General features: G+C 40.1%; 2 protein-coding genes across 9 annotated transcripts; both read right to left on the bottom strand.

The window, feature by feature from the left end:
* Positions 1 to 248: 248 nt before the first annotated feature.
* On the bottom strand, positions 249 to 2,980 carry LOC137934528 (uncharacterized). Of its 4 annotated transcripts, none has more exons than XM_068778927.1 (4): positions 1,622 to 2,980; positions 940 to 1,482; positions 757 to 819; positions 249 to 610 (listed from the first exon to the last, which is right to left on the bottom strand). In XM_068778927.1, the coding sequence occupies exons 1-4, from the start codon at positions 2,504 to 2,506 to the stop codon at positions 476 to 478; spliced, it is 1,626 nt and encodes a 541-aa protein (XP_068635028.1). In that variant the 5' UTR covers positions 2,507 to 2,980; the 3' UTR covers positions 249 to 475. The 4 variants fall into 4 exon arrangements, with proteins under 4 accessions (XP_068635028.1, XP_068635027.1, XP_068635029.1 ...); XM_068778926.1 differs by having other exon boundaries at positions 249 to 587; positions 738 to 819; XM_068778928.1 differs by having other exon boundaries at positions 495 to 610; positions 738 to 819; positions 1,622 to 2,979.
* Positions 2,981 to 3,773: 793 nt separating this feature from the next.
* LOC137935524 (uncharacterized) lies at positions 3,774 to 55,364 on the bottom strand. 5 transcript variants are annotated; one of them, XM_068780173.1, is made up of 9 exons: positions 54,984 to 55,039; positions 54,725 to 54,847; positions 33,317 to 34,062; positions 31,397 to 33,177; positions 28,261 to 28,448; positions 22,415 to 23,078; positions 21,880 to 21,961; positions 4,439 to 4,486; positions 3,774 to 4,300 (listed from the first exon to the last, which is right to left on the bottom strand). In XM_068780173.1, exons 3-9 carry the CDS (start codon positions 33,962 to 33,964, stop codon positions 4,100 to 4,102), a joined length of 3,612 nt encoding a protein of 1,203 aa, XP_068636274.1. In that variant the 5' UTR covers positions 33,965 to 34,062; positions 54,725 to 54,847; positions 54,984 to 55,039; the 3' UTR covers positions 3,774 to 4,099. The 5 variants fall into 5 exon arrangements, with proteins under 5 accessions (XP_068636274.1, XP_068636272.1, XP_068636271.1 ...); XM_068780171.1 differs by lacking the exon at positions 54,725 to 54,847 and having other exon boundaries at positions 22,415 to 23,075; positions 54,984 to 55,364; XM_068780170.1 differs by lacking the exon at positions 54,725 to 54,847 and having other exon boundaries at positions 54,984 to 55,364.
* Between the last annotated feature and the right edge of the window lie 11,507 nt (positions 55,365 to 66,871).

The following is a 66,871-nucleotide window of genomic DNA, read 5'->3' on the forward strand; positions in this document are numbered from 1 at the left end:
GAAGGACCCCTTAGTCCTTATTGAGCTTCTGCACAACCAAAAAAGATGGTAAAAACCCTCCCTCGTCAACAAACTAAAAGATGTTAGGACTCCCTACCCTAATTGCTCTATATGGAGAAGATCCTCTTTTCTTTTTTCTCGGTCAAGACCGCCACGATTCTACTTCGGCATTTGCTGCCGAAAGCCCTTAGCCAAATTTCTCCGCCAAATTTATCCGTCTCTCCTCTCAACAGAAGGCATACACCCTATACTAGTTATGATTCCTCCATTAAAGCTATTAAGAAGATATCGACAACAGTGGACGACCAAACGAGTAATATCAACATCACCTAGTCTCCAGCACTACAAACCTTGCCGTTCAAGACTACTCCAATGGCGCAATCATTGAAAGCAGAGTGAAATTACAGAACACCCGCTGCTCAGTTATATAATAATTCCACCAGTTGCAGGAAACAAGCCGACAGACAGAGGTCAATCAGCTCGTGAAACGTGGCCTACCATGCCGTGTCTTGTAAGCGCGAAGGATAAAGAAATGTCCGGCGACGGAAGACACCATCCAAAATATATTGTCGATGTGATTATAGTTTCTGTCGCAACATGAAGGAGTCAACTGAAGGAGACCCGAAGATCAGATGGGGAAGCGATGAAGCAAAAAATAGATTTTATCAATTGAAAAGAGGAAAGACGAAATGGATGAACAAAAAGGGTAATTATGAACTATTCTTCGCTAATCTCACCATCTTTACATACACCTACATCGATTACCATGGTCCCTTTCTTGATGGAAGGCATTAGTCTGCAGCAATTCCTTCTTGGGGACTGCAAAAAACGATTCCAAGAACGACGAACAGAGTTAGATAATGGATAAGACTGTGAAGATATTGTGGGTTCGTGTTTGGGAGAGTTCAATCGAAGCTAAGTGTGTTAAATGGTGCTTACTCTTTCCCACAAAGAGGGGTCGCGTTTCTTGTAGACGATAATCCGATCGATCTCGGAGGGATGCTGCATCTTCCAGCGGCAGTGAGGATGCTGGACCTGGTGCCGGGAGTACTCGGTAACTGTCTGGGTGGTATTGGGGCTGAATCGAGCGGAGGACAGGTAGAAGACGAAGGGCTTCTGGCAGGGGTTGCGAGCGACTGGACGGGTATTGAAGGCGTAGGCCGTGTAGTCGGCACGCCGATACCAGTTGAGGAAAGTTCTGGAAGGCATTTCCATCTCCCTGGGGGATAATATACCTCTCAAGATTTGGACGGCGAAGCCCCAGGAGACGGAGATCGTCCATCTTTTGGCCTTGTCATAGCAGATGGATTGCTGCATGATGCCGGCGGAGTCGAGGCTGACGGGAACGAAGAGCCGGCGGAGGGCCTCCACCCGGCTCAAATTGGGGAAAATTGGCTCCACCACGTCCAGGTGATGGAGGGACACCAGCGGCGTCACCGGGTGAGCGGCCAGAAGCCCGAACAAGTTGCCGTACACGTCGTACTGTTATAACCAAAACGTATCCACACCAGAAAAGAGCAAATCAAACGGAGTTCTTTTCTAATGGTAAGGGGGGAAACGGAAAAGAGAGATGGAATGATGAAAATTCCATAACATTGTGGGAAAAAGCCTGCCTTCTTACTTGATGAAAGCCGATCTCTTTGGTGAGGGGAACGCCCAGCTCGGCCATGCAAGCCTGCATCCGGTCATCGCTGCCGTATAAACCGGGGTACCGGTGGATGCAACGGTCCTGCATTTTGGAGAGAGCGACGGCCAGGGGATAACTGACGGCGAAGCCTCCACCGCCGTAAGCCATCCCGTATGAGAAGTGTATGTTCTGCAAATGACTCTCGGAAAGGCTGCCGATGTAATAGAACTGGCGGTGGTCGTATTTCGAGAGAACCCTGATCAGATTGTCGGGAATGAAGACGGTGTCGTCGTCGCCCATGACGATCCAACGCACGTCCTTGAACCCCAACTTCAACGTTTCCGACACAATCCTGGAAATCCGGATGGCCGACCGGTGGCCCTTGCGGTTGCTGTACGGGAACTCAGAGGTGTCGCCGGAGATCCTGATCGCCGGAATCGGCTCATTTTTAGTTACCTTTACGGGCTTATCGAGCCACACGGCGCCCTGCATCTGCTTCGGCCGCCACCACAGCTTGATGTAATTCTTCCGCTGCTCCCACAAGTTCGCCGACGCGGCGACGCCAAACACCACGTGTTGCAGGCCGGTGTCGAAGCGGGACCGTCGGATCTGCTGTGGCAAGACCACGGAGGCGTTGGAGGTGCCCATGCGGCTGACGATCATGGCTCCGGTGTCATGGCAGGGGGAGGTCTGAGAGGAGGAGAGGAGCTTGAGGGTATAAATGAAGTAAGATAAGGAAACGAAGAGGAGGAGGGTGACCATGAGCATGGGGCGACCCCCACGGCCACCGCCGGCGGCGGTAGCATTGACTTGCGCCGTCGGAGTCTTCATCTGATCCCATAAAAGATGCTTCTCCTCATCCTTCTCCTCCCCTTTCATGTCAGGTAAAAAAAACACAAAAAATCAACCAAATGTTCGAAAAGGGGTATCCCAAAATCGATCTCAGACCCTAAGCCCCCACCGACATTAGAGAGAAACAACGTCTCCGCACGCATACTACAGAGAAAATAGCCAGGTAGAAGATGACGAACGGCGTGTGGGGGGGCAGATTGACACGCAGAGTGCCAGGTTTACGCACCTTCCCCGTGTGAATACGCCGGGAAGAAAGAAGATAAAAAAGGAGAAGGGCAGCCTTTCTTTTCGCACAGCGAACCGATCCGACCCAGGTCCAGGTCGGTGTCGTCTGGATGGGCAGGCGGTAACAATGCGGAGCAGTAAAATGATCCATTCGTAATATTTCCAACTCTGTTTTTTTTTATGATTGAGTTGTAACAATTATTAGCTGTAGTTTTGACATCCAAAGACGAAATATTTCTTCATATGACTGTAAATCCAACCTATCGGATGCACTTGTCAAACGCTGAGGTAAGAATGCCTGTAATGGCGGCTGCCGCTTTCATTTCTGAAGTGCCTCCACAGTGGCTACATTGAGAGAACAAAAAAAAAAAAAAAATCTTGAAAACCTGTCTAGAACGCTCTGCATTCCTGTTTGTTCGAGGAAGAAAGGTAAATGCGGTGTGAGCAGGAGGACGGGTCCTCTGACACATAGCAGCGCCTGCTACACAGAAACTTCTGCGCCCATTGTCTGGCTGTGTCGACTCCCGGCTCTGAGTCCACTTGCTTGACGCAATCCTCCCCCCGTTAACGAGTCACGTCCGGAGGAGAAAATGATGAGGCGATGCGATTTAGAAACGCCGGAGTATTAAAATATAATCCGATGGTTGACGGTGGCAGAAGACTGGTTTTGCTTTTGGCGTTTCTGCTGCAACCAATATTTTTTAGACGAAGAAACGGGGAAAGGATTTGTAGAGGCTTCTCTTGTTATTTCTCTTATTAGTTTTTGTTTATACTTAAATGATATTATTGTTTTGAGGTTACAGTTTGGAATTTTTAAATTCTTTAAATTCATTTAAAAATTACTTAATTCACATCTCAAAATCCACTTAAAAGAGTAACTCAAGACTGTGTTTGTGCCTATAGGAAAGCATGTGAAAAAAATAACTAGCAAATATTCCTTTACCCGATTCCTTGAAGCATTTACTGTATTTGGTTCCTTCAAAATATTCAGCAAAGCAGAGGGGATTCACTTACCCACCTGAAATAGCTTGCTAGATAAAGACCGTTCGAAGTTTAGCTGCTTGAAAAATTAAGGCTCTGGGACACACTCTGTTGTCAAAAGTTACAGCAACAGAGAATTATGCACAAGATGTATTAAGTTACAGTTCCATGAAGGTTAGAAGCAAAGCCCCAATAAAACTGTCACCGTTTTTAAGATATTGCTGAGCAAATCAAAAGCTATCTTTACAGAAAAAACACAAGAACCACGCATGCCGAACAAAAAGAAACAAGATTGATTTATCTGCATCCGATCACACCCATAAATGAAAACATTGTTAGACAAAAATTTGCGCCCATAGGTTCCGGAGAGGCATCTTTGTATCCTCAATGGGCTCATTACTCTAGAGAAGATAATCACACCCAATCGGAGTTAGTTTCCTTTGGAAGAACAAGTCCTATTAAACACTCTGCCGGTGGTGACACGGAAAGCAATGAGCAAGCTTCGGGCGAGTAAGGGAGAATAAAAAGCAGTCTGGTCCACATGGATGTCCCACCTGGTAGTTTAATCACTCCAGCACACTCCCTCTGTTTCAAGTATGATCTAAAATCCTGAAACTGCAAAAATGAAAATCCAGGATAGACCTAAGAATTTTTGTCAGGAAACTGTAACCAATAACACAATTACCTAACAATATAAGATACAGAGAAGTCTATATAATAGAACCAGTACAAAAAGATAGACATCCAACGTACGCCTTTAAGATCACCATTGGAAGAAGGGAGTAATCGACAGACCTCTCTCTGCGTCACAGTGTAGAGCATGTAACGTTAGTTGTGGAACAAACAAAAAACAGTTGTTACAACATCAAAATCTTTACAACACTTGACGCAGATTAGCAGTCTTGATAACATTGAAGAATCTAATATTCGTCAAGGTCCATTCATTTTACATTTAGTAAAGAACTGAAGAAGTTTGATTTGCTTTCCTTTAAGAGCCTGGCAGAAAAAAAAATTCATTGACAAAGAGAGAAGAATTGGGTGGGGGGCTGAGAGTGTTCAGGATAAAAACATGGCTGGGAAAAGGGTGAAATGCAAAAAGAGTGTTGAAAAACAAGAACAGGGATATTTTGGTCATTTTACCTTATCGTTATTTATATTTCTTGACGTAATCTTGTTCTACATGTCAAACTATGTCTATGGAACAAATTTCATGTAAAGAGGACACGTAAGATAGAAGTTATAGAGAGAGAGAGAGAGAGAGAAAGAGACAGTGGTTGGCACATGAACAAACAAACAATAGAAAAGAGTTTATGGGCTCAAAGTCTACATCCGCCCTTAATGACCCTTGTATTTGTAGATTAAGAATGGCCACTCTGCCTACAAATTTACAAAATATTCTCATAATATTTCCCACATATCCCCTAAATATTTCCAAGACATAATACCTAAACTACCCCCTACGTATTCCTCAAGAATTTCCAAAAGATAATACCAAAACTACTCCTATGCCCCTCTCTTTATGTGGCACAAAAATACAACCCTAAACTGATGTACAAATGTCAAACATAAAAAATACAAACAAAATACAAAATTACTTAAATATGCTATCATTCCCCTCCACCTCCTTCAAGAAAACCTTATTTCCAAGGTCTGCCTACTACAACAGTGACTTCTTGTGTCATCCTTTGTCCCATGGTCCCAATTCGTTGATCGTGTCCTTACCATCAATAAAAGTTCCTTCCATGTCTTCAAACAAGTAAAACTAAAGCAGTTGCACTTGTGTCTTAAAGTAAATTGTTTATCCCAATTGAAGTACAACCCCTTGGATGAACAAGGTCTCCATCTCCTCAACCGTGAGCTTGTTGAGGGGTTCTTCAATAGTTGATGCCTTCACCATATCCTTTAAATTCCTGTCCTCTTTTTTTTTTTTAGAGGGGCGTGGCACAATTCGAACTCGCGACCTGACGCACTTGATGTAAAGAGAATACCACTAGACCAAACGGCCTTAGGTTTTTAAATTCATGTCCTTCAGAGCTATTGTTGAGTCGAGGCCATAGTCCTTGCCAAAAACTTTTGTTGTTGTTCATGAATTGCCAACCTAACTACTACCAAAGAAAAAATTTTGCTGGGTCCCCAGAAGTTTCACCTTTGATCCACTCACAGAATAGCCAACTTAAGCTTTTTGTGACCAATCAACACAAACAGCCAGTCTCACAAATTCAACCTTGAACGTGTTCATAATACTTGTTTATCTCAGTTGGATAAGGCACCAGAAAAGTCTTAATACTCAGGTCGCCCAATGAATAATCATAATGCAAGCACAAAGGTCTCCCAATCATTTCTAAGGCTCAAACATGAATACCATTTGAACTGGGATATGCCTCCTCTTCAAAGCGAAAGGATACCAACAATGCTTTCTAGTCTTCCACGGTTTGATAGAACTTGAAAAATTTCTTGTTGTGTAGGCCCAGTCAGCAAGGTCTTCATCTATCTTGAAATTGAGAAAGTCAAGCCTAGACTACACAATTCCTCCTAGTGCTGCTCTAGTTTCAGTGTACCTAAATACTGGAGTTAAGGAGTTTGGTAATAACATCTTGAAGATATCAATTTCTATGGGTTGGCTCATCTTCAGCATTACTTCCATGCAGCTTGTCCTCTTCTGACTAACTTGGCACGGCTATTCCAATTGCCTAAGATATGTTTAGCGTTTTATCAATTCAGCTTTAAACTCTCTTTGGCCATGCTCCAACTTCCTTTATTTGACCCAATAGGGCCTTTGAGTGATTGTAGAGAGATCTTATGTAGTGAGTCAAACTAGTCATCTCATTTTAATGAAGCCATTCGTGGAAGAAAGTAAGGCCATCTATCTGGTTGGTAATGACTTCAATAGCTTCAATCCACTCCATTTTTTTTATTTTTTATTTTTTTAAATGGTGCTGAGTTATATTAAAAGGCTCAAAAGAGCAAGATTATAAGGGAGGGGAACCGTCCCAAACAATGAGAGATTGTTGGAAAGTTCCAAATTTAGCCAGCTTAACAGCCAAGGAGTTGGCTGATCTAGGAATGTGATTCCATGTACAAGAAATTGAGGATACAATATCTGCAATACAGGAAATGATTGGCCACTGGCACCAAGGGGGGGAGCCGGAACTAGAGCACCAATTGATGACAAATTTGGAATTCCCTTCAATTAGCAGCTTCCCGTGAAGACGAGTACTTGAAAATTTTCAGCCCATAGTGGAGGGCACTCACTTCAACGGTATTGGAGTCGACAATACCAATCGGCCCCACATATGAGAGAATGATCTCTCCTCTGCAATCCTTGAAGACTCCACCCGCACCCGCCAGCCCGGGGCATCCCAAAGCACTCCTATTGAAGTTTAGCTTGATGCAGTCACTAGGGGGAGGCTCCCACACTGCCAAGGCCGGAATCTTTTTGGGACCCGCCATAAGGACCAGAAGACCAATTCCAGCAAAGGGACATACCTGGCAGAGAGAGCAAATTCCTTCCTGGTGAGCAGCCAGCTAGAAATCATACCCACTGTGCAAGAGGCAATACTTGCTGGTTGTTGGATTTGGAGTTGAATATCCGGTTATTGCGTTCAAGCCATAGGCACCACAGAATGTGAGCAAGGTATGTAGGGAGGAGCAACTTGCCAATTCTAGGTGGACAAGTCCCCAACACCATCTAGAAAGTGCCGAATAGATCCTGATGGAGTCCCACTTGGATACCAACTTTCTGGAAGATCACCATCTAGATTTTCCAAGAGAAGCCACGGTGAAGAAGAACATGCTGAACAGACTCCTCACACACGCCACAGAGAGGGCAAGTGCTATCAAGAGCGGTAAAGCCTCTCTTATGGTGGTTATCTGTAGTGAGGATCTGCTCCCTGATGGCTGTCCATATGAAGAACTTATCTTGCTAGGCGCAGAGAGCTTCCAGGCAAGATTTACCTTGTTCTCAAGCAAGCTGGGGTCATCCTCTATGATGTGTGAATAAACTGAGGCCACTGAGAAGATACCATTGATGCTAGGCTTCCATATCAACTTATCTTGCACGATGGTGATACTACTGAGACTAGATAGAAATGAGCAAAAATCCACAACTTCATCATCATTCAATCCTCAACGGAAGAGAATACTCCAAGACTAATTGCTCCATGAATCGGCCACCGAGAATGATAGGTCCATAGCAATCCTGAATAGCACCGAGCAATCCTCTGAAAGGGGACGGGGACTGCACCACTCATCAGTCCAAAAGAGGAGAGTCCTCCCATTCCCAGGATATACGGCAGGGAGCACAGCCCTCTCTCCACTAGTGGGCTGGAAACTATAAATAGAGCCTCACCATATTTCTCCATAAACTGTTGTGCTTAGAATTGAGATTCCAAATCCACTTAAAAATGATAGCATTTATTCATATCCTTCGTAGGCCGGATACCCAAATCACCCCGGATCTGAGGCTGACAAATCTCCTTCCAACTGACCAGATGATATCTGAAGGTGTCTTCAGAACCTCTCCAGAGAAAGCGCTAGTGGATGGCATCAATCTTTGAGCACACTGAGGCCAAACACTGCATAAAGGACATGAGGTAATTGGGCAGCCCCGCCAAGAATGACTTTAATAAGGTAAGTAGACCTGCTGAGGATAGTAGTTTGCCCCACCAAGTGGCCAGTCCCTTCTCGAACTTCTTAATAAGGGGGACCAAAGCGCCGCCGTAGGTCTAGAGACGAAGAGGGGGAGACCCAAATATGTCGCTGCCATGTTCTCTTACGCACACCGCAAGTAATCAGCCATATCTCAAAGCACTGCACCATCATTGTAGTATCCAAGGAGGGTGGTTTTCTTCCAATTAATAATTTGACCTGAAGCCAACTCGAATAAGCCAAGGACAGCTCTCAGCTTTTTAATTTGATCCCTGGTGCCCACACCAAAGCAAATGGTGTCATCAACAAACTGAAGAATCAGAATATCAAAAGCCTCAAAGTCAGCCGTAGGGAGGAGCCACCCTAAAACCTTTGTCGAGTACATCAGGGAGGAAAAATATTTTGCCACCACGTTGAAGAGCGAGGGGGACAAGGGGTCTCCCTAACGGATTCCACGGGTTCCCTTGAAGTAGCCGTACGCTGTCCAATTAAGAAGAATTGAATAGCTAGTTGAGGAGATACAACTTTCAATCCAGAACCGCCACTTGTCACCAAATCACATTTTTTCCCAAGAGAATATCCAACAACTTCCAATTAACTTTGTCAAAAGCCTTCTCAAAGTCTAGCTTGAGAATGAACCTGGGGAGCTTCAAGGTCTTGAAATGGTGAAGGAGCTCATGACAAGCCATTGTCGAGTCCAAATTATTCTTCCCTTTAATGAATGGCAACCAGAAGTACTGCTCAGAGACGGTTGGCAAGGAGGCGGGCTATGCTGGTGGTGAGACTAATAGGCCGAAAGTCCAAAGGAAGCTCTGCCCCATCTTTTTTGGGAATAAGGGCAAGGAAGTAAGCCCTATAATCTTGTAAGTGATGTCGCGATGGTAAAATGAGTGGACCATGTGGGCTATGTCTTCGCCTATGGAGAGCCAAGAGTGCTGATAAAATTCCCTGTTAAAGCTGTCCGGACCTGAAGTTCGGTCCAAAGGAAGGCCCATAGCTGTTTTCTCAATTTCTCAACTAGAGAAGGGGAGCTCAATAAGATTGGCGGCCGTAGAAGGAATAGCCATAATATTGACCCTCTGAAAGAAAGGTCAAACAGTCTAGCATTTTGTGTAGAGACCTACAAAAAAGCTCACCAATGTGTTAGCAATAAGGGATTGGTCTAAGGTGGCCTCGCCATTAACACAAAGTGAGGTTATACGGTTGGCTCTTCTCCTGGTTGTGGCAATGGCATGAAATTTTTTGGTGTTGGCATCCCCCTCTGAGAGCCACTTGAAACGAGCACGTTGCTTCCAATGCACGAGTTCGCTATGAGCGAAGGCTTGCAATTGCCCCTGGAGGGTATAACGTTGAGCCATTTCAGTAGATGATAGACTTCTAGACTCCTCATTTGAGTCTATGGTAGCCACCTGAGCAAGGGCAGAGGCTCTCTCAGCCAAACGGGTGGACTGACGCTTTGAGGCCCATGAACTCAAAAGAGGCTTAAGCATCTTGAGTTTCACCGAGAGAGACCAACCACTCAGGCTATTAGCACGATCTTCTTCAAAAAAGACTAGATAGAAGAGTTAAAAGTAGGATCTTTAATCCATGCATTGTTAAATCTGAACGATGGAGGGCCTCAATTGTAAAAGTGAGTATCGACCATGATCAGCCAATGGTCCAAAGTTGCACAACCGAGAACTTTGCCAATAGCATTGTTGTAGAGCCGAAGCCAGTCCTCGTTGGCGAGGAATCGGTCAAGCTTTGACATAACAAGGGGTTGTCTTCCGTTGGACCAAGTGAAACTCTCTCCGGGCAGCGCAATCTCGTCGAGTTCCCAGCAGCCTGTTGGGATCTTCCCGGGCCATGGATCTCGTCACCCTTCTTCCTTCTCTTCCCTCCAAATTTGCCCTTGACGTGGGAATGAGATTTCGGTGTTGGAACGTGGAATGGTGAAAACGAATTGAGCCTTGAAGGAGGCTCGACCTGGACCTCAGGAGGGAGAATCCGACCTCTCACTTTCTACGTAATTCAATGCTTAATTCTCATTAAGCCTTTCTCCCCTATAAATAGGATTAGGGACGTGAATGACAAACCAAACCCATGGGTCACTAAGTTCATGGAAATTACAATAAAACCAACCCGAACCAAAACCAACATACATAAAAAAAGAACATTCCATAATTTAATTTCTACGCCTGTTTATTACCCGGAATGCTATGGAGTCCATAACATCACCCCCCTCCTGGAGAAAGAGCTTGTCCTCAAGCTCGAATGTGGGGTAGAGAACCCAGAAGGACGCCAGAGGCTCCCAGGTAGTGTCAATGGGGTCTGTGTCCGCCCACTGCACGAGAATCTCCCATTCGCCCTGAATGCGGCGAGCCTGCAACACCTGAGCTGGAATAGAAAGTACCCTACCCTCTTGCAGCAGTGGCATAGGTGTGTGGAGTAATGGAGAGTCACCTTGGAAGGCCTTCAATTGCGAGACATGAAAAACATTGTGGATCTTAGCCTCTGGGGAAGCTGCAAGCGGTAGGCAATTGTGTCAATGCGGTCCCGCACTTGAAAGGGCCTATAAAATTTTGGGGATAATTTGTTGCGCTTTGAGGCCGTGAGAGATAATTGTCGGTAGTGTTGGAGACGAAGCCACACATAATCCCCTAGAGAGAAGACCACCTCCCGGTGCTTTTTATCATAAGAATGTTTCATTGCTTGCTGCTCTGCGTGGAGGTGAGTGCACACCTGATTGAGCATATCGTCCCTTTTTGCTAAGGCCTAATCCAGAGTGGCCACCTTGGAAGTACCGGGTTCATATGATAAGAGCCGGGGTGGATCACGGCCATACACTACCTTGAAAGGAGTTGTGCCAAGTGCATTGTAATAGGAAGTATTATAACAGAATTCTGCCCATGTCAGCCGCCTAACCCACTGTTTAGGCGAGTCTCCCACAAAACAACGGAGGTACATCTCAATAGTTCGGTTGACGACTTCAGTCTGGCCATCGGTCTGCGGGTGGTAGGTGGAAGAGAAAGCCAACTTGGTGCCTTACAGTTTGAAGAGTTCCTTCCAAAAAGTACTGGTGAAGATGGCGTCTGTGTCACTAGTAATGGACGCAGGCACCCTATGTAATCGGACAATATAATTCAAGAAGAGTTGGGCAATGTGAGCTACCGTGTAGGGATGCGCCAGAGGCAGAAAATAGGCATATTTTGAGAAGCGGTCAACCACTACAAAAATAACTGATTTTCCTGAAGATGGCGGCAGTCCATCGATGAAATCCATTGAAATATCGGACCAGACCTGTGAAGGTAACTGAAGTGGTTGTAGCAACCCGGCGGGACTTAATGATTCGATTTTGTTCCGCTGACAAGTCTGACAAGTTGTCACATAGTCAGTGACACTTCTCTTCATGCCCCGCCAAAAAAAATCCCGACTGAGACGAAAATATGTTTTCTGCCTCCCCTCATGTGTGCTATCATGAATAGTGGATAAGATGTTGTGAATGAGTGGTGATGTGTGATGCAGATAAATCCTATTCCGGAACAATATAAGATGATCTTGGATTGTCCAATGACTATCCGCGGTACCCTGCTCAATATGATGATATAACTCAATGAGCTCCGGATGCTGTTGTGTTTCCTCCCGAATAGAGTCCAACAAAAGAAGTCTGGGAAACTGATTGCATGTAATTGTGGCTCCGGCATGTCCCGGTGAGACAAGGCATCTGCCCCCACATTCAAACTGCCCGGTTTATACTCAACAGTGAAATCGAACCCCATCAATTTGCTCAACCAATGCTGCTGGGGGGAGGTGGTAAGACGCTGCTCAAGGAGATGCTTCAGGCTGCAATGATCGGTCCATATGAGAAATGAGCGCCCCCAGAGATAGGATCACCTATGCTGGATGGCTTTAGCTAATCCGATCAGGTCCTTTTCATAGGCAGCGAGTTTGTGATGGTGTTGGCCCAGCTGTCTATCAGGTGGCCATATTGTTGTAATACTGCACCGATACCCCCACCAGACGCATCACATTCAACCACAAAAAATTCATCAAAGTCTGGTAGCTGCAAGACCGGCGTTGAAGATAATGCTGTCTTCAACTGCTGAAAAGAAGGAGATGTTGTCTCGGACAAGAGAAATGCATTTTTCTTAAGGAGATTGTTGAGTGGAGTAGCAATCTGTCCGTAGTTACGGATGAATTTTCTGTAATAACCAGCGAGCCCCAAAAAACCCCTTAATGCTGAGATGGAGGTGGGAAGAGGCCAATCGATGACCGCCTGTATTTTACTCTGGTCGACCTTCACACCCACTGATATAACGTGCCCCAGATAGGCCACTTCGGGTGTGCCCATGGAACACTTGGATTGGTTTAAAACCAAATGATGGGAACGTAAGATAGTAAAAACTTGGCGAAGATGATGAAGGTGCTCGTCCCAATTTTTGCTATATACCAGGATATCATAAAAAAAAACAAGAACAAACTTCCTCAGGAGAGAATTAAATACCTCATTCATGAGTGCCTGAAAAGTGGAAGGTGCGTTAGATAGACCAAATGGCATGACTAGAAACTCGAAATGCCCATGGTGCGTCCTAAACGCCGTCTTGTCCACATTTGATGGATGAACCCGAATCTGATGATAACCAGACTTCAGATCCAACTTTGTAAATAAGGTAGCTCCATGTAATTCATCTAATAACTCATCAACCACTGGTATAGGAAATTTATCTTTAATTGTATGAGCGTTGAGCTCCCTGTAGTCAACATAAAAACCGCCAAGACCTGTTATGTTTCTTGACCAATAAGACGGGGGATGAAAAAGGAGACCTACTAGGCTGAATAATTCCTTGGGCGAGCATAGTTTGGCATTGGCGCTCAATTTCATCCTTCTGTAAGTGGGGGTAACGGTAAGGCCTGACCACCACTGATTCAGTCCCCAATTTCAACCTGATGCGGTGATCACAATGGCGAATAGGTGGGAGCACAGTAGGGGACTGAAATAAATCACCAAATTATGTAAGTAAATTAGTTAACTTACAGTGCTCAACGCTCTGGACCTGAATTTCCTGAAGTGTTCAGGGCGCACTAGCATGTGTTCCATGAAGGGTAATCTGACGTTGGGCAATTGTAAACGTCATGGTAAGTGATTTGAAATCCCACAAGATAGGCCCCAACGTTTGAAGCCATTTAATTCCGAGTACCAAGTCAAACCCTGCCAGTGGAATGACCAAAAAAGTCGGCTACAAAGGAGTGCCCCTCAATACAAAAAGGGGTGGCTGTAGAGATACCCGCACTGGAGATTTTGGCCCCATTGGCCACTGAGACGGAGATGTCGGTGTTCTATTGTATTACCAATCCAAGTTGTTCTGCGGCTGGCTGATTTATGAAGTTATGGGTGCTACCGGAGTCAACTAAGGCTAGTAACTGGAGGTGTTGCAAACCCGCCCGAACTTGCATTGTGTGGGAGTTGTGCATGCCAATCATAGCATGGAGTGAAATAGCAGGTGCATCCTGTTCGGTCTCAACACTGTCTTCCACTGGTTGAACTTCCTCTAGGTCATCGAAGACCTCCAAACAAAATAACCTCTTGCAGAGGTGACCCTGGACATATTGTTCATCACAGTTATAACAAAGGCCCTTGGCCCTCCGTTGTTCCATCTCCTGCCTGGACAGTTTTTTAATGTATGGAGCTGGTGGAGTGGAGGGTGAAATATCTGCACGGGGTGCTGAATATGGCCCTGGGCGTGTAGTCTTTGAATAGGATGAGGGCCCATTCGTGGGTGCCCTGCTTGGCCAAGAGGGTCTTTTGATCAAGGACTCTTTGAGGACGCGCTGTTTAGCATCAATTGTCCTGGCCAAGTTCGTAGCGTGGTCCAAGTCTCGAGGATCATGTAATTTTACCTCCAGACGCAGGGCCTGTGTCAAGCCAGCAGTAAAGAGATGAACATACTGCGAGGACCTGACAAAGTTACTGGCTAGGGCCAAGCGTTCCTGAAAGTGCTTTTGGTACAATTCAATAGCTCCTGTCTGTTTTAAATTCACCAAATCACCCAAAGGATTGCTACGGGCGGGAGGACCAAACCTCGACATGCAAGATTGTTTAAATAAATCTCAATCCTGAACCAGATGTCCATTCTTAAACTGGTGGAACCATAGAAGCACTTCATCGAGCATGTGGTATGCAACTAACTGGACCCGGTCATCCCCAGGTGTTCTTTGATTGTAAAAGAACTGGTCACATCGGTGTAACCAAATCAAGGGGTCTGTAGACCCATCAAATGTCGAAAAATTAAATTTAACATACCTCGCCACCGAATTAGGGGCATGTGCGTGGGGTCCCATTGGGGGATGTGGGGGGCGCAGCTGTGGTGGTGATGGTGATGCTCGGCCGGAGGAGTGTAGCTTTCGGGCGGCAGTGGCCCTCGAACCACACCTTCATCCATTCGTCGGAGAATTTGCTAGACAAAATCATTCAAGGCTGCTAGTGCCGATTGAAGGTCAGCAGTGTGCTGGCGATTATCAGTAATGGCTTGATGTTGTGCCTCTGACCTTTGACGTTGTTCCTCTATAAGTTGATGCAAATCCTCTAGGGAAGAGGAATCCCCAAGGGTGGACCTGTCTGATACCAAGTTGTTGGGATCTTCTCGGGCCATGGATCTCATCACCCTTCTTCCTTCTCTTCCCTTCAGATTTGCCCTTGACGTGGGAATGAGATTTCGGTGTTTGGAACATGAATGGTGAAAACGAATTGAGCCTTGAAGGAGGCTCGACCTGGACCTCAGGAGGGAGAATCCGACCTCTAACTTTCTACTTGATTCAATGCTTAATTCTCCTTAAACCCTTCTCCCCTATAAATAGGATTAGGGAGGTGAATGACAAACCTGACCCATGGGTCACTAAGTTCATGGAAATTACGTGGGGTCCATAACATAGCCAATGAAGTCGGGAAAGAGACTCATGGAGGTAGAGATCCTCCAAGACGGCGGAGATTTTCGTGGCAAAAACGAGTCACATTGAAATCCCCTGCAAGAAACAAGGGAACAAGCCATTTTTGATAGACTGATAAGCAGTCGTCCCAATAGAGGTGCCTCTCACTGTGTCTAGTAGGCCTATAGACTCCCACAAGACACCAAATGTTTACCGAGCATTTGTCCCGCAGCTTGACGCCAAGAGAGTAACTACCCCTAAAGCAGTCCATTACCTCAATAGTACCAGTGTCCCAGACAAGGAGAATGCCTCCCACCGAGCCAACGGCGTCCATAGTGGTCCAGCCAGGCTTCTTTAGAGGCCAAATATCTCGAACAAAGTCGAAGGGGAAAGAAGCAACTTTGGTCTCTTGAAGCACAACAATGCTTGTTTTAGTCGAGGCAAGGAGACTCCGAATAGACGTGTGGCGCCGCGTCGACCCAATTTCACAAACATTCCACAAGCACAATCATTGATCATTTATTTTTTTCTTTGACTTCTCAGATGGGTGGTCTCCCGGAAGAGGACCCGTGAAAATAGTGCCAATTACTTTGGCTAATTTCACAATCTGCACCGAAGTTTCTGGGTCAAACTTGTGTTGCTCGGACTGAAGGGCCTCCACAAAGCACTAGGATCTTTCACCCGACTTCGGAAACCGAACTTGCTTCCTAGAGGGGGAAGTTCCAATCAAAGGCAGGCAAGTTGGTCCTCATCAAATCTTGCCTTGACAGCATACCCAATTACTACCTTTCCCTCTTCTCCTACCCAGCATCGGTCAGCGAAGCATTGAAGTCCTCAAGAAAATATTCCTCTGGGGCGGGGTGGGACAAAGGGTGAACAAAAATACCAACTTGTCTGCTGGAAGGATGCCTGCAAGTCAACTCACCTTGGTGGACTTGACATTTGTTCCACAGTGGAAACCAATTCCACCCTCATGAGATGGTCGTGGAAGTACAACATGTTGCCAACACTGATCTAGCATCCCCTGGTGGCAGCCAAGCTGGGAATGGATGATGGCTGGTGGACAATGGGCAGCTGCCGACACCAACTCTCCCCCATCTAGCGGCATATAATTTGCCTACTTCCAGGCTTTGCCTCCTCAATCAAGTGCTTCGTTGGGAACGGCTGTCAAACAAAATTTTAGACTGACTGGTGGTTGTGGAACAAGCCTCTGGCTGATACTTATCCCACACTCTCAAGCATCATCACCAGCCTCTCCGGTAGATGAATAAAATGGCAACTAGGACCTCAAATTCCATCGGGTCTCTCTAACACTGAAGCCTTGCTGCCTCCCAACTTGTCTCTGAGCTGGGGCTCTCCAAAATTCGCCCCCACATCCCTAACAAGCTCGTCCGGCTTGCCAATCCCAGTGGTTTCTTCTCTGTCGTGTCAGCCTACTACCAACTCCACCATGATGCCCCCTCTTCTGATTAGCACCAAGCTGCCCAGGATTGGCACGACAATGCCCCTCCTCGAGCCAAATTCTTCCTCTGGACAGCTTGCTTGAACAGAATCCTGACCAAAGAAAACCTGGCAAGACACAGCAACCAAAGCCCTGATCCGACCTGCCCCCTTTCCCAGGCCAACGCTGAATCTGTTAACCACGTCCTCCTTTTCCCATTCACATGGAGAATCTGGACCCAACTGCTGCACTGGATTGGCATCCAAACTTGCGTCACTCAGGACCTACTCATACAAATGTGGGAGAGATCAAGAAGATGCAGGGTCGTTTATCCGCTTGGCTAGTCAAGCATGAGCTAGTTCATAGATCTTTGGGCTTCAATTACCAAGGAATAGAGATTTTACAAATAAAACCCGAGGATTGGTACTCCATTGCTGTCATTTCATATGTATATGGTTACAATTATCGACGTTCCCAGTGTGACTATGATGTGGCACCAGGAGGATTGTTAGCTAGCTTGTATCGTCTTACGAGAATACAGTATGGTGTGGATCAACCAGAAGAGGTATGCATAAAAGTAGTTGCCCCAAGGACGAATCCTAGAATCCCGTCTGTATTCTGGATTTGGAAAAGTGCCAACTTTCAAGAGCGGGAATCCTATGATATGTTGGGCATCGCTTATGAGAATCATCCTTCTCTCCATGATCCAATCCATGATGGGATCCCAGCACCCCAAGCTCAGTAAGCTGCTCCTCTCCAGCTGCATGGGCCTCATTCCCTGGTCCATCTGGAAGGAGCAAAACGACCAGCGTTTCCAGTGCAAGTTCATCAACATTGAAGCTCTCACTGAAGATATCACTGGCCAAGTGTCCTCTTGGCTTCTCACCAAAAAGGACTTCCTCCGCTTGCAAGGACCGCACCTCAGATCCAACTGATGGCTAGTTGCTCAAATGGCGGATCCTCCCTACAATGGTGCCATGGCAGAAACCTCCACCTACCGGAACTCTCAAGTTGAATTTTGATGGAAGTGCCAGTGGCTGCTCAGGCCTGGCCTGGTTTGGTGGCGGTTACCACTGAGTTGACGGCTCCTTGCTGGCCCGCTTGGCCTCTCAGAGTCCACTTCAATCAAACTTGTTGGCCTCCTCCATGGCCACAAACTCTACCGTGAGAGATTCACCGCCCCTCTAATTGTCGAGGGTGATTCCAAAAATGTCATTGATTGGTGCACCAAAGTAAAATCCCCTTCTTGAAGACATTGGGACACTTTTCATGATAGATGTAAAATTATCTATGACCTAAATTGTACTTGGAACCATGTTCCCCGTTCAGCAAATTCTTTTGCTGACGGGAAGGTCAAATTGGGAGTCTCCCTCCAATCGCTGGTTGTAACAGGAGATGTCCCCTAGGTTGTAATTGCTCTATTGCTTTAATTCCACACCACATTCTAAAAAAAAGTGTTGCGTCATTAAGGGGGTATTTTTATCATTTAACTTAAAGTGACTTATTATATTATGTAAATTTGAGGATATCTTAGTCCTTTACATACCTGAAGTGACTTTGAATCCTCTTGATGTACCAATGGCAAAGAAACTAAAGGAATTCGTACAGGAGTAGGAGAGAGAAGACTCAACAAGGTCATCAGATTGAACAGAAAAATTCAGAGAACTCTCAAAAATGAGACTCTTCAGAAATATATACATTTTCTTATGACAAGGATCATAGCATCTTATATTCTTTTTTGGACTCTAGAGTGGCCTAGTAACACACACTTAACAACCTTTGGAGAAAGTTTGTCCACACCAGGTTGAAAAACATGGACAAAAACACATGCATTAAAAAACACGAGTCACATGAAAAAAAGGTTGATGTGTTATGACAAGGATCATAGCATCTTATAATCTTTTTTGGACTCTGGAGTAGCCAAGTAACATGCACTTAACTACCTTTGAAGAAAGTTTGTCCACACCACACATACATTAAAAAACATGAGTCACATGAAAAAAAGGTCGATGTGAAGCAAGCACCTTCACAGGTACTTGCCCATGAATCAAACAAGGGGGCACGCTGTTTATCAAACAACAGGCTGTAAAAACAGGATCTCCCCAATAAAGATTGGGAAAATTCATTTCAAACAAAAGAGTGGTAGCAACTTCCAAGAGAAGCATGTTTTTCCTCTCAGCTACACCAGTTTACTGAGGTGTATAAGCACAAGAAGTCTGATGTAAAATTCCACTCATGCTACAAAAAGGTTGAAAAAGAGTAATTTGCTCAAACACATAAAGGTCTTCTTTACAACTCAATTTTGTCAAACACCTCGTGGGCACTGACAATAACTTCAAGCAGCTCGTCCTTGGCAAGCAAAAAAGAGAGCGAGGTTGAGAAACGCTATCGTCCCTCAAGAAACACATAAAAAAGTCATCTTGCACCAATCTCTTTGCGACCTTCTTCTTGATCACAGATTGATAGCATATGGCAAGATGTGACCTTCCAACGTCAGCTTCTCCTTGTAGGGAAATCAGAATGATGAATCATTTGTCATGTAGGAAACTAGACACACAAGGAATTCTTTCAAGGAACAGATTCCTATATAAGACATATTCATAATCGAAAACCCAAAGAAAGTTAACCCTGAGTTATGCAATCTTCATTTCAGCTTCAAGCCTCAAATCAACTTGCTAAGTTAGCAAATTGTAACGAACCTGGCTTGCACTTAAAGTACCAGAATCGGAGATGGTCAATAGGTAATTTCATGTGAAAGAGAGAGAAAGAAATAGAGAGAAGTTGGACAAGTGAGAGAGCGTTTGGCACAACAAAAACAAAGAAACACAAGAAACAAAATAGAAAGTTTCATGGGACTCAAGAGTTTGAGTCTCCCATAAAAAGCCTTTGAATCTAAAAACTAATGCCATAATATACCTCATATAATCCCTAAAATATTTCCTAGGGATAACACCAAAACTACCCGTGCCACCTCCACTTCAGCGGCACCAATTACAACCTAATCTGATGCATAAATGTCAAAACTACCCTTTTAACCCCTAAAATTAGAAAAGAATATCTAAGAAAATATAAAATTACAAAAGTATGCCTATTACCTCTCCAACATAAGTTTCTAAATCATATTTTTGTCAAGATCAGTACGCCCACTAACTTAGAGCGTGTCCATTTCACTATGTACATGGATACCTGGAAAAAATTTTCTCAATGAAAGGAAAGCATTAAAAAAATTCTTAGACAATTGATATGATCCCAGGCTCCAATGAGACTATGTTACAGATTTGTCTTTTCCAACCAAAACAAAAGATGCTGCATAAACAGTTTCAAAGCTAATAAACTGGCTTTTTGCTCTCTCCTTACCAGACTCAGCAGTACTATGATCCGGGAACACTCAATTGATAAAGTTGATTTGGAAGCCCAGCAATAATGGCCAATTCACTGTTACTTCTGTTTACTCTCATATTAGAAAGCAAGACTGGTATTCATGAGCACAAGGCGAATCTGGCTTGGAAACTCTCAGCGCTAAGCAAAATCAAATTTTTAATGTGGTCGGCCATCAGAGAACAGATTCCTACTTCGGACAACCTTCATAGAAGAGGCTTCACCGCCCCTGACCTTTCTTGTCCCCTTTGCAGTGAGTGTGAAGAGACAATCCAGCATGTCCTCTTACATTGGATTTTCGTGGCAAGTTTGGATGAAGATTTTTCAGAAAATTGGGCTCCAACTGGGGCTACATCAGGACCTCTTTGGCACCTTTGAGATGGTTTGATGGATTCTCCTTCCTCGGCTGGACAAGTTAATACTTTCGGCATGTCTTGCGCATATTCCATGGTGCATTTGGCTTGAGCGGAACAATCAGAGATTCAACTCCAAAACTAGCACCCCGAACAACACGGCTTCTCATGTTGTTGGCCTCATCTAGTGTTGGCTTCATACAAGGACGGATTTTGCCACTTTATCGGGGGTTTCCCTTCGGGAAAATTGGAATTTGATCACTCATATGTCTAGCCCCAACAGAACTCCGAGTATGGCCATCAAGGATCCTCCCCCTTGCGACTGCATTAAGCTAAATTTTGATGGTAGTGTTATTGGATGTCCTGGGCCGGCTGGAGCAAGTGGTGTGTTCAGAGGTCACAATGGAGACCCTATTCTTTCTTATGCTGGTCCGGTGGGAATTGCCAATTCTAATACTGCTGAAGTTAGTGCTTTGTTGTTCGGCCTCCAAATCTTCAGGGATCGTCTCCATGGCAATTTAATCATTGAAGGCAATCCGAAGACGGTTATTAGTAGGTGTTCCAAAGACAGTTTTCCCCCTTGGCGCCACTGGCCCATCACTGATAGTATTGTTGACATTGTATCTTCTACTCATTGTAATTTGAATTTCATTCCTAGATCAGCCAACTCTTTGGCTGATAAATTGGCAAAATTCGGAACTTCCCAGTAATCTCTCATTGTTTGGGAAGGCTTCCCTCCTTTGTAAATTGCTCTTTTGAGCTTTTGTCTTAAAAAAATCAGCATCATTTCAAAAAAAAAAAAACTAATATACTGATATCTAGAATGAAGACAGGCTTTCAAAAAGTGGAAGAAGGGAAATACAAATATATGACGAAAACTATAGAGAAAGAAAGGAAGAGCTCTCGTAAGATGCCTCAGATGAACTACAAAAAATTGAATAACAGAAAATAAGATTGTAGAACAGTTGTACATCCAACGTGACAAGCCCACACAGCTATGACATTGACAATTCAAACAGGTAGAATGTGCCTAATTTTAAAACAACTAATTTAACCAATTCAGATTGCAATCTTTTTCTTTTTAGTTCTTTTGAGAGCCAGAGGGTACTCCTCATGTACAGTTCAATTGCATTATGATGATTTTCAGCGTTCAAAAAGAAAAGTCTGTTAGCATGTCTGTCTGTCTGACTGTTCATGCATCCACGTATGTACCTGTGAATCTCCACCTTCAATCTTCAAGAGCATAAATCACATTTTTTTTTTAAATGTTAGATTACAAATATGAAAACGTATTATCAAGTAGTACTTTATCATATTTACTAACAACAAAAGACAACTCAAATACATTTTATTTCAAGGATTAGCAACCATTAGCTCAAAACATTTGTAGTAAACCTTGAGTATACTGCATTTAAGTTAACATGAGCTCAGAGCAGAAGTACAAAATTCAAGACTTGATCCATAAAAGTCACCTTATGTGGCGGGGTATTGACGAAAGTTGACTTAACATGACGAAAGTCAGTGCGCTTTGTCATGTCTAATTTACTTGGCCATCTGCATCAAAAAATAAAATTCAAACACTGCAACTAGTAGAACTGCAGATTGGTTTTCAAAGGACCAAAAGGGTTAAATTAGGTTAAACTTAAATCAGCTTAGTTTGAAATGACATTTACTATGAAAAGCTGAAAATATCAAGAATCATATGAACAGACAGATTTAAGCAGTTGGCACCCTGGCCTGACAATCTCAATACTTAAAAACGAAAATAAAATAAATTTCAAAATAAAAAAAAAAGTTTGTTATGAAGGCCCAGCAGTTTTCTTGACCCACTAAACAATTCTTTTTGCAACAAAAAGAAACCAGCTGAATAGGAAACCAAAGCAACCCTTCTTATGGTCCATTTAAGTTTTTAAAAGCACTGATTAAACAACAATGCTGAAAAAAAAAAAAAAAAAAAAAAAAATCCTAATAACTTTACAAGACAAAAACACAAAATTGGACCCTTACTCTGCAGGCTCAGACAAGCCATTGGTATACTTGCAAGAATGTGAATCCTCTCTACTTGAAACAATCGCACAATATTGAACTCCACTTTTGCATAGAGCACCTATCCATTGATTCTGTAGACATTGCCCACTAAGGTCTGTCTTTGAAGACTCCACAATCTGTTGAATTGGAGGAGGAGAGCTAGGTGGAGGAGGAACTGAAGGAGGTAGAGAGAGAGGTAAAGGGGGTGGTGATGGAGGTAATGGTGGTGGCACATCTGGAGGTGGAGGTGGAGGTGGAGGTGCAGCTGATGATAATGATAGTGCAGCCGGTGGGCCCATCCCAAATTGCTGTATTGGGTTAATAGGCATCTGGGCAAGAGGAGTAACAGATGGGGCAAAGGGAGGACGAACTCCAGAAGTTCCATGATAATTACTAGGAATGATTCCTGATGAAGTATTTTTCATAGAGGCAGAACAATTTAGGTTCTGTGAGTCCCAAGAATTACCAGAAGTATGATAAGCTGGGTGCACAAAGGAAGATGAATGTATTGGTGGTGGCGCTATACTGTTTCCCTGGGTCATTGGGAATTGTGAAGGATGAGGTTTTGAAGTCTGCTGCTCAATTTCAAGTCTATTATGCATCCATATAGGCTCATTAGCTTGCATGACAGCTTGGCCTCCTGCTAAACAAAAATAAAAAATATTGGGTTATCAGTCCTGCTACAATGTCGTGCAGGTTATTTGCAAGACTTGATAAATCGCTGCTACAACAATAATTTTATATATTTGATGATGTTCTTAGGATGTTAGCTGTCTCAAGCTTGTTTTGCATGTTTTACAAAAAAAAAAATTGTTTTAGTACAGTAATTGTCAAAATTATTTGTTCCAGAACGATGGCTTGCCAGAAAACTTCTCACTGGGAGTGGATCAGGCAGGTTGGGCTCATTTGGATCCAGTTAACCTCCAGTTGGATGCAGTAAGACCTAACACTCCCATTTTTATCTGCAGCCAGTCCTGTGAAGTACAGCTTGACAGCAACACCCAGGTGATCTCGCAGTGCTACCGGCTTCAGATTTCTTGCAAGGCCAGCAGTTAGGAAATTCTTTGTGATACAGCTAAAAATGTGCCACATCATACTTCATATGTCTTACATTTGTTGGTGCACATTGGAGTCTTAACAGCTTACAGAAGTGGTTGGACTGTTGGGATTGCTTACCAAAGTATCAAGGGTGCCTAAGGAAGTCCCAGTATGCTACTCTTTTTTTTCCAAACTGAAGCCTTTGAATTGCTTAACAAAGCATTCAAGGTGCTTATTGAAGCATTCATTGTGACTATTCCACTGAAGAGTCCAATGTTTTCTAACTAAAGCATTCGCATGGTATTTCTTGTGCCAAACACATATTAGGCACCCAAAATACCTTGGTAAGCAGTCTGAACACTTCATTACGCAGCTCAAACACATAGGTAAGCAGTCAAGAGGCAAAGGTGCACACACACACGTACATGCACAGATGCCATACACAGTGTGCCCATGCCGCATTTTCAGCCATGTTAACAAAGAACTACAGAATATCATAATACAGATACACATCAGCCAAACATTTAAACATATATGCAGACATACTATTTGAACAGGTCTCACAATGCTTGCCAATGGTCCAGATGTTGTCAATGAAACAAATGAGGCAAGCAAAGCAATTAGTACACACCTATCAGTTAAATACCAAATGTCTTTTTTTAGAAGAAACTTCTAATAAAACAACTACTCATGGCAGGTTCATTTTATTTTTTTGAATTTTAACTCATGGCAGGTTCATTGCTGCCATTTACATTGTTTTAACATTTTTTTAATGCAAAATGCGAATATTTTATTAAAGGGAGGAAGATACAAACAAGCCTAGAGATTGAAGGGAGGCACCCTACTTAGCCAAAGAGTTGGCAGACCAGGGGATAAGAACCAAAGTACAATGTCAATGATCCGGTAGAAAACTAGACAATGGCGTCAAGGTGGTTCAATGAAGGAGACACACTATCGGTTGATCACTTGGGAATCGCCTCCCACAAGAAGGGGACCATTGAGTCAGTCACGGAAAATTATGAGTCCCTGGAGGAGAGCCATGAGCTCAGCTTTAGTGGAGTCGGCAATGCCCATAGGCCTCGTGTAGGAGATAAGTGTAGCCCCAAAAAAGTCACAAAACACCCCACCAAACACAGACAACCCCAAGCACTATCATCAAATTTGAGTTTGATGTAGACCGGGGGGGAGATGGGTAAACGAGGAGAGGCAGATAGGTTGGCAAAGATGTTCCAATTGTATCTGAGCAAGGTTCCCATGAGAGAGGTAAATTCTTCTCTTGTGTGCATCCAGGTGGATACCTGGTCGGCGATAATGCAGTTGAGCTCTTCAGATGAATTGGATTTAAGGTTGAATCACCAATTGTTGAGCTCTTCCAAAGTGCCCAAAGGATGTTAACCAAGCAGGCAAAAAGGAGAATGCGCCCGAGACTAGGGAACCGAGTTCCGAGGAGGGATTGGTAGGTGCCCAACAGGTCCAACGAAGGACAAGTTTGGAGGTTGAGCTTGTGGAGAATGCTGCCCCAAACGGTCCAAGAGGAAGAATTTCTTTGTGGAGAGGCTGAGAGACGCCAAGCAACGGTAGCTGCATGAGTAGAATTCATGGCCTAGCCCCAAATCATGTGATATGCCAAAGATACAGAGAATAGACTGTTGTTTTCCAAGTGCCATAAGGGCTTGTCTGGATAATGGCAGCGAATTCTGACTTGTTGCAGTGAATGGACGAGGTTGGCAAGAAGAGTGGTCTCCTCATCAGTAAGGCCTCGGCAGAAGAAGAAATTCCAGCAACCCACATCAATCCAAGATTCAGCAATGGCTGCATTTGGTCGTAGGCTCATACGACGTAGGCTCATAAGTGTTGCATAGTAGGCCCAAACCGATCCACCAGTCTGACCAAAAGCTGAGGGAGGAACCATTTCTAGCATGGAATCGAATGCCACATTTGAAAAGTTGTAGCATGGGAAACATAGCCCTCCATAGAGGGGATAAGTGATGTTGATTGCCACCCTCAGTCCACCATTGACTGCACCACATAGCTTGGAGGTGACCATAGGGCACTAGATGCAGTTCGGACGGAAATTGAAATTTCAGAACCATTTCAGGAGAAGAGCCTAGTTCATCTCCTTAGTTAAGCATATGCCAAGACCATCAAGGTGTTTAGGTTGACAGATGTCAAGCCAATGAACCAGATGATATTTGAATCCTTCACGGGTACCCCTCCAAAGGAAGTAGCGTTTGATGGCGTAAATTTGGTTGCAGATGGAACTCGGGCAGTGCATGGATGATAGATAATAATTGGGTATGCCTACAAGACAGGATTTTAACAAGGTGGTTCTGCCAGCTTTGGAGAGAAGACATCCTCTCCAAGTGGCGAGGCGGGCATCAATACGTTCAATTACCGAAGACCAGAGAAGCTTGTTCAGTCTGCTATTGAAACGAGGCGACCCGAGGTGAATGATGGGGAGCAAGTTGATTCTACATCCGAGTAGGGAAGCCATTTGGCTGAGGAGTGTGTTCGATGTAGATGCTAATGATAGAGAACTTCCCCCAATTAACCTTTTGCCTCGAGGTAAATTCGAAAAGATGGAGGGATTTGAAGTGCCGATTTTCCTCAAGGGAGTCATCGCCAAATAGAATTATGTCATCTGCAAATTGAAGAATCGGAATGTCGAATTCAGTAAGAGTAGACATTGGCTTTATCCACCCCCGACTCTTAGCAGCAAACGTCAAAGTAAAGAGATGCTCAGCAACAATGTTGAAGAGGTGTGGTGATAAAGGATCACCCTAGCGTAGTCCTCAAGATCCTTTGAAGAAACCGATGGGAGTTCCATTGAGGAGCAAAGAGGAATGCGCAGAGGAGACAACTTCAAATCCAAGATCTTCATTTAATGTGAAAGCCCATTCTATTCAATGTTTCACCTAATAAGTCCAGTTGACACGACCGAAGGCCTTTTCCTGGTCCAATTTGAGGATGAATCTTGGTTTGCCCGATGATCTGAAGTGGTCCAAGATTTCGTGTGTGGTCATAGTAGAATCCAAGATGGATTGGTTCTTGATGAAAGCACACTGTCCCGAGCTGATAACAAGAGGGAGAGTGACCTTAAGTCTTCAAGCCAAGAGTCAGGCTAGGATTCTATAGGTGCTGCAAGCAAGACTTGTAGGTTTGAAATCAGCAGGACTCTCGGAGGAGCTACACTTGGGAATCAGCGCAATGAAAGAAGTGCCAACACTTTTGTATGTGATTCCATGCTGGTGAAAATCATGAACCAAGGCCTGGATATCAGGTTTAATTGTTGGGCGGATATAGAATTCGGTTTTGTAGCCTTCGGTCCTGAGGCACGATCAAAAGCAGACCTCAAAGAAGCCTTCTCAATCTCCAAGTCCGAGAAGGGTAGTTCCAGGAAGGCTGCCAAGGGGGCAGGGATTAGGGGGAATTGGAGGCATGGAATTTGGGCCCGCCAAGGGACTTCTTCTTTGTAGAGATCTGCAAAAAAACTAAGGAAAGCGTTAGCAATTAGGGTTTTGTCTGAGGTTCCTTCTCCATTGAGGTAGAGGGACGTTATTCTGTTGGTTCGGCGTCGGAATGACGCAATGGCATGAAAAATCTTTGTGTTACCGTCTCCTTCCTTCAGCCAACGAAATCTGGCACGTTGTTTCCAGCAAGTTTGTTCTGAGAGGGAGAGGAATTGATGTTGATTTTGGAGGGAGAGGCGGGTTTGGAATTCATCAGCAGACAGAAGTCGACTTTCCCCAATGTTGTCCAGCTCAGAAAGACTAGAAAGAATGGCAGAGCGCTTAGCCTGGACATAGAATGGATCTGAGAAGCCCGAGCCTTCAACTTGAACTTCAATAGTTTCAACTTTTGGGGCAAAATCCAAGCCGCCGGATTTGGGGCAGTAATGCTGGACCAGGCAGAGGTCACAATGCTATCAAAATCAGCTTGGTTGAGCCGGAAATTTTCAAAACGAAAAGGACAAGGCCCCCATTCTCCGAATTTTGTATCCAGGTAGATAGGCCAGTGATCCGAATAGACAAGGTTGCGGATGCGCCCAGAGGTGTTTTAATATTGCTAAAGCCAAGCATTGTAGGTAAAGAAGCAGTCAAGTCTTGATAGCACAGGAATGTGAAGGTGCCCAGAATCCAAAGTTTACCAAACAAGGAAGGCTTGCTAGATATAAACAACAACATTGATTTGGATTGCAGCAGCATAAAAACTTTTTCATCATAAAGATAGCTAGCAAAGTACATATGGATGAAGTCCTCAATTTTAGAAATCAACTACAAAAGTTCATTTGGAAACTTGAGATATACAAGTACTGGAAATCAACATTTGGAAGCCGGTTACCTAATAGTAATATGAGTTATTTAGAGACAACGAGTTCTATTCTGTAATAGTTTGAACTTCTTTTTTGCTTTTGACTCACAATTTGAAGAGGTACCAAAAACATTTTTCCACTAATTTCTTTCTCGAAACCATACGTTACATTTCAAAATATGAAATTTTCACTTTTCCATGTTTTGCTCTCTGTAGCAATCATGGAAAGTAAAAAATAAACAAAGAGTTCTTTTAGTAGATTTGTTTGCTTTTCAGAAGTCCAATAGAATTCTAAGGAAAAGAAGTTGTGTTCAAAAGTTAATAGAATATATGATAAATATAGTCAACTGTCCGCATGTGTGTGTGTGTGTGTGTGTGTGTGTGTGAGAGAGAGAGAGAGGGAGAGAGAGCTTAGCATTCTTTCAGGTCTTTCACAGTAACCATCCATATTAAGGATAGCTAATATTTCAGTTTACCTGTGGATGAGGACACGACCATAGTAGCTTCTGAGACTGTCCATGCATGTGCATTTTGTACCAGGGGTGCACGATTCTCTTGTAATCTAGGTGAGATGAGCTCAGGAACAGACGAACCAGAAGAATAGTAATTATCATGAGAGTTAAGATATCCTGATGTATTACTTTGTCCTGCCGCACCAGAATTTCTGGGAACAAAATATCCAAAAAGAAAATGAAAGGAAATCAATAAAAATAAACTGTAATAACTACTTAAAAATAACAATTTCTAGTAAACATTGTTAACAACATTGGACAGGGTGGGTTCCAAATAGTACATCACAAAAAGTCCAATATCTATGTGGATCTGAGCATCAGAATTTTCAACAACAAGAACAAAATAGAAGGGAATTATTTAGTGTATAAGAACAGATTCGTGTATAGAAAACATGAACGATCTAAAAACTGATCATGAAAGTCAAAAATCAAAATTGAACTAAAAATTATTTAAAGAGAGCTGGTCATTGTAGAGAATCCAATTGAAATTGCATAAAAACTTAGATGGGTGTATGAATTACTGCCATGAACAACAATGATCAATAGAAAGTATTTATAAAAGAGGGGAAGGAGGCTGGACTCAAGTCCAGCCAACCTTTTCTCTACCTTAGAAAAGTCACTTTATTCACAAGGATGTCATTTACTATATTATATTTACCACAATGTCAATATCTCGCTTTTATTATTAAAATTTGACAAAAGTAACAAAAAAATCCTAAATGAACATAATTATGAATTCATGAGATAATAAATAAATGTAGAATAAGAATAAATTAATTTGAAGTCTTTCAATTCAAATTTGATGGTTAAATTTAAAATTGGGTGAATCTAGGCTTACATGGATTTACGCCTACTCTTAAAATTAGATAACACTACATAAAGAACAACACTGATATTCCTACTACAGTATTTAAGGACAATGCTATTCCAGCAGTTTCGCTTGTTTTCAATATCAGAATCAAGTACCAAAGTCTAGTACAGTGACATCAATAACAACATGGAGCATTGTATTTTCTGACCATAAATGATGAGTGAGAATCTAGAGGATGTCACCTTATTCAGAAACTAGGGGAGACAACCAACACCTCTTCATACTAAATATGCTTCTTCAGAAACAACGAAGAGCAATATCTAAAAAAGACATTTTTTAAGGGATTATTCTTTTTTTTTTAGACTAATGAGAACTTCATCGCAAGGAGAAATAAAGATTACAAGATCACAAAGGTTACTCAAACAAAGACTGCTCAAATTACATGCAAAAAATCATAGAAATACAAACCCAGAAGCAATCCTAAACCAAAATATTAACCAGTATCAAGCAGGTAAGCATGACTTTCAATCAGATGAGCGGGAGAAACTCCCTGTCTGTCCCAAAGTATCAATCAAACCATTTCCACTCCTAACACTACAGACCCACTGCAAAGAGAGACCACTACATAAATCCAAAATTTCATTCTGAATATATTAAAATCAACAGGGAGGCTCAGTGCCAGCTGAAAACCACCTAATGACCATAGTTGAGTCGACTTCAACAATGAGCAGCCAGCCAAAATTCTGCACCTTCAACCCGTAAAGCAAAGCCCGGAGCTTTACCTCTGTACGCTCACTTTCCAAAAGAGCAGAATACCTTCACAACCTATCTCAGACAATCCCAGAACATACACCCACCCCTAGTGTGGCCCAGATTCCCTTCTGAGCTGCCGTCAAAATTTGCTGCAACCACCCCTTATGGGGAGGCTGCCAAGCAACTATACAACCTTTTAAGTTAATAAAAGCAGCTATGTTATGCCAGTGGGGCCTCAAAACAGCACTAGTGAATTGCTGCAATGATGACAATTTACTAACCCAGAATTAAGTGCAGTCAATCATGCACTATATAACACCTGCAACATAATGGGACTTTTTTGTTTTTATAATAGGACCAAAAAGGAGAAGCTATCTCCTAACAACAAGAGATAAAGACTTAGATAAAGACCTTGCAAAAACTGATAAGTCTGGAAAGAATTAAGAAATAAAAAAAAAGTTAGTTAAATTTTTGCAATGGTCGATAAATAAAAATGTGATCAACAAACCTATTCTCCAAAAGGCAAATTTACACTGATACATTTTATTTTATTTTGAAAATGGTGATATGATTCATTAATAAAAGATATATAAAAGAAGGAAGCCAGGAATGACTTCAAATCCCAACAGAGAGAAAAGTTCTTTGTACACCTGACTTTGCAAGACTATCAGCACTTTGATTAGCTGATCTAAGAAACAAGGTCGTGCAGTCTTTCCTTGTGACTGTCGTCCCTAGACAGATTGCCATAAGACACAATTGATCATAAAACCATACTGGTAATGCAGATGCTTTAGATTCTGAAAATTGTGCTCTCCTGGCAAGGATTCAAATAGATGTTCGACGTTTTCATGCTCGTCTTTTAGTTGAAGGTTCTTTTAAGGTCATCTGTTGTTGCACTGGTTCCACTCTACCTTCCTGGTGGCTTTGACATTTTTTTATGAAATCCTTCCTCTTTGTTAGGGTTTTGACGTAAGGTGAGATCATGTTGTTCAATCAGTTAATCATCTTGCTGATTATTTGGCCAAGGCAGGTGTTCATAGATCTTTGCTTGTAGTTGGGAACTCTGTGTCCCGTGGGGTTAGAGTTTTTCCTCTCCCTTTTTCTGTTTAATGAAATTATCCACCATTTCGCAAAATAATAACAATAATATTAAAAAGCATAGGAGACACGAGATTATTAATCACCTCAAAGAATAATGCACCATCATGTAAAGACAAATAACAGACCTTTTCTCCAGAAACCAGTTAGGCAGTTTGCCGGCTTCATCCATAGCAGGCATCACACTATTACAGATTGGGACAACCTCACCAGAAGTTTGTATATTGACAAACATAACAAAATACCCATGTTGTGCTATATTTGGTCTAAAATATTAAAATTAATCCCTCAGTTCAAGATTTATAAATGTTGGAAAGAGATTACTTTTGGCATATATTTACTTAGTATCCATCTTCAGAATAAATTGCAAAAACTAAGCAATCAATATCTCCAGGTGTTCTGCACATATGTATCTTACAGCAGTTAAGGTTAATCCACCTGAATTCAATCTGAAAGAATAAGCCTGGGGAAGCTCTAATATTCCTGATTGCAGCAACAGCAGCCTCTGTGCTAGTAAATTCAATAAACCAACAAGAACTTCTCTGGACATTTGCCCGAGTCAATCTCACAACAGACCCCAAAGTGCCAACAGCAAGATTGCAAATAGACATGATGTCATCATCCAAGACGTATGGAGAAGCTATATCAGGTAAACAAATCCAAAGAGTGCTGCTGGGTACCTTGTCTCCATCACTAGAGAGCTGTGTATGATTAGGTCTACATAGACTACTGATGTTGAACTTTGTGCATAAACTTTCAAACAAGGATGATAGCTGAGAAGTTGTAGCTTTACTACCATCAGCTGGACTATCAAGTATCACTGGAATATTAGGTGACCCACCCAAACTAGACGGCATATTTCCATAACTGTTGGTTCTAAATTCAACATGGATGGGGATTTGCCCAAATCTAACACCATCCAATCGAGCCCTTGCAACATCAGCTGCTTCAAATGAACGAAAATCAATAAGGCAGGAACAAGTTTGTCGAATAAATTTCCATCCAATAATCTCCCCAAATGCAGAGAAAGCATTAATCAGTTCTTCATCCGAGATAGATAAATCAATGTGCCTAACCAAAAGTTGATAACTAGTGTTGCATGTATTTGACTTCGTCTTTCTACCAGGGAGTACATTCTTATAAGCATTCTCTCTACGTTGAAGCCTGAGGTGTGACATGACAAGAGCTGCTGCTTCAGCTGTTTCAAATTCCAAAAGTAATGCATTTTCACTATTCAGCTCCACAACCATTCTTGGAGTCCTAACCCCTACTCTCATCAGCTCGTGCATAATCTCATCCTTGGCCCATGGAGAAAGCACCGAACCTATATAAACCTGACAACTAGCACCAATGGCAGTACCGTTGATTGATCCTCTGCTACCAAATCCCATATCCAAGAATTTGACACAAATGGGAGATCCCCAAGGAGAAGACTCATTCATACAATGACGAGCCTTTATGGCCTCCATTATGTTTCTGTACTCAACCAGGGCAAAACCTCTAACTGGATCAAAAAAATAGCTCTCTAGAGTGCCAAAATTTTCAAACTTCAACCTTACTTGATTTTCTGATGCCTTTGCGCCAAGTGAACCCAACCAAAGTTTTTTAGAAGCTGAGAAGACATCCATGGACCTGGGATCCCCATCAAAGTACCACGTAACTTGAGCGTTTGGATATTCATGGCACACATTAGAAGAATGCTGTTTAGAAGCTACCACTACATCAGTGTGTGTCAAGTCATTTCTCATGGGATGCCTAATCTCTGGAGTTCCTGTATTTCTGATGGAAACTGAACCTTCATGATCAAGATTTGAATTGTCATTTGTTGATTGGGAATCAGATCCAGACTTAGCAACTGAGTTGGGACAATCTACAGACTGAAATTGACCCTTCTCAGTCAACTTCCCTTCCTCATGAGACGTATCGTTATGAGCTGCACCATTCACTCTTGGGGTGCAACCCTTTCCAGATAAATCTGTAGAGCTCTCAGGCCTGCTAGAGATATTCAGCATCAAATCATACTCTTTTGTATCATTGACTGCATCAATTTTATCCTTATCTTCTTCAGCATCTAATGTTTGAACTATTTCTTTGAGAGATTCAAAGAACTCATCCACAGAAGATGAGATTTTAGGTACAGACTGAGAAGAAACTGATTCACACAATTTCCTATACCTTGACAGTATCCAATTTCCTAGTGATGGATCTTTTCTGATAACCTACCAACAAAATATCAAGCAGAAGCATCAGCTAAGGAAATACAATTGATCATGCATACGGCATATTATCATTAATGAGACCTTGACAAAATAAGAAAACTAAATCTACTCAAAAATCATAAGAGAAGTTCAAGAATACCATTCCCAACAAGCATTTCTTCAAGATTGGCACAGATTTCCCTTGCAGATCAACATCATCAGAAGATAACTTCTGACCACCTGTGTCATTGCTTCCAAAATTTACACCAGAATCAGCACATAGTGGGACATTTTCACTTATCTTACATGATTGATCAGCTACCTCTTCAACAGGTAGCTGACTTGTAACCTGGCTCAGAAAGTATGGTCCTCCTTTTTGACCATTAAACTCAGCTCCAGCTGAATCAAAGAGCTCAAAGCAAGCCACAAGTAAATTTCTAGGGCAGGAAAAGAAAATTCTAAGCAGGCAAAGTGCTCGAAACCTAAGTAGTTTAGACAATGGAGAACCATTGTCATTTTTCAATTTTTCCTTGATATCAGACATCAAATATGACGAGTCTTGTATCTTTGCAATTTCCTGATCACCAACTTCATAGATATCCTTGCCCTCAAAGGTGGAAATGAAAAATGTAAGCACATTTACAAATACAGCTGCACAGATGCCACCAATAACAGAAGAAGTAGGTGCCACTGTTGAAGCAGTGGAACAGATATCCACAAGACCACAAATGCAAGCTATCACTGTGTGAAAGGCGACTCCATCCAAATCCTCTCCTTTCATTATGAGAGCCAAATTCCAATGGTACATGTTAATTGCCACTTTAGCAGCAGCTTCAAGAGCAGTTGGACAATATGATGCATATCTTGGAATGAGTTCAGCTACAATACGTTGCACACTGGTGCAACCTGCAATTAAAATAGCAAGAAAGCAAAGCAGAAATTACAATTTTGCTAACACTTTTCTGTTACAGTAACAATATGAAAATAAGCAAATATAAGCATCAAATTAACTTCAACTTTTGCAAGGAAGAAAACTTGAGGAAAATTGTAGAATAATATGAAACCACTTAGATATCAACATGATGAAATAGATCATAAATCTCATGGAAAACATTCAACTGCCTCCTAAGAGCTCCATGAGGTTGCTGAACCATTAATACCCATTTTTTAGTCTCTCTGGCCCACAAGTGAGGCATTGAAGTATAAGAAACATATGTGTTAACTGTGAAGTAATGGATAAAGCTCAATAAAAATGGTTGTGAGACAGATAGTAGTTTGCGTATGTCAAAAATACACGTGTAGATTTGTGAACAAAAAATTGGGACTACAACTTTTTTAAGTTCACCAGAAATTCAAGGAAAGAAATAAGAAGTCATGAATGGCGAGCATCCGAACCAGCAGGAGAAGGTGTTGTGTTCAGAGGTCACAATAGAAACCCTATTCTTTCTTATGCTGGACCAATGGGCATTGCCGATTCTAATACTACTGAAGTTAGTGCTCTGTTGTTAAGCCTCCAAATCTTCAGGGATCGTCTCCGTGGCAAGTGAATCACTGAAGGCGACTCGAAGACGGTTATTAGTTGGTGTTCCAAGGACAGCCACCCCCCTTGGCGCCACTGGCCAATCATTGATAGTATTGCTGACATTGTATCTTCTACACATTGTAATTGGAATCTCATTCCTAGATCAGCCAACTCTTTGGCTGATAAATTGGCAAAATTTGGAACTTCCTAGCAATCTCTCATTGTATGGGAAGGATTCCCTTCTTTGTAATATGCTTTTTTGAGCTTTTGTCTTAATAAAAATCAGCATCATTTCAAAACAAAAAAAAAGTTTTAAAAAGTTAGGAAACCATATTCACAGAAACAAGAACTAAAACAACCTGTTTTTCAAATGGAAAAAAGGAATATGAATCTATGTCCATATAAGCTTAGGTACCCATTCACATTTTTACCATCAAAATTGAAATGAATGACTTATAAATTATTTTCTAGTATTTAAAATTTATTTATTATCCAATGTGTTCATGCTGATGATATTACGAGATTTTAATTTTATCAATTATTAAAGATAAAATGGAGATAATGGCATTGTTGTAAATATAATGAAGTAACTACCTTTCTTGCAAATAAAGTAAATATCCTAAAAAAATAGTTGGGTTCAGCTAACTCCTGTTGGAGTCCTTAAGCTGAATTTTGACAGCTCTTCTCTTGGTAACCCTGGCTTAGATGGTTTTGGTGGCTTACCCTTGTTGTAATCAGGTTCTGTGAGTTGACTCGGTCAACCCACAGAAATAATGTGATACTTTTCTAATCTATTATCTCTAGCAGTTTAGGTTCATATTTATCTTTTTTTTCTCTTTTCAGTCCCTATACCCGTTGTTTGCTTTGCGTTTTCACCTCTATACTGAGTTTTTCATATTGCATATTATATATTAACGGAAAGATATTTGAGTCTACTTTCCAATGAAAAACGAATTTTGATAATCAGAGTTTTTTACAAAGAGAAATCAATATTTGAAGCAGCAAAGGTCAAATTGCAAAAAGAGGTTCAAGTAACAGCAGAAAGCTTCAAATTCCGAGCTATTTTATGCTATCAAGAATGAAACTTTATATGGTGAATTATATATCAAAAGAAATATTTATAAGTCTATTTTCTTACCTATTCAACCAATTCTCGATCTGAGTTTTTTATATAGAGATATTGATCTTGGAAGAGTCAATGGTCATGCTAGTAAAAAGGAGAAAGAGTACTTAGTTTGGCAGATTACAGAGACCGAAATCTATCAGATTATTTATCTCAAAAGAAGTATATTTTATGAAGAGAAGTTATACTTGGATGAAAGCTATTTAAGTCTAATTTCAGAAGGAAAAAATTTCATGTCAATCTGATCTATATTTAAGGATATATTCGCATTGGAAGAATCAAAGGTCATGTTGGTATCTTGCATTGAAAAATCCAAATTTATACCGAATTTTTTGCATCACTTTTTGTGTTGCTGTTATTGATCAACTATATTAGGAAAATATCTCACTTACCCCTTTGTCAGCTACCTTCTCCTACCATCCTTTATATGACACTCACATACCCTTTTGGGCCAACCTCCTGTGTGTTGCTTCAGTAGGTTTACCTTTATATACATATATATAGGTGTTTTAAGTCCATTGAGACTTTTTATATGTATTCGTGGGTCTTTTATCACCGTCTTGTGCATGACAGGCATTACCCACTTATCACCCATTTCTACCTTTGAGAGTCGGTGCCCGGGTTGGGACACCGTGATGGAGGACCTTATTACTATATCTATGTTATTTGGTTCAAGCTGAGATCACTGCTATTACCTCCCAGCTTGAGGGGGAGAAGTAGAAGAAAAAGTACAAAAAAAGGTATTTTATTCCATATGTCGTAGTAATTTTAATGTGACAAAAATATTCAAGAAAGGGCAAGCACAAAAGATAAAGTTTTTGCATCTAAGAAAAATTTTTGCACCAAAGAAAATTGAAGACCAAGAATCATTTTCATTGCAAGCTGAAAGTTATAAACTCCAGCTTGAGGGGGAGTGTTGAAGAGAAGATATGAAAGTCTAGTGGAGTCTTACAAGAGTCTCCCAAAAGGTGGTCTCACAGAAGAGTTTCAGTTTAAAGGTGTTTTAGTTATGTTGGTCTTCTATTTATGTTGAGTTATTTAATTATGCTAAGACTTATCTTTAAGTGTTAGAGTTTTGGTGTAATTGGGACAAGGGTAGTTTAATTGTAATTGGACTCTACTACTTTCCTTTATTATAAATAAGGGTTCATGTACTCTGATTACAACCAGTCAATGAAGTTTTTCTCTTTTCCATCAATTTAGCATGGTATCAGAGCAAGTACTCATATGCGGGCCTTCACCGAAATTATCCACGTGCCTACACGTGATGGGGAGTGTTAAGGAATAGTCCCACATGGATTATTAAAAACAAATATGTTGAGTTTATTAGTTGAAAAAGAGGTTTCCTAAGATGGTTAGTCATTTCGGGATGGGCCTTGAACCCAACTTCACATATCTTCTCTTCAACACATGGTAGTACTTCATTCCATATTAACTATTAGCATTACTTTTTTTTTTGGAACGATGGAAAATTCTCTATGCAGAATAAACAACACTTTTTTTTTCTTTTGATATCTCTAAAATGCCCGTCCTCAAACTTCCGAGAAATCTTCTCCCTGCACCGCCCTCAAACTTCCGAGAAATCTTCTCCCTACACCGTCCTCAAAGTCCTCCCCACACCCCTGCCCCTTCGAATCTTGCGCCATTAGATCACCAATCCCTCCTCTTCAAGCCCCACCCCTAAAACTTGCCCCATCCATATCCTCTCAGCCCCCTACTCTAGCAGCCTCTTTACATACTCAGATATCCACCTCGAGCGCCCCCCTCTCCACCTCCTCGACTCCTCTGCCACCTGCCCTAATTTCGAGGAATATTTTCCCCCTGATCAATGGCCCTCCCTCGAGCTCTAAAAAGACCCCTCCCCCCTTCCCAATGCGATCTTACCCCACTCAAGTACTACGCCTCTTACACATTCCCCGAAAACACAAATCTCCTCTACCCCGCCGCCATCCAATCAGAAAAAAACTTTGAAATACCCACCCATTTTTTGCAATCTAAACTTACCTGATCCTTCTGACTCTTGTCCTGTCGATGGACGAGAGATTGTTCCAATTGTCCCAAACTTGACTTTGTCTACATGTCATCTCACACACACTCAAAATTTCTTCCCCACCCCTACCACATCGAGCCACCAAATCCATAACTCCCCAAATAGTCCTCTCAGTACCACCATTTGGCAATCCCCCACCCTTCCGTCACCCAACCAGAATAATGATTCCCCAACTGACGACAGGTCAGACTCAGGATCCTTCTATGATGTAGAAGATCAGTGGGTCTCAAACCTCATTGAATGGCACAGTCACTTCACCCCGCCAAATAAATAACTGGTAGTTTGTTTAAAAACCCTCTCCCCCCACATTCTTTGTCCAACCCCTCAAGAGACTGTTAAGCCTACGTCTGATAAGCCAATGGAGGCCTCAAGTTCTGCCAATAAATCTCCCATCTCCCCTTTTGCTCACACATACTCCACAAGAACTCCGAAAAAAAAGAATCACATCACCCCCTTTGCTTTCACTTATTCCAGAAGGAAGAAAAAGAGCAAGGCTAAAGAAAATAGCCTACCAAAACCAAACACTCCTAAAAGCCCTCCACCCAATCCCCTCCCTCCAAGACCTGATTATCTGGCAAATTTCTCTCAGATCTCCCAGACTGAGGCTCAAGACGACTTCATCCAGTTCCTCAAAGATCAAGAGCACGAGTACCCTCTGCAGGAATTCGAGAAAATGACAAAGTTAGCATGGGAATTTAGCAAATACTACCACGACTATCTCCAACGCCCAGAGAATGATCTCTCCCTCCCCCCCCCCCCCCCCCCCCCCTCTTCAATGATTGTTCTCTCATGGAATGTCAGAGGAATCGGTTTGCGCTCTAAACATGCGATTATCAAGGCTGCCCTTTTTGAATGTAAACCAAATATTGCAATATTGGTTGAAACTAAGTTACAATCTTTTGATAATTTTGTCGCTCAAGATCTTTGGTATGACTCGAACCCTGAATGGGCGAAGGTTGACACGATTGGGCATTCTAGTGGCATCCTTATCATCTGGAACCCAAATTCAGTTGAAGCAACTCCCACTCAGCCAAGCCAATTCTCTATCGGTATCTATTTTCTGGACAGATCCTTGGGGATATTTTGGGCCCTAGCTGGCATCTATGGGCCAACTCGTCACAATGACCGTGCCTCTTTTTGGGAAGAAATTCTCCTCCTCGTCCAACTCTGGGACTTGCCCTGGCTCCTTGCAGGGGATTTCAATGCCATTCTTCGATGTTCTAAAAAATACCCTTCAGCCATTAGAACCTTTTCCACAATGAGAGCCTTCTCGGATCTCATTTGTAGCCTTGAATTCTCTAAAGTCTCACTCTCTGGAAAAAAAATCACTTGGTCAAACGGCCATAAAACCCCTGTCCTCTCCAAATTTGATAGATTCTTTGCAAATAATGAGTGGCTCCATCTTTTTCAAAACACTTCGGGCCAAGTCCTTAATAAAATTGGCTCCGATCATTGGCCCATTCAAATCAATACACACACACCCAGCTTGGAGTCGATCTTCATTTTGATTTGAGAACTCCTGGATCCTTGATGAATCCTTCAATTCCAATCTTGTTGTATGGTGGCGAGAACTCTCTCACCACCCTATCCAGGGTTGGTCGCTCCCTCTTAAGCTCAAAGCCTTGAAGGCAAAGATCTGCACATGGTCTCTCAACCATCGCACTGTTGTTGCCTCTCAGAAAGATTTGATCCGTTACCGCTTATCTGAGTTTGATCTCCTCAAAGAGCAAAGGTCCCTTTCTTCTCCTGATTTACATTTCAGAAATAAATTGAATCTTGAGCTTTCAAATATTCTTCAAAATTATACTATGCACTGGAAACAGCGAGCTAGATTCCGCTGGCTGGCCGAGGGGGATGGAAATACAAAAAATTTCCATGCTATTGCCTAGGCCAGAAGGAAGGCTAACCGTATAACATCTCTCAATCATGGAGAACAGGTGATCACGGATAGCCCCTCCATTTCTAACATTCTAGTCAAGTTCTTTTCAAATCTTTATTCCGAGGAATGCTTCAACCATTCTACACTATACCAGCTTGAATATAAGCGTATCTCCTCTTCTGACACGGATGAACTTGAACGCCCTTTCCATCCTGAAGAAATTGATCTGGCCTATCTTGGCCTTCATAAGGACAAAGCCCCTAGTCCAAATGATTTCTTTTGTTTTTTTTTTAAATGATGCTGAATTTTATTAAGAGAGCTCAAACGAAAAGATTACAAGAGGAGAAGTCTTCCCAAACAATGAGAGATTGCTGGGAGGTTCCGAATTTTGCCAAAGAATTGGCTGATCTAGGAACGAGGTTCCAACTACAATGATAGATGACACAATGTTAGCAATACAATCAGTGATGACCAATGGTGAGCTTTATCACAAATTCTGGGGAGTAGTCAAAAACGATGTGTATGCATTTGTTCAAAATTCCCACCAAATTCTGGAGACCCCATTCTTTCTTATGCTGGTCCGGTGGGCATTGCTGATTCTAATACTGTCGAAGTTAGTGCTCTGCTGTTCGGCCTCCAAATCTTCAGGGATAGTCTCCATGGCAAGTTAATTATTGAAGGAGACTTGAAGACGGTTATTAGTTGGTGTTCCAAAGACAGCCTCCCCCATTGGCACCACTGGTACATCACTGACAGTATTGCTGACATTGTATCTTCTATGCATTGTAATTGGAATCTCATTCCTAGACCAGCCAACTCTTTGGCTGATAAATTGGCAAAATTTGGAACTTCCCAGCAATCTCTCATTGTATGGGGAGGGTTCCCTCCTTTGTAATTTGCTCTTTTGAGTTTTTGTCTTAATAAAAATCAGCATCATTTCAAAAAAAAAAAAAAATTCCACCAAGTTTGTATCACTCACAAAGTTGTTGGTGCGTCTTTCATTGCTTTAATTCCACAAAAACCCAACTCAACCCTTCCCCAAGATTTTAGACCTATCAGCCTCACCACTAGTTTTTACAAAATCATAGGTCGAATTCTTGCCAACCGCCTCAGATCCTTCCTTCCGAAAATCATCAACCCTTGTCAGAGTGTTTTTATTCATGGTCGAAATATTCTTGACTTAGCAATGGCAACCCATGAACTCCTAGACTCCTTCAAAAAATCAAAGCTGCCCAGATTCGACCTTAAACTTATCAGTGAAAAAGCCTTCGAACTTGTCAACTGGAAACTAATTGACCAACTTTTTGACAAAATGGGTTTTGGGACCCGATGGAATTTCTGGATGAGAAGTTGTATCTCTAATGTGTCATACTCTGTCCTTGTTAATGAAAATCCTTGTGGTTTTTTTAACGCAACCAGAGGCATTTGGCAAGGGGACCCTTTATCTTCTTTCTTCTTCACTCTCATTGCAAAACACATGGCATCTATGGTCCGTCTTGAAATAAATTCTGGTTGGCTTAGCCCCATCTCTGATGACCCTAATCAAGATTTTTTTTTTTTTTATGAAATGTAAATTTATTAAGAGAACAAAAGGAGCTAACTCCTGACAACAAGAGATTGCAAGGAGGCTCCTTGCTTGGCTAAAGCATCAGCTACAAAATTCTCTGATCTCGGAATGAGAGACCAGAAACAATTAAAGAGATCAACAATATCCTGAATTTCAAAAAAGGCATCCCAATGGTGCCACGGAGGTGAAGAGGCATTCTCGCACCAACCGATCACCACCTTAGAGTCTCCCTGGATCAGGATAGGTCCGGAGCAATGATCACAAAAAAAACGAAGCCCATTAAAAAGGTTTTGAAGCTCAGCCGTCGTGGAGTCTGCACTACCAAGAGGCCCGGAGAAAGAGACAATTTGGTTCCCAAGATAATCACGAATCACGCCACCAAAACCGGCTAAACTAGAATTACCAAGAGAAGATCTGTCAAAATTCAGCTTAAGGATTCCAGCAGGAGGCTGGGTCCATTCGCAGATGACAGGAGGCTTCGAAGAGATGTGGAGTTGGGCTAGGCTTCTCCAATTATTTCAGATGGATGATCCCGAGAAAGTGGAAAAGGCTTTTCTAGAGTGAAGCCAAGTAGCAATATTGCCTGAGATGGTTTCAATGACTCTATCTTGAGTGCTGAATTTGGCATTGAATCTTCTTTGATTTCGCTCCAGCCAGAGACCCCAGGGGATGATTGCGGATAAAGCAGAGATCATCAATTTCCCAAGACCAGGGACAGGAGTCCCAACAAGCATACGACAGGTGGCTATCAAGTCCTCAGGGAAGCAGAATTGGAGCCCAATTTTGCTAAGAATCGACGACCAAATCCCCCAAGAAAAAGGGCATAAAAGAAGTAAATGGCTAACAGTTTCTTCCTTTGCATGGCAGAAAGGGCAAATGGGGTCAACTCCGAGTTGGCCACGAATTCTGAGGTTGTCAACAGACAGAATCTTGTTACGGCAAGCACTCCACATGAAGAATTTAATTTTTTTTTTTTTTTTTTTTTTTTGGGGGGGAGGGGGGGGGGGCGCTAAGACGCCAAGTGAATTCAACTGCATGCTTGGGACCATGAGTGATCCCTCCTCGAATAGCAAGATAAGCGGAGGAGACAAAGAAAGAGCCACTTTTATCTGGCCACCAGATTAATTTATCTGATTTGTTAGCTTGGATCCTGGTTGGTTGCAAAGCGTCCAACAGACGACTGGCTTCAAGACCTTCTAACTCAGATAGGCCACGACGAGGCTGAATGTTCCATCCCCCATTATCAGCGACTTCAGCAATGGTACTATTCCTCAATCTTGAAATTCTGAAGAGGCTAGGAAAGGTGTTTTGAAGAGGCATATCACACAACCACAAATCTTCCTAGAATCTGATATGATGGCCATCTCCCACATAGAATCGGACTGCCGCTGAGAAAGTAAAAGTTAAGAGATATAGCGACCTCCATATAGGAAGAAAATTCCTTTTGTTTCCCCCTTCTGACCACCTATTTGAAGAAATGTCGAGCTTTGAAAGCACCATATTTTTCCAAAGGTTTGGAGCAAATGAATTGAGTCTCCAAATCCATTTAAGGAGCAAGGCCTGATTCATGTCTTTGGAGAGCCGGATTCTGAGACCTCCAAAACTCTTCAGAAGGCAAACTTCCTCCCAGCTAACCAAATGGTACTTGAAGTCAGGGTTGTTTCCTCTCCAAAGAAAGTGCTTCTTCATTTTATCAAGCTACTGACAAACAGAAGTTGGGCAAGGCATGAAGGATAGATAATAGTTTGGAATGCCAGTGATACATGATTTCAAAAGAATCAATTTCCTGCCTTGTTAAGCAAACAACCCTTCCAAGATGCAAGTCGCAATTCCATCTTCTCGATGACTGGAGTCCAAAGATCTTTGCAAATACGGCCAGTGAACAGAGGAAGGCCAAGGTAAGTACAAGGGGTGGATGAGATTACGCAACCAAGCACCTCCGCCATTTTAGAGAGAGAATTTGGGTTGATATTGAACCCAATCAAAGAAGTTTTCCTCCAATTGACTTTCTGACCAGAGCAGATTTCGAAGAGCCCCAAAACTGCTTTTACTTTTTTTATGTTGTCCAACATTCCTGCTCCAAAAATCAAAGTGTCATCCGCATACTGAAGCACCAGTATGTTGAAAACCGAGGAGTTTCTGGTTGGATGTAGCCATCCATATTCTTTGGCCAAGATTTGCATAGCAGATAGGAATTCTGCCACAATGTTGAAGAGAAGAGGGGAAAGAGGATCGCCCTGTCTTAACCCTCTAGATCCATTGAAGCAACCACAATTTTTTCCATTTAAGACAAGAGAGTACGAGGCAGAGTACAGGCAGCTCCTAATCCAATATCTCCAACGATCTCCAAAGACCATCCTACTCATGATGTCATCCAAGAGAATCCAATTTACCCAATCGAAAGCCTTTTCTAAATCCAAATTTAGTATAAAGATTGGATCCTTTGAGCGTGAAAATTTATCAAACAGCTCATGCGCTGCCATAGCTGAGTCCAAAATGTTTCTACCCTTCAAGAAAGCACTCTGGCCATGACTGATGACAAGTGGGAGAACTGTTTTGAGCATGTTGCAAGGAGTCTAGCAATAATCTTGTACGAACTTGAAATCAGGCTGATAGGACGTAAATCACCAGGGGTCTCAACGTTTCTCTTCTTGGGGATAAGTGAGATAAAGGAAGCTCCCATAGTGAGGAAGGAGATTTCAATCATGAAAAATACTTCAACCATCTTATAAATATCTCCCTTGATAATCGGCCAAACACGGTGGTAGAATTCACCGTTAAATCCATCAAGGCCCGGGGCCCGATCACAAGCCATGCCCAAGACTTTCTTTTCAATTTCCTTTTGGGAGAAAGGAGCTTCGAGGATAGATGAGGCAGAGATGGGGAGCTGCCTAAAATGAAGCTGCTGGACTTTGGGCCGGTTAATAAAGTCATCAGTGTATAAATTTGTGAAAAAACCGAGCAGCTCATTAGTAATATGGATCCTATCCGACGTTACCTCATTATTGATGCATAAGGAGGTAATTCGGTTGGATCTCTTCCTCATCGATGCGAGGGAGTGAAAAAAATTTGTATTGGCATCTCCTTCAGTTAGCCATTTAAAACAGGCTCTGTGCTTCCAACTGACTCTTTCCTGAACTAGGAGAGCTTGCAACTCCCTTTGAAGTGAAAGGCAAGTGGAAAATTCAGATGGAATTAGGTACCTTTGTTCTTCCGAAGAGTCCAACTTAGCGACGGGGGAAAGGAGAGAGGATTTCTTTTCTTTGGCAGATTGGCGACGCCTGAAGGACCATTCCTTAAGATTCTTTTTAAGGAGTTTGAGCTTTATCGGAAGAGACCATTCTGGTTGACCCCAAGCTAGTAAATTGGACCACCAGTTTTTCAAGAGCAGATCAAAATCAGGATCTAAGAGCCAGGTGTTTTCAAATCTGAATGTGGGGGGACCCTATCGTCCACAAGAGGTGGATAAGAGGATGGGCCAATGGTCGGATCCTACCCGATTTAGGACTTTTCCAGAAACATCTTCATAAAGATGAAGCCAATTTGAGTCTGCCAGGAAATGGTCTAATTTTGAGAGGATAGGGTGTTGTTGCCCATTAGACCAAGTGAATGTTTTTCCGGAAAGAGTGATTTCTTCAAGTTCACCACTACAGATGAAATCAGCAAACCCCCTCATAAAAGATGAGATGTGTGTAGTTGGAGGTTGCTTCTCGTCGCAGAAGCGAATTGCATTGAAATCTCCTGCAAAACGCCACGGGAGAGACCACTAAAGATGAAGGTTAGAGAGCTACTCCCAGGAGTTCCTCCTCTCGTGATAGAGACCCTAATCAAGATATTGCCCTCCTTCAATATGTTGATGACACCATTCTCTTTGATGAAGGAACAATGAACGAAATATCACATATTAAGGTCCTGCTTAACTTATTTGAACTCTCATCTGGACAAAAGGTAAGCAAGAAAAAATCCTCCATCACTGGCTTCAATATTGTTCCTAATGTGTTGAACTCTATGGCTTGTTATCTGGGAAGCAAAATTGTTACACCTCCCTGTACCTATCAGGGCCTCCCCCTATCATCTGCACTGCCTTCCAAAAGCTCTTGGCATATTGTTATTGAGCGTTTGGTGGGCCGTTTGGCTGCCTAGAGAGGAAGATTTCTCTCCAAAGCAGGTAAGCTTGTTCTTATTAAGCCTTGCTTGCACCGTATCCCATCTTATTTCCTCATTATATCGATTTCCTACTTCTGTTCAGAAAAGAATTGAACTACTCAAAAGGAGATTTCTGTGGGGAGGACCGAACGGTGAAAGGAAGTATAGTTTTGTGATATGGGTTGAGGTAGGCAAACCTAAACTCTTTGGAGGTTTCGGGATCCATGACACTGCTACCACTAATTCGGTCTTGATACTTAAATGGATTTGAAAATTTAATTTGTATCCTGATCTGATTTGGAGGACTTTAGTTGTTGCTAAAGCAAATAAATTATCTGGTTGGTGGACTGAGGGTAGGAGACATAATGGGTTGTCCCCGTGTGGAAAAAAATTGTAATATTGTTGCCTGATTTCAAAAAGGTTGTCAAATGCTACACTGGTACGGGAAATCTAACAAAATTTTGGTCAGACAGGTGGACGGGTCCCTGCAGTATCAACATTAGCCATAGTTTGATCTCAAACTTGGCCAGAAATATGGAAGCCACTATCTCAGACCAGTAGACCGATTCTGGTGGATGGAACTTAAATCTCCGAAGAGCGCTTTCGGACTCAAGAGGCTTTAATGGCATCCAACCTCATCGCTTGTATATCCTCGGTAAGCCCCCGAATGTGCCTGATACTCTCATATGGACACGTTGCACCCAAGGTACTTTTTCCACTTCCTCTGCTTATAATTTCCTGAGCTGCCCCAACCCCCCTCAAACCAATCATCCTGCAGCCATTGCATGGACCTTGCTGCAAGGTCCCCTCGTGCAAAAAAATTTATCTGGAGTGTCGGAATAAAATCCTCACGTCCAATTCTTTAATCTGACGAGGAACCCCTGTCCAAGACCCCTTGTGTCCCTTCTCTGCCAAACTTCTCCAGAAACAGCATGTCCTCTTACATTGCAATTTTGCCCACATTGTCTGGACTAGCCTCCTCAACAAAATCGGTTTCCAATACTACCCCTCTCAAAATCTTATATTTACAATCCTCTCAGTTACCAATGCTAACCTCCCATAACTCGGGAAATTACTTATCTCATGTTGTGTTGGTCATATCATTTGGGTGTTATGGAAAGAAAGAAACAACTGAAAATTCAATTTAAAATCTATCCCTAGCGATATATTGATAGAAAATATTGTTTGCCAAGTTTCCACGTGGATCCTTATGTGTAAAGAATTCCAAAATCTTAACAGCTCCAACCTTCGGGGGAACTAGCAACTGATAGCTGGCATGCCTTATCCTTATGGAAATTTGGTCTCCCCCTCCGATGGGCTACTACAAATTGAATTTTGACGGAAGCGCCTTTGGATGCCCAGGCCCTACGGGTTTTGGTGGAATTATCCATGACGGTAACGGTATTCTTCTTTTCTCTTTCGTTGGGCCAGTTGGAATCTCATATTCGACCACGGCTGAGCTCTCCGGATTACTTAATGGGTTCCAGATCTTCAATCGACATCTTGTGGGGCCTCTCTGCTTTGAAGGCGATTCTAAAATTGTTATCAATCAGCTCCTCCTCCATGGCGACAGTGGGATATGTTCTTTGATATATGTAATTTAATTTCTCTTCTGAACTGTTATTGGAAGCACATTCCTAAGTCAGCTAATCATCTAGCTAACACTCAGGCTAAATTATGTGTTTCACTCCAACACCTTGATGTGGAGGAAAGCCCTTTTTAGCTAGGTATTGTACTTTTTACTCTTTTAATAACTTAAAACATCTTCATTCAAAAAAAAAAAAAAATCTCTAAAATGCTGAACCCAATCTTTAGGAATCAGATGAGGGAAGGCCTAGAATTAAAATTCCATATTATGAAGATTCTAAGCATATAGAGGCAAAAGAAAACGGAAAAAAGGAGGAAAAAAAAAGGAGAATGAACAGTTAACAATAAAAACTTGGAATAGTATTAGGTTTGCTGAAGCAATAAGAGAATCCATGTTAGTAACTCAATCAATTCTTAGAAAATACGTTGACCAGGCTTCATTAATACTAGCTAAAAAACTAACCTCCCAGCAACTTACCTAGGACTCCCCCTATTCAATGGCCGCATAAACCAAAGTCTATGGAATCATGTGGTCAAAAGATTGAGTCTCGGCTAGCAACCTGGAAGGGGCGTTTGCTCAGCAAAGCCGGGAGGCTCATCCTCCTAAAGTCTTCCATTGCAGGCATCTTGAACTATGCATTATCCTTTTTGCCTTGCCCCACCTCTGTATGTAAAGTCATGGATAAGTTAAAAAGAAGATTTCTCTGGAGGGGATCAAGTGATGCCTTTAAATATCATCTGGTCAGATGGGATGAATTTTTTTTGCCAAAAAACATGGGAGGTATGGGGATTCGGAAATCAAAGGAAATGAACCAAGCTGTACTCCTAAAGTGGATATGGAAGTTCAACACAATATCTTCCAATCTTTGGAAGGAAATGGTTCTTGTTAAGCTTGGTTCTCTTACTCCATGGTGGATTTCAAGTGGTAACCGGAGATACCTATCCTCAATTTGGAGATCACTATACTTATTTTTTTCAAAATTCTCCTCTACCAGTAGATTCTTCGTTGGAAGCAGTAGGTCCCTAAAATTTTGGGATGATTGGTAGGCGGGTCAGGAACCTTGACAGACCTCATTCAGGAATTTCTTTCTCCTTTCTTAAAAAAGGGAGATATCAGTAGTCGATGCTTTTGAGGGGGATGGTTTGATCCTACACCCCAGAAGAGGTTTTTCCAACACAGAGGCTTTGCAAGCAAGCCGATTGATGGATTCTTTGAATTTTGTCAGAATAAGACCTTTGGAGGCGGACAAGCTCATTTGGTGGCCGATAAAAGCGGTACCTTCTCAGTATCATCTGCTTACAGATACATTAATGGTTGGATTTCAAATCAAAGGGAACATGAGATATACTTTGTATGGCGATTTTGTGCACCGCCAAAGATAAAATTCTTCATGTGGAACGCTTGCCAAAGAAAGATTCTCACGGCAGATGTACTTAGAAGAAGGGGTCACCCATCTATCGACCCCCTCTACCTGTTCAGCAACACAGGCTGAAACCACTAGTCACATCCTGCTACAATGCTCTTTCTCGTGGATTGTGTGGACTTCCATTCTTTGCAAGACAGGGCTGCAATTCTGTATGACGGCAAATTTGATTTCCTTCAACAAGTCGCTCATTGGTACTCCCCCTTCCTGGTCTCGGAAAGTTGATGATCTCCGCCTGTGCTGGTTTCATTCCATGGGGGCTTTGGAATGAACGCAACTGAAGGCGCTTTGATGCCAAATGTGAATCAGTGGTAAGAGTCATAGAACCAGTGTCGGGCCAAATCTTCGCTTGGCTTCTGACTAAGAAGCCCTTTTCCTCCTTTGTGGGTACCTCTATCCGTAAAAACTGGAGCAACTAGGTAATGATGCAGATTTGGACCAAGGTCCAAGTCATGCAGGAATGGACTCCTCCTAAACCTGGTTTCTTAAAGTTGAACTTTGACGGCTCTTCTCTCGATAATCCCGGGATTGCTGGCTTTGGGGGAGTTATTTCGGATCCATCCGGCAATCAGTGTTTCTCGTATGCTGGCCCATTAGGCATTTTCGATTCAACGTCAACTGAACTCCACGACCTCCTCAATGGGCTTCACATTTTCAGAGACATCTGCAATGGCCCACTCCACATTGAAGGGAGCTCAAAGGTGGTCATTGGTTGGTATGAGTGTGCAACCCCTCCCCTGTGGCGCCATTGGGACATTTTTTGGGAGATTCTAGAAATTGCCTCACTCTTTTCTTACATTTGGTTTCACATTTCGAGATTTGCAATCTCTTGTTGTTAGGGATTTGCTCCCTCTTCCTTCGTAATTTTTCTCTTCTTATACATTCATTTAAAAAAATAATAATAATAATAATAATACTAGCTCAAAGATCTTGATCATATGCTATTATTTCGATTCCCTGAGTGGTAAGAAAATTTTAGAGACTAGGTTAGAGAAATGCACATTAAAAGTGCCTATAATGACGTTCGTATTATTCTCAGTTTCTTTACGGACATACATTGTCCGGCTTCTGCTATGGTTTAGAAAAGTCCATTCCCTCCTAAAATTAAGCATTTTATGTAGTGTGCTTCTAAACATAAGATTTTAACTGTTGGTCAACTTCTTCGTCATGGGCAGATTATTCCGGATATCAAATGTAAGTTTTGTTAACTTCATAATGAATCTGATGAGCATATTTTTTATGCATTTCCCCTTTGGTTTTTCTGTTTGGACTGCTAGGCTACAAAATTTTGGTTATCATTTCAGTTTTTTAGCCTCCTTTCCTGATTTATTGATGCAGGTTTCCTCTAGGAATCTCTCTCGGTAGGGTATAATTTAATGATTTTTTGAAAATAGTGAGTAGCTTTTACCAATCCCAAAAATGATGGTATCATCTGCATACTGTAGAATGAGGATATTAAAAGCCTGTTGGAGGCTAGTAGGAGGGAGCCACCCAAGATTCACTACCGAGTAAAACATAGAAGAGAGGAATTCCGCTATAATGTTGAAGAGAAGCGGAGAGAGCAGCTATCCTTGTCTGATCCCCCTAGTCCCTTTGAAGTACCCGCAGACCGAGCCATTGAGGATGAGAGAGTAGGAGGCCGAACCCACGCAACTCCTAATTCAAAATCTCTATTTGGTGTCGAAGCCCATTTTCTCCATTAGCTCATCTAGAAGAATCTAGTTTACTCAGTCGAAAGCCTTTTCCAAATCAAGTTTGAGGGCAATTCTTGGATCCTTGTTTCGACTGAAGTGATCAATAAGTTCATGAGTTGCCATTATGGAGTTTAGGATTTCTCTCCCATTGAGGAGAACACCTTGCCCACGGTGGATGACGATCGAGAGAAAGGCCTTTAGCCGATGGGCCAAAATCCTTGCAATGATTTTGTATGCACTCGTTACTAGGCTGATAGGCCGGAAGTCTTCAGATTTCTCAATGTTGGACTTCTTTGAAACCAAAGTGATGAAAGACGCCCAAATGCTGTGAAAGGTGATACCATTCTTGAAAAAACCATGTATCATTGTAGAAATATCCTCCTTAAACCTTGGCCAAAAGTTTTTTAGAAATTCGCATTAAAACCATCTAGGCCTAGGGCTCTGTCACTATCCATACCTAATACGGCACACCCGATTTCTCCAGCAGAGAAAAGGAGATCTAATAGGGAGGCAACTGCTGAGGAGAGACGGGAGAAACTGATGTGTTGAACATTCCTCCAAATATAGATTTGTGAAAAACTGAATCAACACATTCGTTATCGAGGTCCGACACGACATTACCTCATTATTAATACATAATGAGGTACTTCGGTTGGATCTCCTTCTTGCTGATGCGACGGAGGTGGAGAGCATAATAGGTCAGTGGTCAGAACCCACCTTATTGAGTACCCTTCCAGTAATGTTTCAAAAAAGTTGTAACCAGTTTGGGCAGGCCAAAAAATGGTCCAATTTAGAGAGAATTGGTTGTTGCTGGCCGTTAGACCAAGTATAATTTTTCCCAAAGAGAGATATCTTGTCAAGACTGCATCCACCAATGAAATCCGAGAAACCCCGCATTGAGGCAGATATGTGATTTGTCGGAGGCTTCTTCTTATTACAATATCTAAGAGCGTTAAAATCTCCCACAAATCGCCAAGGGAAACTCCACGACAAATAAAGCTCTAAAAGCTCTTCCCAGAAAAATCTTTTGTTGTGGACTCGATAGCGGAACGAGTAATCCAGAGGCAACGTGGACGAGTCGGGGACTCAGGGGAGAAGTGAAGTGCATTAGGCAGTTTATGTTCTTTTAAGTTATTAATGTTTACGTTCTTTTAAGTTATTAATGTCATGTAGAAAGGTTGAGGGCCGTATTGTAATAAACCACAACGCTATAGCTAGAACCTTTGCTTTATTAGGCTATTGAGAGGAATGGAAGATTAAGCAGAAAATTACAAGGGATCTGTATTCTCCTTCAACGAACCTGGGTCGGCGTTCCCCTGGAACCCAAGGTGCTGACTCCCTTTGACGAGTCCAATTCATCTTTCTCCGCCATCGATTTCCCCTTTTTCCACTCTTCCATCTCGCTATCATCCTTAATTAGTCACCATAGGTCGTCCGGGCAAAACCAGGAGACCAAATTCGGATTCGGAAATACAAGAAACCCTCTACCACCGAAGAATTACTCGATCCATGGTCAGAGACCACAACATCTTCTCTCCCGATAACTTGTTGGGGCCATAAACTCCACCCACACACCATATTCTACCGAAGGAGTGGTCCCGAAACTAGATGCCCAATGAAAACATTGAGAGCATCAAAGATAGAGGAATCTCTGGCGACAAAAGATGCGGCCAGAGTGACCAATGGCATTGACTGCCTCCCACTTTATTGAAGGGCATGCCCACAGCTCCATGGCAATGGCACCGGTCATCTCCTAACATTTCCTCTCTTGGAGAATCACAATTGAGGGCTTAAATTGGGAAAAGAAACTAGAAATCATATCACGCTTCCGGGCAGCACCAATTCCTCTAACATTCCAAGATAACAAAATCATTTGTTACCTTGTTTTTGGGCTCCCGAAGTAGTGTTGTCCCCCGGCAGCTGACCCTTATAAACAACTCCCATGAGGCGCACCAAGCTCATAATTTGTTGCCACATCTCACCATTATATTGTGGCATTTGTGACTCTATTTGTTAGTAACTGGTCTCATGTTCCTAAATGAGCAAATTCTTTTGCTAACTTGCTTACTAAGCAGAGAGTCGCTCTGCAATCTCTTGTTTTAAAGAGAGTGCTTCCATGATCTGCTTTTGTGTTTTGTCCTTACTAAAATAAAATTGCATCAGTATAAATAAATAAATAAAAAGAGCTTGTGGGAATGTTGAGCCCCATGGGAGTTTCATCATCATTTTCAGCATATTTGTTTACTTAACTCAAGATTGGCAGATCTCTTGGCAGCATGCGTTATGCTTGGCAAATGCAATCTCAGATACCCATGCTGAAGGTGGGACCTGCATTCATAAACTTTATTTCTAGATTTGTCATTGTAACTTTCCTTTCCCTTTCTTGTGTTTCCCTATTTTAAGCTTTGAAATCCTTTGTTTTCTTTCCTTCAATGAATTTATCTGCCATTCAAATAAATAAATGAATAAATAAACCTCATTTGGAACTTATCATTCGTGTGGCAAGTAGGACCCATTTTTTCAACAAGATTGATCTCACCATTTGCGTTCAAAGCAAGCTTACCGAACTCTGCCACACCAGCAAGGGTTCCAATTTGCCGCAGCTGGGTAAGACCCTTCTCTCCTCTTGTATTAGCCCACATACCTTGGGGCCTTAGGCTTGAATGGAAAAGCAAACACTTTAGCGGTAAGCATTCCACTGTGGAAGAGGCATTAGCAAGATTTCACGTGCCTCTGTAACTTGAGTCAATACCAAGGATGAATCTGCTAGCTTATGTGGTGGGCCTCTTAGAAAAAACTGGAAATTAATCACCTAGATGTAGGGTTTCCATGGCTAAATGGACACCTCTACCACAAGGAGTCATTATGCTTGATTTTGACGGATGTGCATCGGGCAATCCTGGTCTGGCTAGGATTGGGGGTGTCTTCAAGAATCATGAAGGTGTTACACATGCAACCTACTCTGGCCATCTGTCTCTTCCAGCTCCACCAATGCTGAATTCCAAGCTCTTCGGTGTGGCATCCTCGTCCTCAAAGAGAGTTTTGGTGGTAAGCTTTGGGTGGGAGGGGACCACAATGTAATTATTGGATGGTGCTCCAGAATTCTGACCTTCCTTAGGGGCTTTAGCAGTGTTTTCATGACATTGTTGATGTATCTTCTCAATTTGATTGTATTTGGATTCATGTGTCAAGATCAGATAATTCTTTGGATGACTCTTTGGCTAAATCAAGGGGTTTCCCAACAATCACTCGTTGTAATGGGTCCCCCTCCCACTTAGTCTTTGTGTTTTTGTTCATTAGCTTTTACCTTGAATAAAAATGACCTCTTTCAACAAAAAAAAGAAAAAAAAAGCAGTAATGTAAACATTATGCCCACTAGTTGCAATAAATCCATGCAGTGGTTGCAACCAGGTAGCTGCTTCAATCACTGATTGTCTTATGCTTGTGAGTCAAGAGTAAAATCTTAAAAGATCATATTTCCTAATTTATTGTGAGACACTCCTTTCAAATCACTTAAAATTGGTCATGGAACTTACAACTTCTAACTATGCAGTGTCCTGTTCACAATATGAAGTCACTTAGTAGCAATTAACTATTAATGTGTCATATGATTAGCACCACAAGTACCAAGCAATGTGAACCTGTGTGGAATTTGCTAGATATAAAGGAGGCTTCCATCAATTCCAGCCTAAAGAGAGGACACACAATCAAATTAAATAAACCATGAATTTCAAGACATACAAGAAACCTAGCTGCCAAAGTAGAATAATGATCAAACCTAGAAGTCCTCACAAGAGCAATATTCTCCCTATCTGCACTACATGGTAAAGGCAACAAAGTGGCTGAAATGAAAGCCTTTTCTGGCTGATCTAAGAGGAGGGCTTGCCGGATTTTGAACCAAAATGAAAGGAAAAACAATGACCAAGTCTACAAGGGATCTTCCTTCCCTTCTCTACTCTAACATAAGACAAGCAACAGCATAACATTTTTTCCTTTCAATCTTTTTCCTATTTCTAAGTTTGATTTCCTTAAAAACTACACACAGCCCTAAACCTGGAAATCTAGTTACCCTTTTCAGCACATCATACTAAGAGCTTGTCCACAACAATACAGCAGCATCTTCTTAGAGATGATCCCCTTAAATTTTCTCCTCTGCTAATTACACCAACTTTCACAATCCTATTGCAGAATCTGTAACATATGGCAGCACAATATTTTTTTTGAAAGTAGGTTGTGAATATATATTGCAAAAAGAAGAAAATACATTACCTAGCTAAGGTGGCCTTCCTCCACAACATATGGCAGTACAATATTTAATGGTCTAGAATTAGAAATGGAGCAGAGATATGAAGCTATGAAGTAGAAAGATCCCAGTCTACCAGCCAACCAGAAATCAGGTAAGACCTTCATCATTAGTTTGTTCTATCAATAACTCAAATCAAGATCCAACTGACAAATGGAAAATGGGCATGGTTCGGGTCCAGTTACTTTAATGCTAAACTTACCAGAACCATAGAATGCTTTAAAGGAAATAAAGGCAGGAAAAGGGCCCATAAAATGAATATTGTAAACTGACCTTTTCATTAAGAATAAACAAGATAACAATATAAATGAACAATCCAGTGCGTCAACCTAAATCTTCGACTCCCGGAGTGGAATAAGGGTGTTACAAAAAACAGAACGGGAACTCGCAACGGTTCTATCAAACGATCAATATGTTTTCAGTTAGGCTTAAATAATTAAGCATAACAAAAAAAAAGTGAAAGGATGAAGGAAACGAGTACATGCAAAACGAATACTGACACGAAAATTAATAAAAAAAGGTAGTAGTAGACCTCTTGAAGCAGTGATCAGAGAAAGATAAGCCTGTTCAAAATCAGGCATGAGGCGCGAGTCCTTTTGTGAGATGCAAAACCTAATTCTGCGATAACATTCGTACAGGTTGCGAATTTCCTCCCGGTTTTTCCACTTTCGGATTATTTCATCCTGAGATAAAGGTGCAACTGGAAAATTTTGGCTGAGATTAGGATTAGCGAGAGACTCACTGAGCCTCCGCTTCTTCAGGGGCTGCTCTGTAGACGCCATGAGAACAACAAGCGAACTGCTAGCTCGCCACCGTCTGCCAATATTTGATGTTTACGCTTCACATCTAACAACTAGATCTTTTGTGCCATTTTTTCCTTGAACTGTTGGTCGTCTTTAGCCCCTGCTCAGATATCAGGAAGACCCGGAGGCCTCACGACATGAGTGCCAAGAAACGGTGGAAACGCTTTTTAGTATTTACCGAAGACCATATAAGGGAAGGGGTACGTGAAAGTAAATGACTCAAAATCAAAGTGAGAGTCAAATAGTAAAAAAGTCAATGAAAGTAAAAATGAAAATAAAAGTAAATTACTTTTTTTCACTAGAGTATAATGAAAAGTTTAGTGTAAAATATTTTATGAAAAATGTGGTTTAAATTAAAGAGATAATTTTTATTAATAACATATTTTGATAAATTTAACTTTGAGAATTTTTACTAAATTTTTTATTAATAAACAAAAATATAGATTTCAACTTGTGATAAATTAATAATCACTTTAAAAAATAAATTCAGATAAAATAATTAATTAATAAGAAAACAAAATTAATAAATAAATGTTTACTTGTATAATATCAAAATAGTTAACCAAATTATTATTTTATAATATCTAAATTCTCACTCCTAAACTAGTAATTAAATATAATATTAACCATCAATAATTTATAAAAATGGAATTTTATTATAAAAATTTAGTCTACTAATTCTTATAAGATAGTTGTAATTATTTTTTTATTAATAAACTGAAATACATTTTACCTTGTCAAAAAATAAAATAACAAAAAATTATAATAATATAATTAATTAATTAAATATATGAGAATAAATAATTAAACAAATGTTACTTTTATAATATAAAAATAGCTAATCAAATTAAGATTTTTGCAATATCTCAATTCTCACTCCTAAATAAGTAATTAAATATAATATTAACCATAATTAATTTACATAAAATGGATATTTTATTATATAAAATGTATCAATTAACTCTTATAAGATAGTTGTACTTATTTTTTATTAATAAACATAGATTTTAACTAATGGTAATTTAATAAATAATTAAAATTAAATTAAGATTATTTCATTAATTAAATATATAAAATAAAATAGTTAAGCAAATACTTAATTTTATAATATAAAATTAGTTAATAAAATTATTATTTTACAATAACTAAATTCTCACTCCTAAATTAGTAATTAAATATAATATTAACCATCGTTAATTTATATAAAAAGGATATTTAATTATATAAAATTAGTCTATTGACTTTTATAAGATAGTTTACTTAAATATTTTATTAATAAACTACGATAGATTTTAAATTGTGATAACGTAATAAATAATTAAGAATAAATTAAGATTAATTAATTATATACAAATAAAATAATTAAAACAAATAATAAAATAATTATATAATAATAAATAAAATTAACACAGATATAACTCATTCAAATATTTATTATAAAAACCTATAGTTGTACATGTCATTTTTATTAAAATAAATTAATTAATAATGTTTTCACAGATGAATTGTTAATATATCTAGAAAATATGATGCTTTTGTAGACTGGTTTGGATGCTCCCTCTAAGTACCTCTTTGTAGTTTCCCGTCATCGTCAAAATCATCATCATAATCACTTTTTCATTTTCATTTGCATTGTTACCTTGATAATCTTCTCCACTAGAAACATCACTTGAATCATCATCTTTATCTTCAAATAAATTCATGTAATCCTCTCTATAAAAATAATTATGCAATATGTAGTTTACAATCACAAATTTTACTTTGACATGAAAAACAAAAGGAGTATCTATTAAAAATAGTAGTATAAAACAAACTGAGAGAAAAAGCAAAGGATCAAAAATCAATGAAATGGGGGAAAAAAAGAATGCTCTCTATTGCCAATAAAATACCTAAAATCATATTAACATATTGATACTTTTCCTAAACGAGGATAAAGACTAATTTCCAAATGGAGAAATATTACAAGTCTAACATCCAATTTGGTAAAGTAGATGTTAAGAGACTAGGAGCAATTTTTTACACGATCTACTGGTGTGACACCATAGGACGAAAAATATAGATCAATTCATGCGAAGAGAAATAATAAAGAGAAGAATGTTGATAAAAGGTTTGGATTTTTTATTTGGATTGTTTTAAAAGAAGAAATTAAAATTTATTTTACTTTTCTAGGAGTAATAAAAACATCTCTCCTACAATGCAAACCATTAATATGATTAACTTGAATTTTCAATAGCAAAGAACTGATAGAACTACAACCTTTGGTCATATATCGATATTTGTTTTCGCTCTATTTTCTACTATCTTTGGTTTTCATCATCTTAGTTCTCTATTAAGTTTCTCTTGAGTCATGTTGGTAATAGAGGTTCTATCTTGCAAAAAAAAAAAACAATTAAATATTGCAATAAAAATATTCTTTAGTTTTTCTTTCTCTTTTTATCAAAATACTTAATTCTATTTTGAAATTTTCTTTTTATCACGTTTTATGTTTCTTATTATTTTAAAATATTTTAAGAAATTAGAGTTTATTTTTTAAAATTAGAGTTTAAACCCTAATTTTTTAAAATTAATTTTCTTTCTAGTCACATAATTTTTTAACTTTTACTTTTATTATTTTTATTTAAAATTTAATTTATTTATTTATTTTAAATTCTTATGATTTAAAAGTTTTTTATTTATTTTACATTTTATGTTCCTTTATATTTAATTATTATTTACTTTGATAATTATGTTTAAAAATTATGTAGACATCTAATTAATCTATTTATAATTAGGGTGAGCATAGGGTCATATTTCAACCCAACTTTACCCTAAAAACCTAGGTTTGGGTTTTCAGGTATTACCTCACGGATTGAGGATGAAACGAGAAAGAAACCCATAGGGTTTTGGGTTATGGACTAATTACCCCAAACCTTCCTTGTGGGGATGGGACGGAGATGTGAAAACGGGGTAGGTGCTAGACAAAGTAAAGAGGACAACCAAGGGAGGGGGTTTGGAGGGATGGGTCTGGTTTACGGGGACAAGGTGGGGATGGGTTTTTTTATGGGGATAGAGTTGTAGGAATGACAGTTACATTGGGATAAGAGTTGAGGTTTCAATTTTCTTTTTTTGGTTTTTATCGAGGTTAGATTTTAGGGTCGATTTCAGATTTCTAAAAACCAGACCTTGACCCACCCAATGCCCACCCATATTTATGAGATCTTATCTTTCTAATACTTTTATTTTTACTTTTATGTATTATTTGGTTGTCATTATCTATTTACTAATTTAAATTATTTTTATTTATTTATAATGATATTTACTACAAAAATATTTAAAATTTTATTTAATTTACTTCATTTGACATTCTGTTAATCATGTAACAATCTAATAGTTTATTTTTGTTTTAACTGATGGATTTGTGCTTATTTTATCTTTTAATTATTTGATAAATTTCTAGCTAAGTTTAATTATTTACTTTGGCATTTAAGCAATTTTTTTATGTTTCTGTCATTTTTAATTTTTTAATTTTTTAATTTTTTAATTTTTTTAAATTTATTTTTTCTATTTAAGTTAATTTTAACTATTTACCTTGATATTTACTTTTGAAAGATATTATATAAATTTAACTCATTTACCTCAATTTAGATTTTGTATTATTAAACAAGTAACAATCTATTAGTTGATTTTTTTCTTTATTTTTTCCTTATGGGCTTGTGTTTAATTTTCATTTTTCACATAGAAAATTTAGCCCTCGAAATAACTGAGATAAGAGGATAAGAAGGAAAAAATAAGAAGAAATTAGAAATAATGAGGTGCCAAAAAAAAATCAAATGGAGGTGGTGCACATCCCAAGAAGGAAGCGAGCGTGGAATATTAGGGAAAATTAGAATTTTACATGAAAATACCACTCAAGGGGAAATCTGAAATTCCTAGAGACAAGTCAAAGAAAGTCTTACTTTCCACTTCTAGAAAATATTTCTAGTGATTGGATTTTTATTAAATTAGTAATTTCCTAGAATCTCTCTTTGTTTTATGTAATTTTTCAATATTCATAATCTCTCCTTGATTTATGTCATTAGGAAATTCAAATTTATAGAGGAGTTTCCCAAAATAATGCAACGAAGAAGAATAAATAGGAGGTGTTTGCTGAAGGAGAAAATAAATCAAACCTTTTTTAATTCTCTTTTGTCATTCATAATCTCCAAGAATTCCTCCCATAGCCTTCTCTCTCTCTCTTCCTCTTCTTGTCTCATGAAACACTCTTGCTTCGTTCATCCAAATTCCCACATGTTGCCCCCTTATTCCTCAAGAAGTCGTTGCATACTTCTCATATTCCGCTGTTATTCTATTAAGTCTCTCCCATAAAACATTTATTAATCATCTCTTAAGCCTTACACCTCATAAATTCTAACCTTCTTTTAATTCACCCTCCCTTAGTTTCTACACTAATTAGTTGAAGGAGATAGGACCTTAAGGAGGTTCTATCAATTGGTATCAAAGTGGATATATTTTTTTTAGGACATCTACCCAATGGAGCAATGATTACAATAAAAGGAGGTTGCTACCCAATGATTCAGCCAAAAAATGGGCAACATTGTACAACTGGGTGAAAAAGATCTCTATTTTGGGAGATTATATGCAACACCGAACAAGTATGGTCCACTCAAGACATTTTTTTGCTCCACAACAAGGAATGGATTGAGAAACTTTAACAAATTTATTTTTGGGATGTTTTCCACCACACCACTACATCACTATCCACTCCCTCCTTTACAAATATTCCCTATACCACACTTTTTCTTGCATTCATCACTCTCCCCACCATATGACCACTACATCCACAACTTTACCTTCCTATCCTTAGCCTCTCATTCTACTGCTTACCATTATGACATCCCTCATACTACCCCCATAGCTACCCATTCCATTCCATCATTTCAACCCTTCCCTTCCCTTCATCAATCCACCTTCTTTTTCTCCTCATTATCTCACCCGTTAACCCATGAATACATGGAGAGGTACAAAGCTCAAATAGCCCAGTTAGATATCTCTCAATATAAGCTAAAAGATGACCCAACAATGGGGTCCTATATGACCGAACAGATTTTCACTTTGCACCAAATCGATGAATGCCAATGTGTGCTATTGGCTTCCTTTCTTCTAGATGGCGATGCTAGGTTAGAACATCCATCCCTTTAGTCACTTAAACAAATTATTCCCACATTGCAGTACATTTCTAGTTTCAACTGTGAAGACTATCAAGTGAGTAAACACCAGTTGAGTACTTATTCTCCTCGTAGTGAAATCAAAAGTGGTGCCCCATTTTTTTTAGGCCATACTGATATATGGGGCCCTTTGAACATCTCAAATGTTTCCTGGTCAAAGTATTTTGATACCTTTGTGGATGATTTCTCTCGAACTACACGATTGTTCTAGTTAAAAGAGAGATCAAAAGTCTTACCTCTTTTAAGATCTTTTTGTGTCATGGTTTCTCTCTAGTCCAATGCTACCTTAAAGATTATTCGCTCCAATAATGCCAAGGAATATTTGTCTACGAACTTCCAATCTTTTTTCCAGGACAATTGTATCATTCATAAAACTCTTGTGTCTACACACCACAACAAAATGGTGTAGCATGAAGAAAAAATAGACACCTTCTTATGGTTGTCCGTGCTCTACTCCATCATATGCATGTGCCTCATTTCTACCAACTCCATGCCATCCTCACGACCTAGTATCTTATTAACAGTTTACCTTTTGCACTGTTTGGCAACCAGACACCATATTCTCATCTTTTTTCCTGGTGATAAGTTGTTCTCTTTTCCTTTGAGAGTTTTTGGGTATACCTGTTTTGTTCATAATACTTCCTCCCATACTACCAGACACCAGATGCTAGTTGGTGTTGGAAGATAGACCCAAACCAATACGTCCAAGTATGTTAGAAGATGGGCTCAAACCCATACAACCAAGGAATGTCCACACATCCCCACACATCCAAGAGAGGTAGAAGATGGGCTCAAGCCTACAAACCAAGGAGAAGGCCCATATGCCCGCACAGTGGTGGCATGATGGTAAATAAATAGTCATCTCATAAAGATGACATTTATGTTATTTGTTTAAGTTTTAGAAGTATTATTTTAATTTTGTAATCTTATTCATCTATAAATTGAGTTTCAAGGGGAGGGTTAAGATATAAGTCCATAACCTTTTTCTTCCTCCTATTTTCTCCCCAATATGTCATCTCTCCTTTTCTCCATGAGCTAATCCATGGAATCCCGAAAATCAACAGTTGGCAAGTTTATCTATCTCATTGTGACTAGACTAGGTATATCTTTTGTTGTTTGCATGGTTAGTCAATATATGCATAAACCTTAAACGTTTCATTGGTAGACATGGGAGAGGATTCTCAAGTACTTGAAAAAGGCACTAGGACAAAGGTTCTCATATAAGTGTCATGGTCATCTCAATATTAAAGCTTTGCCAATGGGGATAGGGTTGGATCACCAAATGATATAAAATCTACATGACGACATTGTACTAAAGTTGGAGGCAACCATGTTACATGGAGGAGTAAAAAAAAAAAATATTGTTGCAAGGTCTAGTACACAAGCAGAATAAAGAGTCAAGGCACATGTGGTAAGGGAGCTTGAATGGATTAAATCTCTTCTAGCAAAATTGGGATTCCGCAAAGAAGGCCATATGGAACTCTATTGTGATAATCAAGCAGCGATCCACATTGCCTCCAACCCAGTTTTTCACAAGAGAGCTAAGCATGTTGAGGTAGATTATGACTTTGTGAGAGAAAAGTTGCAAGCAGGTGTCATACGCCTTAAACATGTCTCAATTCATATACAACTTGCTAAAAATTGATTGAAATGTAATATAGATAAAATAATGATAGTGAATGCATTTTTAATATCTTGTTTTGCTATAATAAGAATTATTGCATACTAACAAATTTCATTTTGGAGTTTCTACAACCAAGTTGGCAAATTTGTGATGTAGCGCAATAAGTATCTAAAACATTGAAACAAATTACAAATGTTAACAAAGTATAAATACTAAGTAATTTATTGAATGCATTTAAAAATCTTTGTTCTTTGCTAAAGATGTGACTTATTAGCTAATATTGCAATCTAGGCAATGGATTTAAAATTTAAAGATGCAATAAATACATTTTTTCTTGAAATACTTGCAATGAAAAAATGAAGCAGAGAATGAGAGAAGGGAGAGCAAACTCTTAACTATATATATATTGACAATATAAGAAAACTTTATGCTTGGATGATGGGGGTTGTTGCATTTTTGTTGCAAATGTAGCTCATAGATTTTAAATATTCGGCTTAACCTTCGAAACAAAATAAAACATCAAATATTTCAATCATACAAACCTATTGCACAATCATAGCCTATGAGACACCTAAGGTGTTAGACTCTAATTTCACTATATATGAAATTTTCTCTATTATTATAAACTTAGTTGTTCTCTTTTGATAATTTTATTTGTATATTTAGATTCCTCTCAAAGTATGAAATAATACTTGCATGAAACATCATTTGCTATTATTCACTGAAACTGAAATTCTCTTAAATTTTTTGACTGATAGAACTCATTTATAAATATCGAACCATCAGTGATATTATATTTTATTTATAAAAATCTTTCAAGTTTGTACGAAGAAATATGTACCATTTATTTGGTGGGGAGCTTATCTAGTATGAAATTTTCAAATATGAGTAACTGCATATAAAAACAATATTAAGTTTAATTAATAGACACACAAGGTCATGGAAAGAACCTTATTCAAAATGAAAACACCCTTTCAAATATGGGAACCAAAATTCTAAACATACAGTAATGGGTCTTATTTTTGTTAAACTAAAAAACAGGGTTCAAAAAAAGAACAACTACCTGGACTTTCATTGTAGATCAAGTTGACAAGGTTGAATTGAGGCCCTGTCCATCTATCTGGTCAGCAAGGAAGAAACATTTAGAAATATGATTTTACAATGCAAATAGTGGAAGGTAAAATATATCCCTGAAAAAATGGAAGAGAAAGGAAGAAAATAAGAAGACACTCTGCAATGTTTTTCAAAAGTTGTCATAGATTCTTATAGAACCTCTTTTTCTCTGTGTTTCACATGCCTCCTTTTCTTAGGAATTGAATGCTTTAGCAAAACCCACACTTAAAATATATTCCAAATCCAAGAAGGATTAAAAAAGGAAAAATTGAACTATTATAGTATTCATCTCTTGAGTACATGTTGAAAATGATTGTTGGAATCTACTTTTTTAGCTGGACGAGGGATTATCTACAACCTTTATAGATAAATAATCTTTAGTATTTGCAAACTTTGTAGATAAATAAACTTCAACAAACTAAAATTTTGACATAACTTCAGTTGATAATATCTTCTAATTTAATGTTATCGTAAGTAAGTATTAGCAAGAAAAAATAGCACGATAAAGGAATTTTTTCCTCCCACAAATAGTTTATTAAAAGGGAAAATCCAAGTTTATGCTTTTTTCTCAAGTTTTATGGAGTGTTTATAGACTTTTTGTTGCATAAAAATATTAAAATTGCCCCACATGCAATCTTTTTGCTTAGTTTGCTCAGGTCATTCAGTTTGGCTTCCAGTTGGTTCCTAGCTAGTTAGTAATTAATATGATAGTTATTTATTAACAAGTTGAGTTGCTAGTTAACATATTCACTGAAGAAATTAACCCCGTTCTTTAGGAGACAATTGATCAAGACATGTTAATTTATTGCTGTAAAAAGAAAATTGTAAGACTTGTAATGGTTGTTGGCAAAGATGTTGTAAGGACCTTCACAAGTCACTATTTTCCCCCGTCATGGTATGGATTCATATATTGGCATAGAGAAATTAATGTAAATAGATTTCATCTCATGTTATGTCATCCATATATGCGTCCCAAGTTGTTCAAGGTGTGGATGACCAAGGGAAGGGCCTACTTTTATTTGTGAACGACCTCCATCTATGCAAGAAAGTAACTGTAAAACCCTAATGGAGATAAGACATAGTCCAACCTTCCTCTCTCACTCCACCTGTCTAATTAAAAGGTTGTGATTCATCTAAATAGAACTTATTCACATGAAGGTAAATGGGTTATTGACTTGCTTTGCTTGAATGGATAAGTGGCCTACATGCTTTAATCTAGTCTGAATTGGTCTAGTCATACATGTTCCTGAGAACTCTTACATTGATCCAATTACTAATCGTTTAAGGAATTGATTCACAAACTTTATAGTTGTAGTGGTGTTCATAGTACCTTTAACATAACCAAAATTAGAGTTCTTGAATGATAATTGCTACCATTCATCAAAACCAGTTACTACCCTCTCCATCAAATATGAAGTAGGATATAGCTTGTTGTCTTTCGTGAAGTTCTAAATTGTCAGGAAACAAAAATTGTTTTATAATGCAAAATAAATGTTGCTTCAAGTATTTTTCTAATTCTTGAACAAACGAAGGTGAGTTGGTGAAGCAAGTACAACATGTAGGTGAACATAACCTACACTCCACATTCGATTTTGAAAAACAAGCCTCTTTTCAACATCTTCTATAAGTAATTCTTAATGATAAATGCCTACAATTATTCTATAAAATGAATAGTCTCCGACTTCTATTCTCTATCTATTTAGGTCTTGCAATCGGTGGGCCTCATGGCATGATCTTTGAAATTTGTGGTAGTTAATGGCTAGAATGGACAAATCAGAGTGGTAAGAAAAAATAGGTCAACTGAAAGTAATCGTATACTTGCCAAAAAAAAGATATAGAAAAAATAAGGAAAAGAGGAACAAAGATGAGAAAAAGAGAAAGACTAGAAAAGGAATCACTTGACAAACTTCACTTCATCTCCAACTAAACTTCAACATCTACAATACAATGGTATATTGAAGAGGAAATGAGAAATGAGGAAAATGGAAGAGCATAATAGGATAAATGTTGGAAGAAGAGGAATTGATGGAGGAGAAGGTAATAATGGAATATGGGATAGAGGATAAAGAGGTCAAATGGAAGAGTCGAACATCATAAATGCAGGAAAAAGAGAAGTTGAGGGAGGAAAAACTTGTTGGAACAAGAGGTAGAGATAGATGAGAAGACTTATGGAGAGAAAATAACAGACAAAGAAGGTGGAAGAAAATTTATTGGACAATTCAACAATGGAAGAAGAGGAGGTGAAGGAAAATTTAGTTGACAACCCAAAAAGGGTAGAGAAAATAAAGGAGAGAAGATTGGCATACAAAGAGGTGCAAAAGACACTATATCTAGCTAAACTTCTCTCCTAATGTATACTATATATAAGATGAGAAAATTGTATAATTGAAGTTATTAGAATGTTTAAGAAAGATTTACCAAATCATGATGTGGAATAGTTGCATTTAAGGTTGGGTAAGCAAGTAATAAGAGAGTGTATGGTTCTATTTTACATTTTCTTACTACTAAATTTGTCATGATCCACATTTATTGTCAACTATAAACCCTCAAACTGTAAGATCCATATACCATTTTTGAAAGAAATGAGAGCACAAAAGAGAAAACAAAGTTAAAAATTATGGACACACTATTTTTTTTATGGAATAAAAATTCCTCATTTTTCTTACTCCCCAAGAGTAGGGATCTGAAAAACAATCATTGTGAAAAAAGCGGCTAAATTTATAAGAACAAAACAAGGAAATGTGTTAGTGTGTCAGATGTCAGCATTTTTATAGTTCCATGTTTGTATTCAAATTTGACTTTATTATAGTGTTATTTTCGTGTTCAAATTTGAAATTCTTACAAATCCTTTCCTATGAGACAATAAGTTAAGTGCAAGTAATATTTGAGTTACTAGAGCAAGCTGAATATGTGGCTTTATCTCAATTTATCTATCAGTCTTATTTATTTAAGAGAGAAGATTAGATTGGAATTAGTAGGAAGATTCCAAACACTAAACTATGCAAAGAAATACATAATATGTTGATCGAGTAATGGAATAAAGGTTCTAAACCTAATATCACTTCCTATTTCAAACAATCACTTTTGTTTCTTATCTTCTCTCATAAAAAGCCACTCATTTCCCACTATTTTCTAATTCCTAAATAAGAGGGGAAGGGAGAGTGAAGGACATAGAATGGGTAGAAAGAAAAATAGTTAAGTGCTTACTTCAATGAAAATAATAAAAAAATTCTATACTAAACCATAGGGTTTAGGTGGGGTAGTGTTTGGGGACCTCAAATAAACCATCCAAACCCTATTTTGCTTCGACAACAATTTATATTATATGTAAAGATAATTAGGAATTAAAAGTTATGGGTAGCTTTGCTTCTATTTCAAGTTTCTAAATTAAATCCCAACCTAATTCCATTTCCGCACTATCATTGAAAATGACACATGAAAACAACAATAAATTGAAAGGTATATGTACCTTTATTGTAGAAATTGAAAGAACATCACCATAAACTAAAGTTACAACTAACAATAAAGAATTGCAGATGGTAAATAGGGAATGCAATGGTATAAGAACTTCAACACTTGGACAAAAGACTCCATCAATGCTTTGATTTATAAAATAAAGATGAAAAACTTCATAAACCAGAAGTGTATGCTAACTAAAAGTATTTTTTATTATACT

The sequence above is a fragment of the Aristolochia californica genome, unplaced genomic scaffold (genome assembly GCF_029961685.1).
Source record: "Aristolochia californica isolate CCGP_79_NKW_82.1479 unplaced genomic scaffold, dmAriCali1.0.hap1 SCAF_6, whole genome shotgun sequence".
Classification (NCBI taxonomy): domain Eukaryota; kingdom Viridiplantae; phylum Streptophyta; class Magnoliopsida; order Piperales; family Aristolochiaceae; genus Aristolochia; species Aristolochia californica.

Excerpts from the sequence above, each read along its gene's own strand:
- LOC137934528 (XM_068778927.1), bottom strand. The coding sequence starts at position 2,506 with ATGAAAGGGGAGGAGAAGGATGAGGAGAAGCATCTTTTATGGGATCAG. Across the intron at positions 1,483-1,621 it reads AAGAGATCGGCTTTCATCAA|TACGACGTGTACGGCAACTT; the intron begins GTAAGAAGGCAG and ends TGGTTATAACAG. Across the intron at positions 820-939 it reads ACCCCTCTTTGTGGGAAAGA|TCCCCAAGAAGGAATTGCTG; the intron begins GTAAGCACCATT and ends CGTTTTTTGCAG.
- LOC137935524 (XM_068780170.1), bottom strand. The coding sequence starts at position 55,233 with ATGGCGTCTACAGAGCAGCCCCTGAAGAAGCGGAGGCTCAGTGAGTCT. Across the intron at positions 21,962-22,414 it reads GGCTTGTCTGAGCCTGCAGA|ATGGCCAAGTAAATTAGACA; the intron begins GTAAGGGTCCAA and ends TTTTTGATGCAG. Across the intron at positions 4,301-4,438 it reads CCAATGGTGATCTTAAAGGC|TTTCAGGATTTTAGATCATA; the intron begins GTACGTTGGATG and ends TCATTTTTGCAG.